A 71658-nucleotide genomic window follows, 5' to 3' on the forward strand; every position below is an offset into this window, starting at 1 on the left:
GAGGAGCAGGCGAATGTTCATTATGCATCGATATGAACTCGCACGTCGCTATTTATATTTCATCGGTATGCCACCGTTATACGCATCAACGTTAGACACTGGATTAAACGCGCCGGAACATTGCGTAAATCCGACTGAAATCACAGGAGCTCGCAAGCCGCCCGTGCGAACGAAACCAAATGGGTTGTCAGCGAATCGTTTGGTGAACACGCGGTCCGCTGCAACGAAAGGAGCGTGAGCCACGAGTGTCACAAGTCAAGAGTCATGAGTGTCGCGCTCGTGACACTTGCGAGTGTCACGAGCGCGACATCCACAAGTCGGCTTCTCCGCAGCGTATGCTGCACGTCCCCCGTACACGTAGACCATAGAGTTTCATACTAATCTATACTAGAGGGAAATCTGGCGCTACTGTCTACGGGGGCCGTGCTTCGGCGAGGGTTCCGTCATGTACCGGGCAGGCACGTTCAACTTGTCCTTGACATGGCTCATGAACAGGCAGAAAATTGGCTCTGGCTGCAAGAAAGCAATAATATTACTACTGAAGGTTCATCAAATTTGTGCTGTTATTATAACATTGAACCCCCAAAAAGATTAATTTGTCAGTGATTATGCAGATGCTTCAGGAACGACGGACAGGAAAAAAAAATGTTACCCTCTTTTGTTGCTTTTGGCTTCGAGACAAAAAAGAAGCTGTATGGCTAGCTAAGCAAGTAGGCGAGGAACGTCGCTAGTCGCAATGGCGCCGCCCACGGCGTCCCGCGAATGCAGCGACAGATTTACCTCCAGTATACACCATTTTCCATAAGCAGCCGGGAAAGGAGGAAAATACTCTCAAACCAGTTCTCTCGGCGGCCGACCAGTGTTGCCTGTGCGCGCTGGGCTGCTAACATCGCTCGGCGCGGTATGCTCCGCTGCGTATACAGGGGGTATTTCGCACCGCGTGCTTAGTTTTTGCGGAACTTTCGACTGTTTTAGCCAATGCTGCGATGCCGTTCAAGGCGCAAACGTCACTTGGTCAGCACTGCGCGGTGGTGGGTTATTGAACAACCAGCGAGAAACAGTCGCTGACAGCACGCATGTGCACGACACTGCCTGGAGAAAATGCAGTGCGGTTGCGGCGTGTTTTTGCTGCAACGCTTCCCAACACACACCGAGTTTAGATATTGGTGGATGCCGCTGATAAATCGCAACGACTTTGTACCAACGACCAACTCCAGGGTTTGTTGGGTGCGCTTGGACGGCAAGCAGACGGAGCAAAATCCATTTATCACACGCAAAGCTGCGTCAGGGAACGGAACCCCCTGAAATGTTAGAAGCAACTTTATCCTTTATCATACAGAATTGATTGATTGGTTGATTGATTAATTGATTCATTATGGTGTTTAACGCCCCGACGCTTCATGGGTGATGAGGCGCGCCGTAGTGGAGGGCTCCGGGTTATTTTGACCACCTGGGGATCTTTCACGAGCGCCGATACAATACAACATTACAATAACTTCTGGTTCCTTGTAGTCAATTTAAAGTACCATATATTGTTTGGTCATTACAGCCGATTGGCATTAAAAAATACCCTTTTCATCTAATCTAACCTTTAAAATCACGACGTTTTGTTTACTTTTTTTCAGGCCAACGCATTACACTGCCAAACGATATGATAGGATAACTTTCTCCATCGCACACAGCTGGTCGATAGCAGGATAAGCAGGCAGCCCAATGTGGAAACGAAGCTCGAGATACGCGTGAACGCTGCATTTGGAGAATAGCTCAACCGGTTCACAACGCGGTCAAAGGAAAAGCTTCTAATTCTTTTTCGTTGTCACGGAATCTAAGTACAATTACAAAACAGTTACTGCTGGTCGCGTAAAGCATTTGTGGCGCAAGCAGCGGTTTCACAAAGGTGGGCTCTGAGCGACAGGCCACATGCGCTGCACAGAGTTAGGTCAATCATAATCACGATCACGATCAACCAGAATTAACTCGCCCGAACGTCGACCCTTCTCCTCAACCTTCGAATAGTGGTTGTGCGGTCGTGTTATTTTTCCGCCCAGGTAATTTCGTTTCTTCAGTAACCGTCATAAGTCTAGTTAAGAAAGATTATATTACATTGCAATGTCAACAGCGTAGCAATCGCCTCGTCGAAAGTCCATCGCAAGCACGGTTCACCGTGACCCACATATGCTGTGCGCGCTTCGCATTCGACGTCCGCGCTTCCGTAAACATGACTAATCGGTGAACATAACGAGCACGGTGGCATTGAAAACACGTATTTAATCCCCGATATTGATTTCTATGTCAGTCGGTGCCATACCGGTACGTTTGCATCGCGGAACTGCGGAGCACCACCGGCACCACCACCACACTGCTACTGCTGCTCGCAACAGCCGGGGTCAGAATTTCCCGCTCTGGCAGCAAATTAGGACCTAAAATCCGTCCGCAGATGATGAAAACAAAACAGAACACACACACACAAGCACTGCAACCGCTAACTTAACGCCAAACCACTACGGTTCACTTGGTAATGCACGGGTACCGAGCAGACGCACGGAAAGAACGGAGCACTTAACAGCCCAGCGCGGAAGTTTCGGCGGTCGCTTCATAGACGGCGCTAGCGTCAGGTCAGAAAAAGCAAATGGCGGCGCCCACCTCTAGCAAGGAAAATGGTGTATATATTTGCATGAAACTCCATGACGTAGACGCTGCATCGAGGCGCCAGCTGTCGGCGCGCAATGGCGTCATGATGCACTACTTAGCTTCGCCTCTCGTAGATGGCAGCACCATATGAAAGGAAAGATATAAGGCGTGTTCGTCGTCCTATTCACGCGTGTGTTCCTAGCACAGTCGGGAGCGCATTTCATACCTCCCGTTGTGGCGAAGAGAGTCCGTGACTCGAATTCCGGAGCAGCCACGTCCATTGTAGTTTTTCTGGCGATGTCATTTCCGTGACGGATATGACGTCGTGCGATCTTAGTGGACCCCGGCATAAAAGTATTTTCGTGTTAAAATAAGCAATGAAGCGACAGGCGGCGACCGTGTCTGTATATGCTCCTGTCTATGCGTATGATTGCGTTCTTGGACATTACGGGGTGTGGGGATCCTGACGCCCAAGCCATTGCGCGATCACTGGGTTTTTGGCGTTGCGCGGTGTTTTTCCCCTCTCTCCCCGAAATTCCGGCTCGTCTTGGCGCCACTGCGTAGAGCCGAGCCGTCTCTCAAACTCTTGCGTGAGGTGAAGCCTGCAGAGACCGTTGCGGCGATAAAACACTGTCACGCCGCGGGCGCTCCGCCCTGGTAGCGGAGCTAACCTCACCTCATTGGTCCGTTTGAACGAGGCCCGAACCCGACTCTCGCCGAGACGCGAACGCGCGCCCTGCGCGGGGGTCCGTTCGGGGAGACGCTTCCAGGACGCCGAAGGCGTTGGCCGAAGGTATGTGACGCTTTCTTTACCAGCCGGCGGCAACTCTGTTGCGCCGGCGAAAGCCCACCAGCCCTTCTGGCTGCGGCCCGTGCCCAAGGCTGCTCCTGTTGTCCCTACGCTTGCATATAGTAAGGCCGTACCTACCACTCGACGAACACGCCGTGCGGTACGCGCCTGTGAGCGAATGGGCCCCGTCTCCCTCGCTGCTGCGAGCCGATCCGGCCAGCACGGCGATGCGCGCGCGCACAACGTGCGTGCACCCCGGAATTTGCCCTGACAGAAGAGCCCACTGGCTCTGCGCCGACGAAACGTGCGCACTTGCGCGTGGCGCCCCATCGCCCCTTTCACTTAACGGGAAGTACGTACCTGTGCTGTAAATTGTGTAATTGGGACGGTAAAATATGTGGCTAGAATGTTAGTATAAAATAAACGTCTTCCCTCCGTACCCTGGGCATATTCCTTTGTCGCCCCCTTTTCCACCTGCCCAACGGAGGCGGTGTTAAGTTGGCGCGACGGCGTTTCAGTATCGTGAGCGTTCTCAAATAGCTCGAACCCGCGGTGGCTCCTCGCAATGTGCATGAATGCCTGCCTTGTTCAATGCTAGGGTTATGCATATTGCGAGGTAGAGAGAGACCACAAACTGGCGCCCAACGTGGGGCCATTGTCTCATTAGCCTTTGGCCGCTAATTAAGCTGAGTACGCAACCGGAATCAGTCTTGATGCTTATCCGCTAGCGGTAGCTGCTACGGGGACGAGGCGACTGCCCCTCCGTACGCGAGTGTGCGTGCACCCCTCGTTAACGCAGCCCCACGGGGCAGTGCGACGGTGCAACCGCGCCCCACTGGAGCGGCGGTATACGTATTCCGGGAGAAAGGCCACAGCCGCCACTCGGAGTAGTGCACGCGAGATATATGCTTGTTGCCGTCCCCTGAGAGTAGAGCACGAACATGGTAGTTGACGCGCTATCTCGTGCTTCGTAATCCATCGAGATTTATTGTCCAAGTGTGACGTTAGCCGGCGGCGCAAAAGCGTGTGCCCGTAAAGGAGGCGAAATTGACAGCCGTTGAGGGGAGGAAGAGGACCCAGAGTTGAGAAAGGACGCGCGGACCCCCCCCGCAGAGAGGGGCAGGCGCTTTTCGCGAACTCCATGCCGCGGGAAAGCGGACGGGCCTCGGCTGTAAAATCAGGAGGGGGAAGCGATGCCCGTTGCAAGGCGGTTGTATTGAGCCGAAAAGAGCTAGTAGCCGGCCAGCAGAATGACCCGTTTTTGTCGCCGGATGTGCGACGGTCTCTGGGAGGCATTTTTTTTTAGTTTGATTTTTTTTTTAGACGCCGAGGCGTAGCTTGTCCTGCTGCGGGCGTGCGCCGAGATGCTACTTGTCTTGTAGCAGGCGCGGGAGGGGGGGGGGGGGGGGGGGGGGGGGGCTGAAGTCAGCGTGTGTCGCCGACGCCCCGGGGGACTCATTTCTGCTGGACGGTGAAGGACTCGTGCTTAACTACGTAGCCACCGATGATGAGGCAATTGAACCATTCAATGTGGTAACCCCCTAAGTCTGAGTTGCGCACTGCTGTGCTAAGCTCATGACGAACCATTCGCCGGGCATTTAGGCGGCTCCAAAGTTTTGGTAAACTGAGTCGCTCCGTGACCTGGCCCGGGACGAGGCAAGACATTTTCGCTGTTGCCGGTCCTGCCATGTCTGTCAAACGGCGAGGGCGCACGGTGGGAAGCCGCCTGGAATTGTGAAGCCATTTGACAGTGTGCGTCCATGGCAGGTAGTTGCTTGCGACTTGAAGGGACCTTTGCCGAGAAGCAAGCAGAGCTTTACTTATATGGTGTCACGGGCTGACTATTTGGCGCTTGAGCACAGTGGCTCTGCGCGGTAATGACACGGCACCCACGTTAATCCAGGCTTCTCTCGGCCGGCTCATCAATATAGCGTCACGAAGAGGTCACCTCAGTGATCATAGCACACTAAACGGCAGGCGCTTTCGCCCCCGTGCTGACTTCGCTTCTCTCAGTCTCAGTCAGCGCGGCCGCCCCGGCCACCCCAGCCCAATCTGTGTGGTCAGTTGTCTCTCCCCTCCAGCAAAGCTGTAAGCGCATGTTTTCTCTTTTTACTCGGTTTGTAAGAGTGTGCATGTTACGTGGCACTGTCTGTATTGGTGTGTCCCCATTTGGGCGTTGATGACTGCACATAATGTATCTTGTCCTAATTCGTTTTGTTATTGTTTAGAGCACTGGTTTAATGCACAGGGTGAGGAAGTGTTCCACTTAGTATTTTGAGCGTTGTACCGCGTGATGTAGCATGAACCCATTTTGTTGGCTTAGTTTCTGGGTTCGGTACGGTTCGTGTGTTAGCCTCGTTGAAGGCGTTAGGGTTGTTTTCTTTTTTATGTGTGTATGTGTTGTCGGTGCACGATGTAGTGTTTTCTTTTTCCAGTGCTTTAACTTTATTTATTTGGTACAGGAACCCCCTTAGTCTGCGCATGGTGGACGAAGTGCTGTGTACGTTTCTTTTCTTTTTTTTATCCAGTTTAGCAGTGAGCAGGGCTAGTTAACTTCTCTTCTGTTTTTTTTACTCGGGCGCAGTCTTGAAGAAAGAGCGAATGCCTAAAAGCGGTGGCTAGGTCGGCCGCGGGAGTGCCCTTCGAAGACTGTCATTGGCTTTCGCGCGCAGCCAGGGTCGAGAGTTATGGGCTTGTTTTGAAGGTGTCGGATTTCGGCCGTCCACGGCCCCGGTGTTCGGGGCGAGCAGCGCGTACTGGAGGCCGTTGCGTGAACTGTGTGCGGTTGGGAGAGCAGGCCAGACTTTGGGGGACCATATACTGAATGCCAACGGGAGGTTGTGTTTTCCTGGAAAACGCGGGCCGGACGTACGCTACGAGTGGGGCGCACCGCGTTGTGGCGAAGGAACTTGGCCCCGGTGGCACGAACACTGTGACGGGCGTGTTGTGGACGCGTTCGTGAGTGCGTTTGGTGTGTGCCTCTGCCGGCTTCAGTCAACCCAAGGTGCCTTCCGCGAGTGGTTTTTGCTTCGCCCGGTGCGCCCGCCGTCACGTGGTGTCTCGTCGGTGTGGTGGAGGGTCCGCAGGTGCCCGCTTCTTGAACTCTGCGATTCGTGAACTTGACCGGGCCCTGGACAGCTGCGCTGATTCGGGGGACCAACAATATGCACCCCCCCTGTGCACCGCCTACGGCAGGCGAACGTAGCCGGGCTGCCCTGCGCCGACGAGAACGGGACTGGCGGCCAGTTGCGAGCTGCGGAAGAGGTGCCCTCTCCAGATGCGGACAATATGTCAGTGTCATCGGAACTGCACCATGCGTCATCGGCACCACGGCTGTCGTCCGGCCGCTGCCTCGCTCGCGCTGGGCGGCAGCCACCACCAGCGCCGCTCGTCGCTCCTTGGCGGGGCACCCATCGAGTGCCACGCGAGGTCTACACCTGAGCAGCGCCCTCGCGGTCATCATACCTGCCGGCTGGCTGCTCAAGCCACATTTCCTCCTGGCTGGTACCCCCCCTTCACGGAGCTGCTGTCTCGACGCTACGGTGAGGTCGTTCCGGCACTGGTGCCCACCATCTTCCTTTTCTTGATTGACCACAACGGACGTTCCCCCTAAAAAACTTTCGTGCTCCCAACCGCGGAACTTTGCACAAGCCCCGCAGATCCGCGCCTCCTGAATTTGTAAAAATATTATTTTCGTAGCTCAGCGTAGTTTCTAGCATGCTTGTGTCTTCTCTTTTGCCCTGATTCTTTATAGTCGTAGTGTGTGCTCTTTTTGTAACCCTATGTAGCATTGTAGCATAGTATCGCCCTGCCTGTATATATTATTACCATTATTGTTTTAATATATATAGTGTCGCGTTCATTCTAATTGTATATTTCAATAGCTTCATTTTGTGCATGCATGTGGAACCAATTACTATGTATTATGTATCTCAGTGTCGCGTGTAGTTTTCCGGTATGTATCATTTGTGCTGGAGGGGGGGTAGCGTTGGTAGTGTAGTTTGTAAATGCTTTGTATGGGCTGGGGACTGAGACTGCTTTGTGCATGCATACTTTTCTACTCTTCGCCGTCTTTTCCATGCCTGGGCGATGGCCGGTCAACTCTTCTCAGACCGGCGAGGGCATTTAAGGAGAGGGGAGTGTGGGGATCCTGACGCCCAAGCCATTGCGCGATCACTGGGTTTGTGGCGTTGCGCGGTGTTTTTCCCCTCTCTCCCCGAAATTCCGGCTCGTCTTGGCGCCACTGCGTAGAGCCGAGCCGTCTCTCAAACTCTTGCGTGAGGTGAAGCCTGCAGAGACCGTTGCGGCGATAAAACACTGTCACGCCGCGGGCGCTCCGCCCTGGTAGCGGAGCTAACCTCACCTCATTGGTCCGTTTGAACGAGGCCCGAACCCGACTCTCGCCGAGACGCGAACGCGCGCCCTGCGCGGGGGTCCGTTCGGGGAGACGCTTCCAGGACGCCGAAGGCGTTGGCCGAAGGTATGTGACGCTTTCTTTACCAGCCGGCGGCAACTCTGTTGCGCCGGCGAAAGCCCACCAGCCCTTCTGGCTGCGGCCCGTGCCCAAGGCTGCTCCTGTTGTCCCTACGCTTGCATATAGTAAGGCCGTACCTACCACTCGACGAACACGCCGTGCGGTACGCGCCTGTGAGCGAATGGGCCCCGTCTCCCTCGCTGCTGCGAGCCGATCCGGCCAGCACGGCGATGCGCGCGCGCACAACGTGCGTGCACCCCGGAATTTGCCCTGACAGAAGAGCCCACTGGCTCTGCGCCGACGAAACGTGCGCACTTGCGCGTGGCGCCCCATCGCCCCTTTCACTTAACGGGAAGTACGTACCTGTGCTGTAAATTGTGTAATTGGGACGGTAAAATATGTGGCTAGAATGTTAGTATAAAATAAACGTCTTCCCTCCGTACCCTGGGCATATTCCTTTGTCGCCCCCTTCTCCACCTGCCCAACGGAGGCGGTGTTAAGTTGGCGCGACGGCGTTTCAGTATCGTGAGCGTTCTCAAATAGCTCGAACCCGCGGTGGCTCCTCGCAATGTGCATGAATGCCTGCCTTGTTCAATGCTAGGGTTATGCATATTGCGAGGTAGAGAGAGACCACAGGGGTATATGACAACGTAAACAGATAACTGATGTGGAGGGTGCCGAAACTTGAGGGCTGAGATGACGAGTTAATACAGTTCCTTGAAGTAATATATCAAATAATACAGTGCACCTGACATGGGGAGGGCGGAAATTCACGCAGAAGGTCAACACCCATCGAGGACTGAAACAGGGCTAGAGCTGGTTGCTTGAGAACTATGAGCTTTGTGGGGAAGTGTACACATCCTGGATCAAAAGCAATTTTTGTTCAACTGCGAAGCTTCTGATAAAGCTGTACAGATTTTTTTGTAGCCTTACGGCTGCATTGAGGGGGATGTCAAATATCCCTTCTCAGAAACTTACTCAACCTTCGGGACTTCCCCTAAATCTGGTTGATTAACTCCTATCCATCACTTCGAGTTGCTGATCAGTTTGCTCTAGCGCTAGAAGACTCTCGCCTCCTTGTTAGCTTACTTGGTATAGCGACTGCTATAGATAGGTGGTGGCCCCGGGTTCGTATGCTGGACCAGATCAAATTTTCTTCAACAGCGAAGTTTCTTAGAAAGCTGTAAGGCTTTCCTTTGTGCCCGTACGACTGCATTGAGATGGCTGTCAAATTTTCTGTCTCGGACGTTTATACAAAATAATTGGGTATGCGTGGTCGGCGGGAAAGAAACCGAAACTATGTGGCGCATATTGCTGGAACGTTAGTGTACCCGTACGAAGCTATATGAAGGGAATATCCGGCTTCCCGAAGCCCCAGGATTTAAGGGTAGCACAGAGGGGGTAAACTTCAAGACTGTCGAGGCGACTAAACGAAGATTAGAATGTGATGGAAGAAAAGCAGAGATGGGAATTTTGCCAAGTCCAATTACCACTTGTAACAGACAAAAGTTATTTTGAGCCTACCCCAAAACCAAGGCTAAGATTACGCGAAGAGCATACAACACAGATATATTAGTTTCCTTGTTAATTTTACTTGCCATTACCATGTTTTAAAGGGGATACAGCATAAAACATAGTTATGTTAGTTTCCTTGGTAATTTTAACTATCATTACCATGTTATTAAGTGGATACCATTAGCAATCATCACAAATCATCATTACCAGTTTACTGTGTCGCGACTTAGCGCTGTTTCAACTTACCATAGACCAACTCACCCAGCTTCAGTGTCGTGAAGTTGTTTACAAACACTACGTGCGTTTTGGCAGCTAATTGCCCATACAGGTTCTGAAAACGGTTTAAACAGTGAATTCGGGTAGATTCTGGTGCACTTCAGCTTTTATATACCTCTAGGCATAGGCATATTTCTTAAAGCATCTCTACAGCGTTGGCTAGATCGCGCGTAGTACGTTTTGATGTGTTACTAATAAATTTATGTTTTTTTGCCTACATCCTGCCACGTTTTTATGATTTTTATTGCAGATTTTGTTGGACCACAGGAGGAACTCTGTTTGTTCTCTTAAATTGACGCAATTATTATACATCGTTGCAGACTAGGGTTTAGGGGAAACTTTATACCCCCATGAATATTTGCAATCAAAGGGATGACAGGGGACGACCATTCGGAGTTACTTTTGAGAATAGTTGCCCTGATTCCGGTGCCCCACTCCCTTGATTACGGTAAATATTCACCGCTGTCACCGGTACAGAAACGTCTTGCGTGCGTGGCCGCAACAGGCCTAACCTCCGCTGCATGTGCATCCAGTTTGCATTTTAATCAATTTCTACGCACCATAATCAGTGAAACAAAAAGTTTCAGAAATCCTGCGGACGCTGAAATTCGCCGCATCGAGGTACAGCCAACCGTTAAATTCCCCGTGAACTCAGGAGAATTTTTTGAGGCAGGCTGTCAAAACATATTGATCTAGCATTGATTCCCCATATAGTGCAGTCAATAAGAAAAACCGCCCCGTGTAAAATTTCTCATTTCCTGGTTTAACAACTGCTTCAGAATTTTTCAGTTTTACTGGAGCACCAAAAAATTATTTTTCCGAAGACAGAAAAAAGGTCCGGCGGTAAAACAACAGGTCACTGGAGAACTGGTTCTCGAATACAGTTTTCATCGTTTACGGTTCAACGGTATCAATAATTACATGAAGTTCCCCAAGCTTTTTTTTTCAACCATTAAAGCACACGATAAAAATACTGCATCTCACAAGGTGTTAGCGCAGTGGAATCGCCAGCCCAAGTTTGCAAAGGGCAGCGATCATGCTGTTCATTTTCGGATGTACAAAATAATTGACAATTACAAAGTTACAATAATTCTTTTTTTTCTTGCCTAGGGAAAAAAAGGAAACTTACTCTTTTTATTCTTCGTTACACTTGTAGAATATTTACCAATTCACAATAAGGCAGACCTTAGAGACATTGCTTGACCTTAGACACATTTATTTTCGTGTTGGTTGCCAAATTCCCGGGGAAAGCGTGCTTGAGTGGCTGAATTTGCGTTCTGAAAGCTGTCTTCATGGTTCCTCGTCGTCGCCTATAGGTTCGAGTGCAAGGCTGAAAAAAACGCACGGCATTGAGTAGAGTCCCTGCGTAATAGTTACCATAGTTTACGTTATTCTTAAACCCAAATGAAATAAAATTGACGCAATAAATATATAATTTGCATAAAATCCATGTACCTAAGAAACATTTTCGACTGTCATAGAATGACATGGCTTATATTACATGGTAGATGACCCTCCCATATACCTGTATGATGGCAAATAAAAATGATTTGATTTGATTTGATTACGGGTGGTTATTGGACTCAAAGACGCGCTTGAATTTCGAAAGTCTTGTACCTGTTTGAACCAAGGTTTTAATATTTCTGTTTAAAAAATTACCATTTTGAAGCCGTTGTTTTCATCTGTTGTTGGGTTTAGAATGTAAACGGTGAACTAGAATGTTCGGCCAAAAGAACACAGAACGGTCGACATTTAGCTGACATTATTCTGCCAGTAGAACCAACGGAGCGGATCAGGCATACACATTCACTTCAGGTACATTAACCAAGCAGCCACAGTTGCGTGCTCAAGCATTTCTACTGCTTAAAAAAAAATACCCCCAAATTACCCCTGAAGACGAAAATATACCAATCACTAACGAAGTTTATTTTGGGGGGAAATTTACGACAAATTCTTGCGAGACCTGTTATATCATGGAATCTGTGCCCTGCACTATTGCGAATGAAAAACAAGGAAGTTACACTTGCCCATTCTTGAACTGGGAGACATCGATTCATCGTCATCATCATTGTCAACCAATGTACGCCCACTGCAGGGCAAAGGGTTCTCCCATTATTCTCCAATTACCTCGGTCCTGTGCCAACTGCGACCAATTTATCCCCGTAAACTTCTTAATCTCACCTGCCCATCTAACTTTCTGCCGCCCCATGCAGCGCATGCCTTCTCTAGGGATCCACTCTGTTACCCTTTATGACCAGCGGTTATCTTGCCTTCGCATTACATGCCCTGCCCACGTCCATTTCTTAGTCTTAATCTCTACTAATATGTCCTTAACACGTGTTTTTTCCCTGACCCACTCCGCTCTCTTCTTGTCCCTTAATGTTACACCTATCACTTTACGGTCCATTGCCCGCTGAGTCGTTCTCAATTTAAGTTGAACCCTCTTAGTGAGCCTCCAAGTTTCTGCCCCGTAGGTGAGTACCGGTAAGATGCAGCTGTAATACACTTCCATCTTCAGCGACATTGGTAGGCTGCTATTCATTATCTGAGAATTCCTGCCATATGCACCCCACCCCATTCTGATCCTTCTAATTATCTCTGCCTCATGGTTGGGATCTGGGGTCACAACTTGGCCTAAGTAGATATATTCGCTTACCACTTCCACTGCCTCGCCCCCTATCTCAAACCGCTGTACTGTCCCGAGGTTATTGATCATTACTTTAGTTTTCTGAATATTAATTTTCAGGCCCACGGTTCTACTCTGTTCATACAGTGCGGTAAGCATGCTTTGCAATTCGTCCCCCGAGTTACTTAGCAAGGCAACGCCATCAGCAAATCTGAGGTTACTAAGGTATTCTCCATTAACCCTTACTCCCACCTGTTCCCAATCCAACGTTCTCAATACTTCTTGTAAACATGCTGTGAATAACATTTGAGATATTGTGTCTCCTTGTCTGACACCCTTCCTTATAGGTATTTTACTGCTCTCCTTATGGAGAATGATGGTAGCTGTGGACCTATTGTAGATATTCTCTAGTATTCTTACATAATGCTCATCTACCCCCTGGTTCCGCAATGCCTGAATGACTGCTAGGGTTTCCACCGAGCTAAATGCTTTCTCATAATCTATGAAGGCTATATATGGGGGTTCAGTATACTCAGCGCACCTCTCTATCACTTGATTGATCGTGTGAATATGGTCCATTGTTGAATAACCTTTACGGAACCCTGCTTGTTCTTTAGGTTGACTGAAATCTAAGGTTGCAGAAATTCTGTTAGCGATTATCTTGGTAATCGCTAACAGAATCGCCTACGAGGACGTCGATTACAACTTTTCAAATCAGGGTTTTATACGGCTGTGGTCGGGCGGAGAGTAGATATAGCGCTGACTACTGTCAAGTCAAGAATTACGCATCTGCAGCGCTATTTTCGGCAAGAGTCGCTTGTACAGCGATTGTGTACTTATTTCGTCACGTACGCGTGCCCATACGGACAGACGTTTCCGACACCAACACATATAATCCCATCTCAAACAATTTCTAAAGCCAACCCTGGTCGAACTGTGTGAAACCCTCACACTTGTCCTTCCCCTGGGTTACTACGAAGAAGTGAGGCGCCCGTGAAGGTGTTCTTCGCATTTTGGTAAACGCCCTGTATATTCGTAAGACTTGTTTTTATAATTTGTACAGATTCACAGAAGAGCAACGGGAGTCTGTAGATTACCGTCACTGCGAAGCCATGCGAGTGATATCTGGGCTGCCTCACTTAATACACAATGGTTTAAAAGCTTGACCTTCCCTTAGAAAGGAAAACTATAGAAGACTAAGCAGAAAACTTAGAGGCCTCGCAGCTACCACGTCGCACTCAAGCCGGCAGGGCAATTGTTCGTCAACTTGGTCACTCGCTGGACACGAAGCCGGCTCTAGCAACCGCCTAAACCATGGAAGCAAAGAGTTGTAGTTGACCACCGGCCCATGCCCAAAAGCACAAGCTCAGCATCGGACACGCGGCTAACAAGCAGCAAGTACATACCTTACAGGACTGCAGCGTACCGACGATGACTCAGGAGTGCGCGCGAGATAAACTGGCGCAACGTTTCAGAACGATAGGCTCGGTACAGCATGGTGCTGCGACAAGAAGACCATAGCAAAAGAAACCAAGGCAGTACGCGGTACCCCATATGAAGGAAGCCGAAGTGAGAGCCTTACAATTCGCGACCGAAAAAGATCACAGAACAGCCGCCAGAAACACCTCTGAGTCATAAATCAACTGTTATGCTCTCTACAGACTCTAAGGCAGCCGTGAGAGAATGTGGCAAAAAAAACAGGCGCAGCCCGACGGTAGCAAGACTCCATGCAGTTGCAAGACATCTTCGAATAATCGGCCGCACAAGTGCAGACCTTTGGGTCCCAAGCCATAGTGGGATACTGGGAAAGAAGGAGGCACACAGGACGTACGGTGAATTTTTTCCAATCCCGATAATTGCCCACAGTCTCTGTTTCTACTGACGAAGGTTTTCCCCGCTATCCAAGCGTCGACACCTCCATCTTTCGCGCTTCAGGGCAAAGAGTTGGAAGAGGAAAGAAATGGCTTTGGATATTACTATGAAGAAACTATGCCAAAAAACTTGCTGAGTGACCTGCAGCGCTGCGACTGCGACTGCCCAAAGAGGATGACCCTAAACCATCCGGTTTTGTTCAGTGGGCAGCGGTCCCACCCCGACGTATTGGGACGACCACTGCCATAACGCCGAACTTCATAGCCTGTTTTCAGCTACACCCCAGCGATGCCATATGCAAACTGTCAATCACCTGACAGCCGACAAGTCGCTGACCCCAACTACTTGTTATGAAACTGCCCTGTTTTCCAGGACCTGCGAACCCTGACCCCTTCTCAATGAATCTATTAAGTGCAGAGTACTTTAGGCGCTCGCCTTGTCATAGCTCGCTCGCTGGACCCCACTAGAGCAACAGGGCGTTCCTTTGTAGCCCTGTCGTCATGGCGTACCCCAGAGGCTTCCAAAGTCAAACTCGTGAACCGCTGGCGTTTGTCCTACGTCTATCTCCCCGTTGTTTAGCGCAAAGAAAACTATAGGTACATTAGAGGCAAAATATACGTAATTAACCGGCAGCGCCTGCAGTGATTTAGTTAGGAACGCTCGTTGGGCTGGTTTTTACGATAGTACGCAAAAAAAGCGGCCGCGCAAACCAAAAAAATGGCGTGTTCGAAATGACGCAGAAGGGCTCCACGCGCAAACAGAAAATGGCGGGTTCGAAATGCCGCAAAAACGCTCCAGCTACGCAAGAAAAAAATTACGCGTTCGTAATGACGTCAAATAGCTCCACAAGCATGCATAAAAAGAACAGAACTACCGCAGTTTCAGGCAGGGGGCGCGCGAGCACTGCAAAGTCGGGAAATTTGAATTCTATGGGGTAGTAGCAGTGAGCGGATAACGGCGGTACAGCCCATTATGGCGAATCACTGCTCTCCACTCCCAACCGCTTTTACATTGAGTGGAACGGCTGCAGTTTTTTCCAGTACGGGTCCTCCTAGCGGCCGTCACAGCGAACTTAAAATGTCGGCAAGGCAAGCCCGCAAAAAGGTGTGGCTTTCGGAGAACTCGTGCACAAAATATTCCGGTCCTGCAGTCCCTCCAGCACCCATCCGTCACCCGTACCTTACACATGAATGTCACCGTAGCAGGCGCACGTTCCCGTGAATAATCTGCAGTGGCCGAAAGGCCCCTGTTTGTTTACTTATTTCATCTTTGTTACTCCCTCACTGGCAGCCATGTGTTCACAGCGTGGTCAACCTCAAACGTCTTTGCCCCTTTCCTCAGAAAGCGACTTTTGTATGCACGTACGAACCGACCACGAGCTCTCGACAGAGATAAAATGAAAACCTGCAGGGCTAGACAGCATAGGCGCTCCCCAAGGAGAAAACTGAGGAGAGTCCTTTTTTTTTATTTTGCCGGAGGCGCCTCGCAAGAATGGTGGACCGGCAGCCAGAGAATGCGCAGATCGCTATTGGAAAAAGATCCATTGCCACATCAAGTCAGGCAACAACCGTCGCGGGAAGGGACCCATACAGAATGGTCTACAAGGAACAGGAAGATGGCCGTCGACTCCCTTCTTTACTTCATTCCAGAAGCCGGCATACAGGACCAACTCCCCCCTCTCATCTAGCCCTCCGGCGATGACCAAGGCCAAAGCAGAGATTTAAATTAGCTTTATAAGTACATATTAGAACAATACCGCGCATGACCACACTCAGGCAAGTATTGTAATTTGACTAAGTACGTATCATACTAATTTCAAGAAAAGTTTTATGAGCATAAGTAGTATAAGCTTAAATAGGAACTCTGCGAAAATAGATTTGAGATTACTGAATTTTTCGTGCACCATTCGTTATCAAAGTTACTACTGATTAACATTACGCTGAAAGCTTCCATCAACCTGCAACTTGGAAGAGTTACCGGTTAAACATAACACTGGACATAAGCCACATATCTTCTTAACATCTGTATTATATTTCGATTCGCACTGAAAAACACCACAATTTACACATATGAAAAACGCGCGATCCTAAAGCTTGTACACAGCGGAAAATATTTACGAGTTGCAGAGAACTGGAGCCCAAAATTGGGTACATTATTGTAGGGCTGGCGAAAACGTGGCTTTGCAACAAATATTGCAGCTCAGTGTTCGGGCATTTTTTCAACAAGCGACTGCGAACTTGTTTTCTATTTTTTGCGGATTGGGAAACCGTCATAATAAGCTTAGAAGGTTTTGGTTTCTGCAAGACATTTCTAAATATAGCTAGCGCGTGTTACTCTATTCTTTGGCATTTTCGGGATTTTGTCAGATGCTTATATTAAATACAATGGTCAGCCACGCTAGCGTGACTTCTCTTATTAATAAAATTGGCTTGGCGAATCTTTGCAAACCAGTGAACAGTATTTGAGCTCAAGGGCTCATTTATTGTCTGGCATGTCTCACCTGAGGAGCACTCTGCCGTCCTCGATAAAGCCCCCGCTCTCCAGCTCTTCTGCCGTGAAAGCCACGATGGAACCTCCAATACGACTGTTATACCGCCGCACCGGTCTTGAAAAATGGTTCTGAAAGCCTGGAAAATTGCTCGGTGTAGTGGAATACTCCAATGCTTCGGATCCGCGTGGGTGAAGCATGCTGAAGACCATTTTGAGGTTGAACGGCCATTCAAGAAACCCATCAATTTTCCCCTTGTATAGTTGAAACAAGAAGTATAACCTTCCACTGTCGTATAAACGGATCCCGGCCGACACGAAGTAGCCCCTCAGGTATACCGGCCCTACCATCGCCTCCGCGGAGCACTCTTTTTCTGCTGTTTGCCGTAGCGACTCAAATTCTTCGAACACCCAGGTGTGCTTTGTGCCAACCGAAATCGACGAGAGTAAGAGAGCGGGAGTATAACGCAACAATTCACGCGTTTGATTGCACTGGGAATCAATCTTGAGGGAAAATTGATGAAGCTGGGCCTTTGTTTCACGATGTCTGTCTCCCATTGCTTCCCTGAATGCGGCGAACTGCGGAGCTAGTTCACTCTGCCCCATTTCTAAGCGGCCAGCCTTGGTTAAAATTTGCTTTACGACCTCATTTTGCTTCACAAAGCTGTCATACAATATCTGTTGGTTAGCGGTGGCGTCTTCCATGAACTCATCAAGTTGGCGTTGTTGTTTGGCCATTTCAATCCTTATTTCGCTGAGACTTTCTCGCAGTTTCCTTGTTTCCAAACTTCCCCCGTTTGTTTCTCCGTCGCCGGAAGTTGTGGGGGCGCCACCCATTTTTAAGGAGTGGCTAATATCTATCAGCTCCGCCTGAATCGAGGACATGGACATTGAGTTGGCATCAGATGTTTGCTGAACGGAGCTTGTCACACTTTCGGAAGCTGTTGTACTGATACACTCTTGTCCTTGCGGAACATCTTGTTTCTTGGAAACTCCAGATCGACGGAGTGCCCCTCGAGAGCCGCAGTGAGACTCCAGATGTTTGCACACTTCCGTGGCAAGAATTTTTGCGGCGCATTTAGGACATTTCGCCAGGTGGTGACCACACTCATGGTGAAAGTGTTTGGAAATGTCTGCAGCAACCGTGACGACATTACAGCCATTGGCTTGGTTCCAGCAGAAAACCTGCGCGAGCAACAAGGTGTTTGGTGAGCTGATATAATGCTCTACATGAGATGATAATCACTGTTGCAATAAAACATGCACGAAGAAGAAACACGCACAAAAAATAGACTGCCGCACTTAGAACTAGATTTTATTGAAAAAAGACGCTGCTTGTATAGACAAAAAAACTAGAAAACTAAGAACATTGAAACGTCAAAGTGCATACCATTCCCAAAAAGCCTACTCAAGCTTTGGGCTTGCCCTTCTCAAAACCTTTGTGCGATCTAACAGGGGGCTGCACTTGCATCTTTTGAACTACTCACAAAGGCGGCCACTCGTATTATTTGTAACTGTCCAGTTGTGCTTCTTCACCTCTCATGAAACACCTTCCAGTTTGCCTTATGAACACTTTTCAATGATAGGACGAGGATCCCAAATGGACAGTTGCAATTAATGCGGGTGGCCACCTTTTTGAGCACTGTAAACGATTGAAGTGTAGCCTCCTATTAGATCGCCCAAAGGTTTTGAGAATGGCAAGCGGAAAGCTTGAGCGCCAAAATCTTGAAGGTAATTTTGCCAGGCGGGCAGGGGATAACTGCGTTAGTTCTCCGCCTATATCGCTGTCAGATAAAGGAATAACTTGTTTAGAATTGGGATCCCCTTCGACGCCACAGTGTTGTTAGTTTTTTAGTTCTTTGTGTATATAAACAGCGTCTTTTCTCAATAAAATATAATTGAAAGTTTGGAACTGAGTTGTTTATACGTGTTTATTCTTCGTACCTGTTTTATCGCATTGTAGTAGTTTTTAAGCATAATGTACTAAGTCTCCCAAAGCAAGCTTTTGTTCTACATTGCAGTAAAAGCAGTTTTCTAAAAAATTTGTTGCCTGATAGACAAACAAACATTTGAAACACCTTGTGGTGACAACATAAATCACATTAGTAAATCTTGTTATGAAATAAGAAATACGATGAACAGTCGACGTGGACTCCCGCTATGGAATTATGTGCGTACGTGCAGGCTATGTACTGCACACACACACACACACACACACACACACACACACACACACACACACACACACACACACACACACACACACACACACACACACACACAACACACACACACACAAACACACACACACAAACATACACACACGCACACACACACACACACACACTCGTTAACCAACGCCCCGGTCACCCATTTTTGTTTCACCCGCCAACGGAACAACACACGATGGTCCTCCTCGATTTACTAGTTCTAGATAATCCGATGGCTGTGATGGGACTTCCATCGGAAGGGAGGTTTCGTTGGAATACATGGGAAAATCTAGGGCCGGATTGCGTCCGAGGCAGTCGACGCCCGATCGGCGACTGTTATCAAGGAGGCCCAACGTCGCCTTACTTGGAGCGCATAGCTAACCAGCCTGGACACGACGCGATGCATGTCGGTGGATTCGACTGTTGAAATGAAGTCGGTCTGTTCCTTGCTTATGTGCTCTGAAGTCTTAATCATCTTCATCGTAGTTCCAACACTTAGGAACACTGACTTTATATTACTTTGAAACATTTAACCAACCCTTTTTGCTAAATTATAGGGGCGTAACTGAGCGATCTAAATAAGCATCCTCTATCAAAAGTCACACAACCAGTTCATGTCTGTGCAGCATGCAGATCGGCAGTTACTAATAATGCATTTGTTGCCAAGTCTGATAAGGAAGGGGTTCTTGGATCTGCACACTTACCTTTTTTTTCAGTACACCTTTAGCCGGAAGGTCTTCCCAAAACACTTGCTCTTCCCGGCAGTATTCCCCGTCGAGCGGACAATATATCTTCTTACTCCGCTTGCATTGACGGTAGCATGGTTGGCAGAATACATGCCCACATACAAGGACCGCCGACACCCTCGGTACGAGTCCGCAAGCGCTGCAAATTCTCGTCGCTGAGAGAGGCGCCACGAACAGCAGTGGCCTCCGGTCTATTTCTTCGGAGAACCCCACCAAAGTATACTGATGGGTGGCTGAAGACATCTTTAACATGGAAAGGATCGGAGGCCCTGGAACGAACACCGCGAGATTCGTTGGCTACCTGCGGTCTGAAGGGCAACCCGGACGCTTATCTGGCATGGGTACCGTTGCTAAGGCCACAGCGGCCACGCCCTAGCTGCTGTTTATCTTTCGCTCAAGTGGCTCTCCCGACCTCACGGGAAAAAACGGTCGGTTATGTAAGAGACCTCCGCTATCCCAAACACGAAGGTCTCACTACGCTCACCGCTGCATCGCATCGCGGCTCCTTTCATCAAGATAAGGTTAAGGGGGGACGTGGCCAGTAAAACTATTTTTGTTATTTATGGATCAAATTTATTCAAATTAGGAGATTTTATGAAGTTATTAACCCAATAACAAAACTTAATTTAGGTTAAAGATATCTTGTATACTTGTTGAGTTACCACACTAGTTACCTTCACCAAGCCACTCCAAGATTAATTAAATAATTAGGCAAGAACTCAACAATATTTCTATCTCAGCATGACCAGGAAGGTCTATTGTGTGCACGGAAGCTATTTGAATATTGCTTTATTTCGTTTTGGTGTAAAAAAGAAAGAGAGGTTTCAATTTCTTTTTGACATGAAACTATTTCTGATTTCGAAAAGAAGGTGAAATTTTCTTGTTCTTTCTGTAGGCCTAAAGGATATAATGCAATAATCTAATAGCTTCCTTGCACAAAATAAACAGTTCTGATCTCACTGATGTAAAAATCTTGCTCACTTCTCGCCTAAATAGTTAATTATGCTGATTGCAGGTTTCAAATAATCAGTCTTCTAACTCAAAAAGTGTAGATGGCACCTTTAAAACGATTTCAGTTTTGTTGTTAGAATGGTTAGCTACATAAATGATCCTAATTTGATTCAATTTGGTCCATAAATAAAAAAGTCGTTTTACTTGCCACTTCCCCCCTTAACAAACCAAGCACGAAAACAAATGGGTACGTGATATCAACTTCCGTTATACTTCTTTTTAAGCGCAACGGGTACTTTGGGTGGAAGAAACAGAAGCGTTCAAAAATTTCTAATGATAGTTTCAGATATGCCCAGTGTTTATTAGCGACATCTCATAAATCGTAGACTCTCTAATGGATCAAAAGGCTAATTTGCTTCAAACCAAAGTAGCTTTTGTTGTGTCATCCAGCAGTACTGCTTAAGGGTGGGTGCACAGAACGTGGGTGTTGAGGGGCAAAAAAGGCGGTTTTCAAAAATGCCACGTAGGGTTTTCCTAACGCACACAACAAATGAAAACAAGCCGGATGGAGAATTCATTAGGTGAATGTTCCGGTAAATCCTTCAGAAGTACAGCGTTTAACGCCTAAACACTCCGCCGAACAAGTCACGGTATAAATACGATGTGGTAACATTAATTTCCTCTGAGCAAAGGGTGGTGTAAAAAAATATAAAACGCCACCTGGGGAATTTTACGCGAACAGTTTCCTCCCAATATGAGCGGAGTAAAACAACGAGCCTTCTGCGAGATCTCGGTGCATATGAGAGGGCAGTTGGCCGCTCCTACCGGTGAACGTGCAGGGAGACAGCGAGCTGCGATTTGAAAAACGTGGCCTTCAGCGCGAGTTCTCCAATAACCGAAAACCTTGCCATTTAAAACGCATACAAGGTATAAATGTACGAGCAGGATCAACCATCCATGGGTAGAGCTGGAGCAGCCTGCACGGCAATGGGGCTTGGCACCAATCCTGTGTGCTGCCTGCCCTTCCCCACCTCCTCTACCCATGCAGAGCTGCAGCCGGGCTGCACCTTACTGCAGATTTGCTCCTGGAGAAGGGCAACCAGATTCAGGGGGCCACCATCTTCACCAACTTCCGGCCCGCACTCTTGCGACTGCGACCGGCGGACGAGCCATCGAGCTCCAGCAGCCACGTGGAGCGGGCGCTGGCGGCGAACCTTCACCTGGTGGCGTCCCGCGGTTGTGACCTGCGGCTCCACTGGCTGCCATCTCCTGTAGGCATAACCGTCAATGAGGTGGCTGACGCCCTGGCCAGAGATGCTGCTCGACAGGATGGGGTCCCTGCCTCCCGCGACCTGCAGCCCTTCGACGCCGCACAACCCCCCCAGGCGTAGGATCTGGAGACGATGAACCCGGACCCCAGAGTCATCAGTGGCCAAGCTCTACAGGTCCTTCCTGGCCGCATCCGCAGGGACGCTCGCTACATACTCCTCCGCATGCGGCTCGATTTCTTCGATGTGACAGCCCGCTTGCACCGACACGGCCGCTGGTCGTCGCCCACATGTGCTAACTGCCAGGAGCCCGAGACCCTAGAGCACCTGCTCTTCTCCTGCCGTCAGCACGATGCCCCCCGAGCAGAGCTTCTGGCCACACTCCAGCGTCTCGGGCTGCCCAGCCACACCCTGATGGACCTGCTTTTCCCGATGGGCCCCAACTCCATCCAGCGGGAAGCATTCCAACTTGTCCTGGCCTTCCTCGAGGAGACCGACCTCATAAAACGGCTGCAGCCCAATGCTTGCCGCTCAGCCTTAGGTACTCCTTCTCTCTTTCCTTCTCTCCCTGTTTCACTGTACCCATTGGTTCCCACCTATGCCCTTTCATTCCTCCTCTCCCCTTCCCCCGAACTGGGTTGTATGCTGGTGAACTCCCAAATAAGTTCAAAATATCCCCAGTCCACTTCTTTTCCACTTTCTATATCAATAGAGCACTCACTCACACGATCAACCAGGATGGTTCCCGACGCAGTGTGCGATCGATGTGCTAACTGCAGTGTGGTGGATTGTGGTGTTGTGTACGTGCAGGTGCCCCAAGAGGGTACTTCAATTGCCGATCGCATCAACAAGTGCATTTAAATGTGCCGATGTGAAAGCAACCAATGTTCCTACACAGCGAGGGTGATGTCGAAGTCGGCAGGCAGGCTTCCTGGCCTATACTTCGCACTTTGGCAGGCGCATACTTCATGCTATCAGCTAAAGCAGTGAGGTATGGCAGAACGTGGAATTCCAATTATGATTTAAAGATGGAATTTCCTTGGACGGCGAGGCAGGTATCATGGCGTGAAAGTGAACGTGTTTGTGTCTGGCCGCAGTTTTCCTGCAACTGTCGAGTTACTTATCAAACGCCACGTGATTTTCACGCGTTCATCGGGCGGGCTTCGCTCATTTCTAAAGCTCCTTGCTCCGAAAAACACTTGTGGTCCTTTTGTACGCCTTGAGACTTCAGTAGTGGACTTTTTTGCGCTTGTTACTCATAACCAAGCTATTCGTACGCCCAAACTCGGGAACATCTTGAGGTGTACCATCCATGTTTTTGTACCATCCGGCCAGTGTATGTGCCTGTTAATCTGTACCTGGATACCCCTTCCGGACAATTCGCTGAAATCACTTAAAAATTTTAGTGCATTTCGGTTAACTCTCTCGGAACATCCAATGGTTCGAGAGTCTTCGAGATTGAATAAGTTGATGCCACATTGCCGCGAATCATGGCCTTCGGCGAGTCGTTGCGTCGTTGGAGGGTTTTCAGTTTTCCGCCGTTGTGCAACGTCAACTCCAGAAGTTGCTGCTTTTAGTTTCCCCCGGTTGGGCTGGGGGACCTTCCACGTGCGAACTCAGCATTGCTACGGCGCGGCGGCTGGTGTGGGTAGAGCGACAGCGAACGGTTGAAACGAGCTGGCCCACGGTTGGTGCTGGACAGGTATTCTTCGATCTCAGATGGGTGCTGGCCGGGTCGGGGGCGTGGTGCGTCGACGGAGAACTCTCGCAAACCGAGCCTCTTGTAGGGGCAGCGACGGTAGATGTGGTCGGCCTCTCCGCAGTGGTAGCACAGCGAACGATTGTCGGTCGTTCGCCACATGTCGATCTTCCTTGGGGCGGGGGGTTGCACCGCACGTGGTCGGGCCGGCGACAGGGGACGACTGTACGGAGCCTCGTGACGATAGCGCGCAGGTGGGCGAGGGCGACGGACAGCAGCCGCGTAGGCCATCGCTTGCGGCTCGCGGGGTGCTTCTGGCGTCGTTGGAGTTCGCAGCGCTTGCTGCACTTCTTGTCTAATGACGTCGGTAGGAGAAGTGACTTGTGGTTGCGGCGGCGTTGGGAGAAGTTTCCGCAGCTCCTCCCTCACTGTTGCACGGTTAGTCTCGCGTAGACGATCTGCCAGAATCCCCATGCTGTCGACGTAGTTCGCATTGGCCGTGCCGACGAAGTTGCGGTCGTGCTGCTTAGCACGCATTTCTAGGGACTTTTCAATTGTGCTGGCTTCGGTCACGAATTCGGTGATGGTTATGGGTGGATTGTGGACACGTCCAGCAAACAGTTTTTCCTTCACACCACGCATTAAGAAGCGCAACTTCTTTTCTTCCGCCACGCAAGGGTCAGCACGCCTGAAAAGCCGCTTCATCTCTTCGGCAAACACAACAACGCTTTCATTATGGTGTTTTGATCGCGTTTGCAGCAAGACCTCGGCCCGCTCTTTTCGCACAACCGTGGTGAACGTCGTTAAAAATTGCGTTCTGAATTCGTTCCAAGATTTTAGGGAACTGTCATTGTTCTCGAACCAGATCCGTGCTGAATCTTCAAGGTAGAAGAACAGTTGCCTCAGTGTCTCCGCGTCGTCCCATCGGTTAAACAGCCTGACCCGTTCGACTTGCTCCAACCAGTCTTCGGGATGACCCATGGAGTGATGGGGGCTCCCTGGGTTGCTGAAGAACGAGGGCAGGATTGGTAGCGCTGGTCATAGTGCCTGCGTTGATCCTGGCGGTGGTCACGATATCTTCTTTCTTCACTTTATCCGGAAGAAGTCCAATCTCCGGCTGGATCTTGCTGTAGGCAGCTGACACGAACGGGGCTTGCATGTCGGCTTGGCGAGGGCTAAGGGTGCATTTACCGAACACCTCTACCAGATGGCACGAAGTAGAAGGCGACGCAGTTGTCTTCAAGAAAAACAAGTTTATTGGAGCGAACCTGTGCTCCCCTCACACCTCAAAGAATACACAAGCAGCGAAGCAGCAGTCAACAAAGTGGCGTGGCAGGCGAGCTCCGGCGATACGCAGGCCGCGGCTTCTGCTCTGCAGGCTTTTATCTTTCGGCGCGAGTGTTTCTGGAGACATCGATTTACATTCAGAACATTGTAGATCAAGGAAGATTATTATGGGCTAGTGACGTTAGGGCAAAACAGTCTGCTTATCTGAATGAGATAGCCCGTGCGCCATAAAAATAAAGAATAGAAGACGCGCTTCGCTTGGGACACAGATAACAGAGCCGAGCGTAGCCGAGCAGTAAACAAACAATAAATATACAAACCCTTACGTCATTCGCGGCATTTTAGCTGGAAAAACGACGGACGCCAGTGATATAGACTTGGGTGCCTTCCTCGTCCAAAAACAAAGCGTTTGAGAAAAAGTAATCGCCTTTGCCAGCCGGGGCCTGTCGAAAGGGGAGCAAAACTACTCAGCGTCTGAAAAAGAGTGCCTCGATATTATATGGGTGATTTCAAAATTTCCCCCATACGTGTATGGTAAACCATTCAAGGTTGTGACAAACCATCATGCACTGTGTTGGCTCGCCGATTTGAAGGACCCCTCAGGTCATCTTGGGCGTTGGAGCTTGCTCCTGCAAGAGTTCGACGTTACAGTCATCTATAAATCCGTCAGGACACAGTCCGACGCCGACTGCCTGTCGCGCGCTCCCGTCGACCTCCCACCACAAGATTCTCATGATGACAGCGCGTTCTTCGGAGGGGTGACGAAGAGCGATCTAGCCACCCAGCAGCGTACCGACCGCGACTTAGACGTCATAATCGGCTACCTCGAAGGAAGCAACGTCGCCGTGCCTAGGACCTTCAAACGCAACCTACCAGCATTCACCCTGAAAAACTCGGTTCTGGTGAAGAAAACTTCAGCCCCGGAACGAGAACGAATTATATTCTTGTCATCCCCGCAGACCTTCGTGGCGAAATTTTGAGAGCGTGCCACGACGACCTATCTTCCAGACATTTCGGCACAGCCCACCCAATTGGAAAAATCAAGGTGGAGTACTACTGGCCCCGCCTTACATACGACGTCACGCACTACGTCCGGAGCTGCCGTGACTGCCAGCGACAAAAAACGCCACCGACGAGACCCGCCGGACTTCTGTAGCCGATCGCCGTCCCATGGAGGCCCTTCAAAAAGATTGGAATGGATCCTCTGGGACCGTTCCCTACGTCCCGATCCGAGAACAAGTGTGTTGTCGTAGCGACAGACTACATGACGCGCTACGCCGAGACCACCGCTTTCCGAGGGGGACTGCACAAGAAGCCGCAACGTTTTAGTAAGTCAAGTTGTGCTGCGACATGTAGCCCCGGAAGTCCTAATCACGGACCGTGGAACGGCCTTTACTTCGGAGATGATGCAAGGAATATTACGCTGCAGCAACACGGATCACCGGAGAACGACGGTGGCGTACCACCCCCAAACGAACGGACTAACGGAACGTCTGAAGAAAACGATAGCGGATATGCTGTCAATGTACGTCGACGTTGAACATAAGACTTGGGACGAAGTGCTTCCTTATGTCACGTTTGCGTACAACACGCCAATCCAGGAAACTACGCAGATGACGCCGTTCGAGCTTGTCTACGGAAGACGGCCGACTACGATGCTTGGCGCCATGCTTCCGCATGTAGAAGACGACGACCTCAACCCTGACGTCCAAGGATACCTTCAGCGTGCGGAGCAGGCCCGCAAGCTCGCTCAAGTTCGTTCAACGGACCAGCAGCTGGTGGGTGCCGGGAGCTACAACCTCCCACACCGAGACGCCCAGTACCGCCCACGGCATCGTGTTTGGGTTTGGACTCCCATCCGACGATGCGGACTCAGTGAGAAGCTTTTGTGACGGTATTTCGAACCCTACCAGATGGCACGACGTGTCGGTCAACTTACCTACGAGGTGATCCCCGATGGTGATTCCGTAACATCACGACGAGGCACGCGGCCCGAAGTCGCCCATGTGGTTTGCTTATGCAAGATGGTTTGCTTATGCAAGACCTTACTATGCAAGATGACGGACTTGTTCTTTGCTCGGACTGTCTTTCATTTTAGCATCGGGTCGATGCACTCTTAGAGGAGGGGGGGGGGGTAATGCTGCGAATCATGCATGGGTTTGTTTATTTATTGTTTGTTTACTGCCCGGCCACGCTCAGATCTGTTATATGTGCCCCAAGCGAAGCGCGTCTTCCATTCTTTATTTTTATGCCGCACGGGCTATCTCATTCAGATAAGCAAACTGTTTCGCCCTAACCATCGCCTTTTGTATTTTTACAATGCCAAACACATCAGCCCTGACCGGCCAACCAAGCCCTGTCCTTCTACTCGGCCACTCTCCCACAATTACTAGCCTTCTGCGCGCTTTAGTCATGTGACCGGTGTTATGACTCACTGGCGCCATGTTTGCGCGGGTCAGTCGCCCGCCGGTCGACCACCCCACCGCTTGTCGACGGAAACGAAGGGAGGCCGACCAGACGCGGCGGCGGCCACTGATTGACAGCGGCTTTTGAGCGGCGTTGAGTGTTGTTGCCCCCAAAAGGGATTAAGGAGCCGCCGGTATTCCCCCGGCCTGAGCAACTGAACGCGTGTGCGCGTGAAAGCCCAGACGGCGACGACCGGACAATGGGACCCCGTGGCGGCGGCAGCACAGCGAAGAAGGCAGTGGCAATGGTCAAGCCATTAACCCGTCCCGGAGTGATTCCACGAACCTTGTTAGCTCCCTGGGAAGTATGTGTGAGAACCCCACCGTGGGAACGCAGCGCGCGGCGGACACCAAAAAGATACGAGGCGCTCGCGCGTCTTCCGTTCTTCCCCTCTACTACAGCAACACCGACTATAGTTCATCTCAGAAGCTAGCTGCAGCACTGTGGAGGCTACATTGTTGTCCCCCTCAGGGCGCCTAACTCACCGCGAAGGAAGCGACAAAAGGCGCCGGGGCCGTGCGGTGCCACTTGCCGAGAGGGGAGAAGGGAGTGTCCTTTCAGGACCCCCTTCACGGCGGATTAGGCGCCCTCAGTGGGCGCACTATTGATAACAATGTAGCCTCCACAGTGCTGCAGGTAGCTTGTGAGATGAACTATAGATGCTCCTGACGAGTGGCAAGGGTGTGTGTGTGTGTGTGTGTGCCGTGCATCTGTCGACATACCTGAAAGGCGTGTCCCTACCCGAGGGCGGTGCTTCACAGCGAGGAACTTACACATCACCATTGGTCCGCATTGTTTTGTATGGGGATCCCCAACCTAGGGAACTAGGGATCGTGGGTCAACAAAAAGGGCGTGCTGCGGCCCGCCAAGATCTGTCTTCTGTCTTCATCTCGACAACTCACTGTAAAAATGTAAATAAACCCGTTGAGTTTGCTCTAAGCTCTCCCCTAGTCCTGGCTCGACGAAGCGACGGCGACCGGCCCCGCTACCAGCAGACTGCGGTCGCTACAACTCGCTACAAGACGCAACAACTGGATGGCAAGCGGTTGGATCTGAGCCTGGAGGACGGAGAATGATCAACACGCCGAGATCACGGAGACTGACAGCTGTGAACTGGTGAGTGCTGGCTTTGGTTTTTTGGTTGCCAGGCTGATAAGATAGAAGTGCAATCTTTTCGCTGGTAGAGGCTACCACAGAAGCAGTTGTTTCCGGAACTTCTGGGTAGATAGTGAGCCGCACCACACTAGTTCTCTGTCATGGATTGGAAGCGTTTGTTGAAGAATCAGCTGCTGATTCTGGGGGAGGAGCTGGGAGCAGAAGTAGATTCGGGGATGAAGAAGGACGAAATTGTTCGCGCTATCGAGGGCTTGAATCTCACCAGTGAAGATATTACAGAAACGTGGAATGAGATTCAAAAGCAACAGGAACAGGAGCGCGAACAAAAGCGGGAGCAACAGGAGTGCCAGCTAAAGCAACAGGAGTGCCAGCTAAAGCAAAAGGAACTGGAAGTAGAACGGCTGCGCCTGGAAGTGGAAGTGAGGAAGATGGCTGAGGTTCAAGGAGTGGAGGTAGCAGGAAGACAAAATCTTTGTGATTTATCTAAGCTAATGAAACCCTTCAAAGTAGGGCAAGATGTGGGCCTTTTTCTTGTGAACTTCGAGAGAACCTGTGAAAAAGCGAAGCTTGGCCGTAGCACATGGGCTCGAAATTTGTTAAGTTTGCTGCCATGTGAAGCAGCGGATGTGATCGCGCGGCTTCCGGTGGAGGATGCGGACAATTACGACAAAGTGAAGGATAGCCTTCTAAAGAGGTTCCGACTTTCGTCAGATGCGTTCCGGCAGCGGTTTCGCAATCTGACAAAGAAGCAGGGCAGCACGTATTCTGAGTTTGCCTATGAGTTGAAGGTAAACTTGGTAGAATGGATGAAGGGAGCCAGCGCTTTTGGGAACTTCGAAAAGGCTCTTGAAGTAGTGGCTCTCGAACAGTTTTTTTCTAAGCTTTCAGAGCCAATGAAGCTCTGGATCCAAGATAGGGCCGGAGTAGTAACAGTGCAGGCAGCTGCCGACTTGGCTGATGAGTACGCGTCACGCCGGGGAGAAAGGGACGAGGTTCCTCCAGCAAAAGCGGGAGATAAAGGAAAACCTTGGACGGCGAAGCAGGGGGCTGGCGCAGGTATGACGGCACAGAAAAAGGCGGACTTCGCTGCAAGTAGTCAGGGATCACAAAACAAACAGGAGGGAAAGGCTTCGGATAGTTCTCCCAAAAAGAGTCCTTTTGACGCGAGGCAACCACCTACCTGCTACAAATGCAAGGAGGTCGGTCACATTGCCATAGGATGTCGTAGGCCCAGGCCAGCCCTTTCGTATACTTGTGACTTTGCTACTAGCGAGGAGCTACTTAGTCCGTACCTTTTTAATCTAACCGTGAACGGAAAGCCATGCCGCGTCTTACGAGACAGTGGGGCAACCATTGATCTGGTGCACCCGGACTACGTGACGCAAGCAGACTACAATGGCAAGTGCGCATGGATTAAACCGGTTTTGCAAGAGGGAAGCATTTGTCTCCCGGTAGCTCGAGTAGTCATCACTGGGCCGTTCGGAGAAGTAGAGACGGAAGCGGCGGTGTCAGGCAAGCTGCCCTCGCAGTACTCCTACTTGTTCTCGAATCAGACTGACCGTCTGCTTAGAGAACAAGGGAAAAGTTTTCAGGAGGGAACAGTCCAAGCCTTGACTAGAGCTAAAGCACGCACGCCAGCAGCCGAACTAGAGCGGAAAGAACCCAGTTTCACCGGAAGTACAGCAACACCAGCTGGAGTCAGCACAGCGGAGTCTACTATCCCGTCGCCTACTGAAAAAAAGAGAGAGGGGTCAGAGGAGGAGACTCGCGCTGATATAGCTGAAGGGGAATCGGAAAAGGGGCTGCTCGTGTTGCCTGTATCCAAATCACTAGGCAATGTACAGGGGAAAGTGACAGGAGACGAGCTCATCGAGCAGCAGAAATGCGATCCCAGCCTTAAGAAGATTTGGAACACCGTCAGGGAAGGGGTGGCGAGGAAGAATGTCAGTTTTCCCGTCAAAAACGGCATCTTGTACCGCCACTACCAGGATGCAAAAGGTCGCACGTTTGACCAGATTGTAGTTCCGACTAAGTATCGGCATTACATTGTTGATCTCTGTCACGGAGTTGGTCGGTTGGGGCATTTAGGAGCTCGGAAGAGCAAAGTTAGGCTCCTAACGGAGTTTTATTGGCCAGGATGCTTCACCGAGGTTGAGAACCACGTAAGAGCGTGTGAAACCTGTCAGAGAGTGGGAAAACCGCACGAGAAGGGAAAGGCGCCACTTGAGCTTCTTCCGCTCATTTCAGGGCCCTTTCCCCGGCTGGTAATAGACGTTGTGGGACCACTCCCAGCGACAAAATCAGGCTACCGGTATTTGCTTACCGCTGATTTTCTAGCAACCAAATTTCCAGAGGCAATCCCAATAAAGGAGCAAAGCTCAGTAGAAGTAGTTAACGCACTACTGTCTGTTTTTTCGAGAGTGGCCTTTCCTCAGGAGATACTGTGCGACCCGGGCTCAGTGTTCACCAGCGTACTGACCGCGGGCTTCCTGGATAAGTGCGGGATAAGGATAATGACCCGAGTTCTGCAGGGGGCTGAAGAATATGCTGTTCTCTACTTAGTCGACCTTGCTATGTACTACAATACATGGGAAGACCACCTGTACCATCTTAGCGATGTCAGACGTTTGACACACGCTGGACTGACAGCGAAGCCGGCTAACGGCCAGCTAGCTCGCGCCGAAGTACGGTACCTAGGGCACGTGGTAAGGCAGGGCAGGAGGCGACCTGACGAGTTGAAAGTAGAGGCGGTTAGCGAATTCCCGCAACCAGAAATGGAGGGTGCTTCCCAAGGCCTCAAAACGGCTCTTGTTAGCTCGCCCGTACGGCATGCACCGAACTATGATCGTCCCTTTACTGTGCAATGCGATGCCCGCAACAGAGGCTTAGGAGTAGTACTCTGCCAGGAGGATGACAACGGGAACGAGAACCCGGTGCTGTACGCCAGCAGGAAACTCTCGGTTCGCGAGGAGGCCTACAGTGCGTCAGAAAAAGAATGTGCCTGCATTGTGTGGGCCACCCAAAAATTGGCCTGCTACCTTTACGGAACTTCTTTTGTCTTCGTCACTGACCACTGCCCGCTGACATGGCTATCGCAAATGTCGGGAAAGAATCCGCGACTACTACGCTGGAGCCTTGCGCTTCAGGAGCTTAACTTCACTGTGAAGTATAAGAAGGGTTCCGCCAACGCCAATGTTGACACATTAAGCAGAGCCTTTTAGCTTTTTCGCTTTTGCTTTCTTTTGTTTTCAGTTGAGGAACGTTTGTCTGTAGTGATTTTGAGTAGTGCTTTAAGTAATTCAGTCTAAGTTTTTAGCTGTGAGCAAGAGTATTAGTGTGGTTGCCATATGTAAAAAAAAAAGGGCGTAGGTGCACTGTAGCACCTTTGAAAGAGCAGCCAGGTTGCCGAAAACTCATTGCCGGCGCTTGCTGGTTCGGGGAGGTTGGTCTTTGTGGTTTCAATGGTGCTGGAAGAATGCTGCTACTGTGATCTCTCCCGTCGAGCAGCTGATACTACACGACGTCCGAGATCTTCCCGTCGGCGGAGGAGCTGTTATGACTCACTGGCGCCATGTTTGCGCGGGTCAGTCGCCCGCCGGTCGACCACCCCACCGCTTGTCGACGGAAACGAAGGGAGGCCGACCAGACGCGGCGGCGGCCACTGATTGACAGCGGCTTTTGAGCGGCGTTGAGTGTTGTTGCCCCCAAAAGGGATTAAGGAGCCGCCGGTATTCCCCCGGCCTGAGCAACTGAACGCGTGTGCGCGTGAAAGCCCAGACGGCGACGACCGGACAATGGGACCCCGTGGCGGCGGCAGCACAGCGAAGAAGGCAGTGGCAATGGTCAAGCCATTAACCCGTCCCGGAGTGATTCCACGAACCTTGTTAGCTCCCTGGGAAGTATGTGTGAGAACCCCACCGTGGGAACGCAGCGCGCGGCGGACACCAAAAAGATACGAGGCGCTCGCGCGTCTTCCGTTCTTCCCCTCTACTACAGCAACACCGACTAGATGCTCCTGACGAGTGGCAAGGGTGTGTGTGTGTGTGTGTGTGTGCCGTGCATCTGTCGACATACCTGAAAGGCGTGTCCCTACCCGAGGGCGGTGCTTCACAGCGAGGAACTTACACATCACCATTGGTCCGCATTGTTTTGTATGGGGATCCCCAACCTAGGGAACTAGGGATCGGGGGTCAACAAAAAGGGCGTTCTGCGGCCCGCCAAGATCTGTCTTCTGTCTTCATCTCGACAACTCACTGTAAAAATGTAAATAAACCCGTTGAGTTTGCTCTAAGCTCTCCCCTAGTCCTGGCTCGACGAAGCGACGGCGACCGGCCCCGCTACCAGCAGACTGCGGTCGCTACAACTCGCTACAAGACGCAACACCGGTTCATCTTGGGCAACGTGTGGTGGAAAGCGGCAACGTTGGCAAAACGTGCTCCGCGGCGGGTATGAGTTTTCTAACGCTCGAGAGAGACGTCGTTACTTTGACAACCTCAAACATCAGTTGCCTTGGCAACCAGGCACACGCCGCTCTCGAATTTAGTTACGGGCGGGTGATCCCGGTTCATCTCGGGGCCCCACCTTGCGACATGTGGACACTGCAGGCGTACAGTGCGCAACACCCTTGTCTATGACACTGAGTTTGACTTCAATTGGTTATCTCTCAAAACTGCGCACTCATACATATCACAAATAACATTGAGGTCAAAATATATGGTCAACACTTTAGAATGACACAATAGTTTTCTTCAAATGTCTTTCGGCCGAGGCAAGATAAGGCTATAAGTGCGAAACCTGTGTTATAGACAAGGGTGTTGCCCTCTGTACCACTCCCATAGGGAACCGGGCGATGCGTTTGGCATTGTAAAATACAGGAGGCGATGCCCTAACATCACTAGACCAGAATAATCTTCTTTGATCTACAATGTTCTGGGTGTAAATCGACGGTTGCAGAAACACTCGCGCCGAAAGATAAAAGCCTGCAGAGCAGACGCCGCGGCATTCGAATCGCCGAAGCTCACCTGCACACGTCACTTTGTTGACTGCTACTTCGCCGCCTGTGTACTCTTTGAGTTGTTAGGGGAGCATAGGTTCGCTCCAATAAACTTGTTTTCCTTGAAGACAACTGCGTCGTCTTTGACTTCGTGACAATATTTAGCGTAATTGTTCGTCAATTCAGTTGTCGTTTCGCGTTATAGAACTATCGCCGTGGCCATAAGACAATCCGCCAATATTAGAACTAATGCGGTGATACGAGATTCAGAGAAAAGTTCGAATAATTGCTGAAATGGAGGTTAAGAACCACCACAAATGTACTCAGAAAAATAATCTGATTGCCTTTATTCCTAGCTTCATTTGATGACCAACCTTCATCGTATTTGAAAGACGGAGTTCTATGCAACGTGAACACTAAGCCTGCGTTCATCTAGGCTTTTAATCCGTAGAGTCCTGTGCCTAGTTAAGCAATTTATCTCCGCCTATAGAAAACCACCACCTTCCAATGTTTTTCAGTGTGAAGGAAACCTCTCCGTTGGAACCATGCGGCGCACCACTCGCTAAGATTTTTTTCGTAAACTCTGGATTAAGGTTGTTTCCATCATGTAGTGTAAGGCGTTCTTGATGTGTTTCCCGGGGGCGTATTTCCAAACCATATCCCGTAGGGGCCCAGGCCGACCACAACGCCCCCTCTCCCCCCCAAAACGCAGCGACGCAGCAACGTGACGTCACTTCCTCTACGTGCGCGACTTCATGCGACGTGTTTCCCCCTTCCCTCGTTTCGGCTGCTTTGCGGGCGGCCGATGGTTTCGTTCCGTGCGCGGGGCTGGACTACGGCGCTGGGGAAGCTGACGCACATGTGGTAGAATTTAACCTTTGTACCTGAGACCCCCAGCATTCCGCGCTCTTGTGCGCCTGCAAGTTGGCGTTGACCTCCAATCGTGTTCCTAGATAAGCGCCCGGCTCGGTGGCCTAAGTGCGCGCACTCGGATGCACGCTTTCACGTACATGGGGCTATTATATACGTTCCGGAGAGCAAACACTCTCATTAAAGGGACACTGAAGTGATATGTAAACATTGCGGGATTACTAGCGCAAATTGTAGTCCGGAGTCCCCAGGCCATGTTTCGACCACTCTAGGCGCGTTTACGCGATTTTATTTAGTAGAAAAACTAATTCGAAAATGCTGTCCTCCTCTCTTTACGCTCGCCCATTTTCTGTGGCGTTTTCGTGTGACGTCAGGAGGGGATGAGCTGGCAATTGGCTGCGCCACGGCTGCGCTACTGCACGGCTCCCCGGCCGACAGAGTCAGTCCGGCCAGCGTTTCGTCCGCCGGCCGCCGGCGGGTCGTCGCAATCAAGGAGGTTAAAAAAAATTGCTTGGTCGCAATTCGTTCGCTTAGTTGAAACGAAGCCAGGACACGTTTGTGAATGGAAGAATGTGCCTTTCTTTACTTGGTTTGTTTGTACACTGTATCTAGCTCCAAGTCAAGGTCGCTTCACACAAGCGCTGCACAAGCGCACATGCGACGCTTCGCTGACTGGTACGCCAGTAGGAAAATATAAGGCCTCTTGAAGGAGGGAGAAGAGTCAGCGAAGTCAATATAGGTACTAAGGAAATAAAATCAACTGATATTTTTACCGTACAGCGTAAAACTAGGGCGCGGGAAGAACTTTTTTGCGCTGGGCGAACAAGCACAGCGGTCAGCAGCACGACTACGCATCTGCGAACGCTTTTCCGTCTACGAAATGCAATTGCTAGACGTGAGCTACTGTGGAAACTCGGGCGACGCTTACTGCACGATCGCAGTACAACAAATAGTCACCTAAGCTGCTTGAAATGCCAAAACTAAATAAAAGTGTAAACCGGTTCTACAATATATACCCTATATTAGCAAGGCCACCGCGTCCCGCTCCGTGGCTCAGTGGTCTGAGGCGTAGGTATGTCGCCGCGAATGTTTTGCAAGTTACGAGGTCGAATCCCCGCAGGTACGTGCTTTTTTTTTGTAAGTTAACTTTAATGTTTTCCGCCGATGTTTTTTATATTGAGTTCACCTTTTTTTGGGCCGCAACGTGCATGGCTACACGAACTAGTTCACAAAACGCGCGCAGGCTGGCACTGGCGCGCTAGCGAGTTCTCGTTGGCGTGCTGCTGCCATAAGCACCGACTGCTTGCAGGCAGTGGGCACAGGCCAGAATGAACAGACCCTTGGCCTGGTGCGAACACGCTTTTTACGATACAGGCATGAGGGAGGCAAGCTCCAAATATGGGGGAAAAGCGCATGACATTTGGGCGTCTGCGGGTACGCGGAGGGCGTTCATGCACTGCGTAGGTCTCGGCTAGTGAATGCTACGACTACAAGCCGTCCTGGGAGGCTTATCTTGTGCATTTTACAGCCGACAACATGGCAGAAGCGCGGTACGATGATTACTGAGATATTGAGAATGCCCATCCAACAACGCCATTGGTTATGTTTTACAGAACCGAAACCGAAACCGAAACTTGTGTGATTGCTAACCTTGGGCATCGTCCAATCACGGCGCCCCTCCTCTCAACGTCACAGCCTTAGTTGGTGCGGCCGCCGCAAACCGCGCATGGTAGTTTTTCTTCTTTCGCGCTTTGTAAAATAATTACCGATTTGTCAACCGGATAAACGATGAAAAGTGTGCTAATTTGAGCCAGTCTACGCAGTGCAAGCAAAAACGGGAGCTTGACAAATTCACTTCAGTGTCCCTTTAAAGTGAAGACAAACATTTGTTTTGGCCTTTTGTGGTCGCGCTGCATCGCGGCGGCCGATGGTTTCGCTCCGAACGGAAGCCTAGCACACGCGCTGTGAAGCTGAAGCTCGCTCTCCGCGCTCTCTTGCGCGCCTGCAGTCGCTCGTCTCCAATGCTATTCCTAGTGAAGCTAGCGCTCGGCACGTTGCTCAAAGTGCGCGCGCGGTTGGATCCTTTTGCATGTAAATGAAATTATTATAGAGTTTTAGCAGTCCGTCGGTTCCGTCACGTACGTTGCTAGCGCGCTGACCGGGACCCGTCACGGTAGCGGGATTAGTTCCGCCGGCCTGCCTTCGCCATGTCCGCGCCTCTTCACCCTTTCCTCCGCGCCCTTCCGCGCGCGCAGGCGCAGACCGGCACCGGCCAACCCGGTAACAACGTAACGAACGGAACGGACGGACAGTTAAAACTCGCTATTGTTTACGTTCCGGAAAGCAAGCACTCCCATTAAAGAGACAAAAATGTTTTTTGGTCTTGGGTGGTCCTTCAGACTCCGTACCGAAGCGCAGAACGTTTGCTCTCATTCGGTCGAAAGCACACGCGTACGTCGGTCGCTCGTTTGCTGCGAACATCAGCGAGCGTGTTATTCGCCATACTCGTCTGTGCCTCGCACTCGTGCCGAACTGCCGATCACAAGGTCCGTTCTCCTAATTGTGTGCAGCGCTCACACGGCCTCTGCGGTGCAACGTCCCAATACCGGCGTACAGCTGCAGAGTGGATCGTGATTGTGCAGCAGTTATCGAACACGATTTATTTTTCTGCACCACCAGGTTACTACTCATTTTCGCTATTAAGTGGTCACTGGATTACAGACTGTTCACAGGAATGAGGGATAGTCGGGGATTGAAATTTCACGCAGCGAAAAGCGAAAAAAAAAGCGTGTGGACACAAAAAAGAACACTTACACAAGACTGACGTTAAACATCAGCGGCGCTAAAGTTGATGATTAGTTCCCGGCCTGCGTAAGTGCTCTTTCTTGTGTCCACGTTTGCTTTGATTCGCGCTTTTCGCCATGTATGATTGGCTAGCTGCGAAGGGTTTTTTTTTAATATGTATATTTAAAACGGCTTGTGGAGCGTAGATTTTATCACCAAGTGTTTCTAAAGAGATAAATTGATAAAAAAATTCCCGCGCCTTCCCGCGAGGGGAACACGAGTAAATGCAGAGCATTGGGGCCTCAGTACTGATTGAAGGCAGTGTTGCTTCCATCGCTTCTTCCGTGATGCTGGAGTAGCAGACACGAGTAAACGTGGGCACGAGCGTCAACCAAGGAAGGAAGGAGCAACGCAGTGACTGAAACGCGAGCGACCGCTAGCCGCTATATTTGCAGCACGCGCAGTAGAGGGAGAGCAGTACGGGGGGGGGGGGGGGGGGAGAGCGCGCATGCGCAAGCAGCGCGCGCCCTTCCACAACCCACCGCGCTGCTATCACGCACCTGTTAGGCCGAGACCGCGACGGAGCGAACGGGCTGACTACGACGCATGCGCGCGCCAGCTGCTGTTGAGAGAGAGGAGGGAAGGAGAGGCGCACCTGCTGCGGACGCGAAACTGTTGACACCGTCCGACGCAGGAACAGGCGAAGCTAAGAAATGCTCTGCATTTAAAACAACTGTTAGAACGAGATACGGGAGGACGCAATGGACTAGCGCTGTATTTTCATAGTCGCAGACAAAAAGGATGCTGCAACAGCGCTTGCACGAACAAAGGATAACTAATCAGGATCAGACGGAAGTCCGCGACAATTTCGTGCGCATAACATTCGCGTACGTGGCTAGTGCGCATTCAGATATTTTACAGCAAAGCTGTACAACTCTGCCCCCGACGGTTGCATCGCCATTGGCAAGACCGACCTCCATGAAAAGATGCCGAGCACATGCGTCAGGCTCATCAGACATACTGGATAGAGCTCAGAATTCGCATAAAGGGACATTAAAGTCGGAATGAAATTTTGTTTTAACTGAAAGATCATACGTTCGTGCCTTTCTCGGCTTTTGTTCGCCAAGCAGCGATGCCTTAAATTCTGAGAAATAAGCAAAAAAGCTGTCATTTCTCTCAAACGCTTCCCTTTCATTTTCTCTTGACGCCATGGCTATAGCCATGGCGTCCCAAATTAGGAGTGAAGCGCAGGCAGCACCGGTGCGGTCTAGAGGGTAAACGCTGGCAACAGTAGTTTTTACGTCTCAGAAGCATGGCGGACTACGGCACGTTTCTCTTGCCGAGGAGGCTGGCTTGGACGTTTATGGTTTTGTAGCGTAAGCTACACTGGCCGAGGTTGAGCAGTTTCGCGTGGGTCGTGAAGGGCCGTTCTGAGCAAGCGCGAGGAGCATTGGAATGGTTTGGATCGGATCGGTCGGATTGGATTGGATTGGATCGGATTGGATTGGATTGGATTAGATTGGTTTGGATTGGATTTGAGTAAATTGGATTGCGTTGGATTGAAATCCAATCCAATTGGAGTACGGGTGTGTAGAGAATTGGGTCTGCACATTCGGTGGTCTGTGAATTCCAGAGGAGTGACGTCATAGCCGCGGCAGGCGCACTGGCGCGGGCGCGTGCCTAGCTGGGCGCCTCTGTTACGCAGTAGCTAAGTCTGACGCTACGCAGGAACCGCTTGATAGCCGCTTCGCTTGGTTCCTGGAGAGCCGTGCTTCGCGAGGAGCAGTGACTGGACTGGACCGGACTGGACTGGATTGGATTGGACTGGGCTAAATTAAATAGGATTGGATTGGATTGGAAATCGTTTTAGCAGCAATAAGCATAATCAACTAATCCTAGACAACCAGGACACATAAGAATAACCAGCTGAACCTTAGCTCACGCTACGAATACCCTGGCATAGCCGAGCTAAGCCACTGCTAATTTTTTCACCGAAGGACTGAGAAACGCTTTTCAAGGCTAGAGCGGCCGGTGTGTCCGCCTACTCAAGATTACCAGAACCCTTCCAGCCGGCTAGCAGCGAAGCTTCTTTTCAAAGCAACAAGCGTCATTCCGAATATCAAGTGCGGCGTTCAGGGTTCCGGTATGGCGCGCTCAGAAAGGCGCCTCGAAGTCTTCGGGCAAACACGCGCAGAAAACACGTTGACCAAGAAACAAAACTAAAAAAAAAAATAGAGTGCGACTTGGACAACGACAGTAAAGAAGGACGACGGGACGACGGGGGCGCTTGTCCCGTCGTCCTTCTTTACTGTCGTTGTCCAAGTCGCGCTCTATTTTTTTTTAATAATAATGTACCAACTTGCACAACAGGTTTGCTTAAACAAAACTAAGTTTTGTGTCTTGGTCAACGTCTTTTCCACGCCTGTTTTCGCGATAAATCAACACCAACTCCCCCCATTTCACCCTCCACGGCCCGCGTGTCGGGGTCGTTAAGCCCGCGTTCGCCCTTGCTTAAACAAAACAGGACAGATCGACGCACGCTTTACGGATTATCAACGGCAGCTCGAGGCGAACGGGCGGATCGGTTCGCTAACCACGCGCAGTAAGTTCATTTCACGGGAGGCTATGTTCGAACCGGGAGCGTTTTACCGATAGCAATATTTTAAATAAAATGTTACTCAGCTCCCCCTACTCTTCCGCCTCCACGCACGGAGGACGGGGGATTTGAAGCTCGGCCGGCTCGCTTAACCACCTCCAGTGCCTCTTGTTTCCGTTGCCGATTTTAAAAAAGGCACTTTAGTTGCTTCCTGCCAGGTACATTGCTGGCAGAAGCTCTGGCGCTCAGCGTCGCAGGTTACTGAATTGGTTTATTGAGCACCAATGCTCTTCAAAAACGAAACTGAGAGCATGATTGCTGACAATAGTAAGGGAAGCAGCTTCTGACGCAGTGTATTAAAAAGCTGTAGTCTGTTTTTTAGATACAATTAGGGCACGGAATTGTTTGAATTACAATTATATTGTTTATTTCACCTGCTCGACCACTTAGGAGCGGTTTATTTGAAGAAAAGGGCCTATAGATGCTTCTCCAATTAGCCGTCGCCGCTGACTACTTTTGTGACGTCACAAACCGTATTTCCCAAATGCGTACGAAGCGTCGTCTCATGTTTTCACGTTTCCAGATTTTTCTGCCTTATTAAGCATCGGTTAGTTGCAAAAATGGTGTATTTAGATTCTCGGCAACGTTATCCATCGATACAGGCAACTTGTTTCCACCCTTTAGTGTCCCATTAAGGAAACCACAAATCAGGCGTCGGAACCGCATTATGGACGATAAGGTGCCTGTGAACAATGGGACGCCCGCCCCCTCCCAACATGTATTCCTGGTAAAGATTATGTTTGCAGCTTATCTTTGTAGGCCAGGCAGCACTAGTGTCATTAAATAGATCATCTCTTTCTCGAGACGACGCGCGCATGTGTCAGACTGGGCAGGACCGGGAATTGGGGGCCAGAGAAGCTGGAGCGTTGTGTCACGAGATAAGGTATCAGAGTACCGCCACGTAGACGCGCAAGTCAGCAACGTTGGTCATTTCGGCGCGTATCAGTGTTGCGAAATTGCGCATCTACGGCCTCGCCGTACACTTCGGCCGGCTCGTTTGTTAATGACACTACCGAAGATGCAGCGAAACGGCATCTTTGGGCACACTTCTGCTGCTGAAATGTTGTTACAGGCGCTATCTTTGACGCGCGTTCGGAACGACGTCAGTCGTGCGCAGCAGCAGAGCAAAATGCACAACTTGTTCACCGGCTATAACGCATGAACCACAAAATGGCGGCGCACTCGAACCGTCGCAGGGTACACAAATGGGACGCAATGCGAACTGATGAATGATCATTGGGGAGGCACGCAACAATTGGAGAAAAGGGTGCCGATACTCTGTACCCTTATCAAGCGACACCAGCCGAGAGCAACCGACAAGCCGCCCGAGAAACAAACATTTCATACCATCCTCCATCACCACTTTCAGTGGCTTACAACAGCTTCGCTGGACATCCACTTTCGCAGGGCGAGATAGCGACCAATTATGGGGGCTAAGGTGATAGATGCCGCATTGCGTTGAAGATACGCCACACTCAAAGGGTTCCACGGTTCACCTGGTCCGTAAAACCGAGCAATGCACTTGTGTTGCATTGCGCAGGCAGCTGCAGTTGTCGCGCACAGAAAGCCCACAGAACAACACTACATTAACGGCCCTGGCTCACACGCGTGTTTACGTTTCAACGGGTGCGGTCCCTGGGATTCTCGCTGCGCGGCGGACTCTTGAAACCGACGAGACAGAGACGCAATCTGACTATAGCACCATTATGCAACAAATCAGTTTCAAATATGTGACAGCGGGAGAGCAGGCGCCATCCAAGCCCAAACGAAGAATCACCATCTGTATAACTGTGCGTTCCTTTCATTAAAGGATTTGTGTAGATTATCAAAGGTGCATATGTTTGTTTTTCCGTAACGGCATCGTCACGGAGAGCGGTAATGGTCAGCTCTATGGCGCTATCAGTGTCGATGAGAGCTATCAACATCTGAGTGACCCTAGGTGTTTGCCATAGCGACTACTTTGAGTGCACGGATCGTGCGGCCGGTAATACTAGCCAAATGCCCCGCTCGGGCCGCGATATGAATTCATGGTGGGAGGTTGACGATCAAGCAGCACTCTTCAAGACAACTGCCTTCACCCACATGGCAGGGCCCGACGAAGGCGTAGACTCTAGAAATGTATTCATACCCCAGCAGGCCGGAAAACTTAAGACAGCTGCTTGCGATTGTCGAGACTATTTCTTGCAGGCGCTAGCCCAGTTCGAACCACTACTTCGAATGAAGACCTGTTGACGCAACTTAGACTAGCATTGAGGGTGGCATTCAGCAGCGCAATCTAGGCGAAATTCCTCGGGATGGGAAGGAAGGCCGAGGCGGGAGTAAAAGCGAAGGAATCGTCCTTTATTGAACTTTAAAACCAGTGAAGAGTCGACGCTGCATGATGTAATGAAGCACAGTTAAAATAAATGGTGCCGCGGACTCCGGTCTTCCTTCTTGAGAGCCGCGACGGCTGATCCGCTTGGAACAGGCGCGGCTGGATCGGCGCGGACGCCTAGGGAGGCTGCACGAAGAACACAAGACTAAGGTGAGCATAAAAACAGCGAAACGCACAAAGGAAGGTCGGAAAGCATGAACTAGCTAAAGTAAGGGTATTTCGAAAACTTCAAATCGTTGGGATCGTTTGTCCGAAAGAGTTGCACGCCTGTAGCGAAGTCTCAGCGACGAAACCACAGCGGGGAACTGAAGAACAAACAAGAATGTCGCTCAGGCAAGCCGCCCCGTGCGAACGAATGGCGGCATGTGAAACAACGAAGCCGGTTAGTGACGGCTTAGAGACTGCAGGCACAATACTCTACGCAACACAGGTAAAAGAAAAGAAATCGTCAACCACACCGGTGGAGACCGCACTGGGTACGCAGCCCTCGAGGAAGAGAAGGAACAGTAAAAGGAAGCTCACTAGCCCTGCTGGTAACAGACATTTATGGCTTCCTTTATTAGAGTTGCTGACACGTTGATGGCGAAAATCACTGTGAAATCCCGGATGAAGACGCCAGGTGTCACCACAATTAAAGCCTCAGACGAGAACCGCATTCAGCTCTGCTTCGAGCAGTAATGCTTCCACAAAATCTGCGACGCAAACTAATAGAATAAAACTTACCAAAGACGGTACACAAGGAAGGAAACAGAACAAGCGCTTGTGTCTCCTGTCTTGTGTACCGTCTGTGGTTTTCGCGCTAAACATGTTCAAGGCACAAACTAAGCTGACGCACAACGTCTGCACGCCACGTATCAAACCGGGGGCTATACGCAGGAAGCAACAAGAGGCAAGCCTTCCAGAAAAAAAAACAAGATGACAAGCAAGGGGACTCACCGATGTGGGGGTGCTCCCGAGGCCCGAGGGCTTCCGCTCGATTTGGACGTGGACAGTCCGAGGAACGCTCCCTGACCCTGGAGTAAAGGAATCCTCGTCGTCGCTTTCTACGGATTGAGCCGCGGCCACGGGGGGTGCTGCCCCAATGATCACAACTTCTTCCATCACGGTGTCGGGAGAGGAGTCTGACATTGCACCTTCCACCTTCTCCTTGGCTTTGGCCTGTCGTTTGGCCTGCCGCATCTTTGCTTGGAACCTCACCATGAGGTTGGGACGCAGTTTATCTTCCGCCTTTTCGGGCTTTTTACGGCCGCGACAAGGGCAGCTCAACAGCTGACCCATAGCGACGCTTCTTGCACTTGCAGCGACTGTCCGGCTAATCCGGGAACCTAGAATACTGACGGCTTGCTGGCGGAACCCCCGAACGTGAGAATGCTGGATGGCCTAATCGACGCCTATTTATAGGGCCTCCTTCAATGACGTCACCACGCCACGCCTCAATATTATCGAGGCTATAAGGCATGACACGACATGTCTGACAGCGGAACTCCCTTTTTTTTCGCCCGTGAATGGGCTGCGCAGTGCTTGCGTTTCATGATATGTTAGCGCTCGTTTTTTTTTTTCACACGGTGATAGTGTTTGATTGCACTCCTTGCTAGTTTGCATACGTAATCACGTCAGTAATTTTTTTTGATAGATGGGAAAGTTCACGCTTTGCAAGCCTTCGATAGAAACGCATCTGCGCATAGGTCTTTTAATTCGAGATTGCTTTTGGCGGAAAGTTTAGGCGAATCTAGGAGGCAAAATATTTGAAAGAAGTTGATGTTGAGAGTAATGCGCTGCTTTCACGAAAAGGAAGAAAATTCGGATAAAACGGGTGAATGAATTCTACAAAGCGGCAGAAGGGAAGTGTGGCAAATGCTAAAACAGATTTATCTATGTAGTGACTACTTGTAAGCCTTCAAGGGAAACAATAAAACGGAACTCAAAGCACCACTGGAATCACGAAGTCAAATTTCTTGGCTGTGGCTTTAATTGAGCGGCGGCCGCCGACCGCACAAACAAGCTACTGTGATGTAATAACAACTGCGTAACAAAATAAATTGTGAGTGTCTACTTCTTGTGTTTCTCTTTTGTTATTATCTAGCTTAACCGTGTGCACGACCGGCTTTATAGATGGTGACATGCCCATAGCAGCCGGCGACAAAGGGATCCAGCGTGCCTAAAACTTGTGTAGGGACGGCGCGCTCCGTAAGGTGGTGCTACTCTTTGCATAGAATATAGCGTTCGCACCACTCTACATCAATTATACGGTTGGGCACCTGTAATACCCGCCAACACCATGAATTTACGGTTCAGACTAGACCCGTTTCTTACCCGTAGAACCTTCAGCGTACACTAGTAAGCCAGACTGGTACCATACCTTACTGCTCGACTAGCATTATGTTCGAGCATTTGCGCCGATTTAAACATCCCGAAACTTTATCGACTTTTTATTTACGTCGAAAAGCCTTTTTTTACGTAAATATCGTCTATCACGGGCAAAAGTTCACAGGAGGCTTGAATTCCTTTAAAGCAGCTCCAACAGGGCCATTCCGTGCTTTGAAGCGCCAACATTCTTTCGAAAAAACAATGTTTCTTTTATCGGAGAGAGCACCAAATGATGGCAACCTCTTGAAAGGCTGCGGCGTTTCCTCAATAACTGCAGCTGCTGCTGCAGGGGCTTCCTCGAAGTGGCTTATAAATCCCAACAATTGGCAAAGCTGGCATGACCATCTTCCCCGGACAATGCTCGCGGCGAGAAGCGTAGTTATCTTCAGGATATCTTTTTCAGTCACTTCCACCGAACGGATGCGGTGGGTGCCTGCATGGTGAAAAGAAATTGCCTTTACCGTGCGCCTGCCGGTCATTCTCAGCTGTACGCAACAAGTGCCATTGCGCACGGTGTTTTCCCTGGAAGTATAATGTAATAAGGCTGCGCAGGATTATTAAGTATATTTTTAAGCGATAGCGTTATTATGCTCATTTTTCGATTCCACCGTGGCTCTTAGCCATCCGCTATCAGCCGTGCTTATCAGGCGTCCAGGGAAGTACGCCATTGCGGCCACCCGGAAGCTGCGACTGAGGCAGAAAGATTCTAGTGCTCCGCTCAACCTGTAACGGGGCGCTACGGCAACAGAATTTTGAAAAGGAGGAGAATTATGCAACGTCGGATACGAAAGAAAGGACACGCGTTTGCACCAGATGCCGCGCCTGCTCGGTGAAGTTTGCTCTATGCCCAGTCGGTGGTAGCATGCTCGGCAGACACGATCTTCAGCCATGCCCGCATCTTACGCCATCATACCAAAGCGTGTTTGCACCATAAAATCAAAAAATAAATTTCCCGTAATTCATGCGCCTAAGCTACTCGTGGGCTACGAGGCATGTCGTATAGTGGAAGTCTCCGGAAGAATTCTGACCACATTAGCATCTTCAACGCGCGCCGAAATCTCGACACACTGGCATTTAGGTGCGAAGCACCTTAGGACCGCACAATGTCCGTCCGCGTCCGTGCGCATAGCATTTACAATCGCAAAACTCACACAGGCACCGGCACGATTCGAGCCTGTGTCTGATAGACCAGATAGAGTTAGTGTCACTCGTCTTGCCCATTGGGCTACGACCGTAAGTTAGGTAGTAGCCGAGAGTCAAACTGCTTACTCCCTCGCCTGTAACGGCGCGGAGTACCTTAGGACCTCCCAATGTCCATCCGCATCCATCCGTGCGCACACCACAATCAAGCGAAAATCAAGCGAAATTCGATTTGAGCCAAGAGTTGCAGTTTCATGTGGGAACCAATCAAGGTGAAACTCACGGCTCAAATCGCATGTCACTCGGGGCGCAACTTGGATGTCATTTCGAGTTCCCGTACACCGCACCCTCACCCTCATCCACGGAGTGGAGACGCTGCCAATTTTTAAATGCAGAGCATTTCAGTAACTCACGATGTCACCCGCGTTGGCGTCCGTAGTCCGCGTCCGCATCGCTACCCCTACACTATATAAAAAAATAATACTTGCCGGCGCCAGGTTTCGATCCTACGACTCTGCGGGCGGAACGCAAGGTGCACGGTACTCCACCAACTGAGCCACAAAGCCGACACAGAACGGAAGGCTACGAACGTGCCTTATATCCTTGACTCATTCAACCGTCCGCCAGAGGTGCGCCCTCTCCCCCGCGTCCTCCTCGCCTTCTCTCCGCTCGCAACGCCCTCTCTCGCAGCGTTCGGTTCGGGCGCACAACAGCTGGGGACGTGCGCAACACCCTCTCTCGCCGCGTTAGGTTCGCGCGCAAGAACAGGTGGGGCGCTCGCATCGCGCTCTCTCGCCGCGGTCGGTTCGCGCTTAAACCACATATGGTTCGCGCGCGCTGCGGTCGCTAACATCTGTGGCGTGATCGTGACGTCAGCATCACGCGTTCGCGTGGTGGCGATTTCGGCGCTATAACACTCTCTCGCGAGGGGCATTGGATTGGATTCGATTGGATTGGCTTGGATTTGGATTGGATTAAAGTGGATTGTGTTGGATTGTGTTGCGTCATAGCCGCGCCACGTTGCGTCATAGCCGTTCCACGTTGCGTCATAGCCGCGGCAGGGGGTTCACGGCACGTTTCACCATCGACTTCATCGACAATGTCTACGCTGGAAGACAACAATTACAACAACAACAACCAATACGTAATCCATACGACTTGCAGGCGCGCCTCCCGCAGAAATGCTCTGCATTTGATCGTGCCCCTCGCGAGGGGGATGTTTTCTTTTTTTTGCTGCCTGCTTCCATCAGAAAAACGGCCGCCGGTTTCGGAAATTTAAACCAGCGTCTTTGGGCTCATCAGCCCACTGAGCCACCGCGCAGTGTTTTTCACCGGGACTTATACCGGCACCAACAGTGGGTGACCTAACCAAAACAGGGGACAAATTATTAACGCCGGTCTCTCAGAAATCAAGAAAGGCATAGATTGTAAGCCGAAAACGGCTAAAAGAACGCCTACTATATAGCGCCTAATCACATAGGTTTTCATAATAGTTCTCGGTAATCCCACGATTATGTACCCGCTGCAGGCTCGGCCTGGTAAACGACAGATGGCGCCACGCGGCCCCGTGAACAATCTCCCTAAAAATAGGTACGAATACCCTCCCATAGAACAGCCGGATAAGAATGTTCAGCGGGGTTCTAGACAAGAGGGTAGTTACAACTCACAATCGCCAAAAACAAATACTCTTAAATCAATAATTACCCAAGAGCAAAACGTTCAACCAAGAGAAGAGCAAGAAAAAGAGAAATTAAACGATAAGGCCTATGCAACCACTGATAATAACCAGCATATTGCAGAGCCTGCCATACCACAAATTTACCTTCACCAAAGAAAGTGAAAGAAAGAGACACCATCATTAGGGCAGCATATAAGGAAGTTCTCAACCTCACAATTTTGACCGTGAGATGAACTAACAAAGGGTGACCCACCAGGGTAAAACGATGAACACGCACAGACGGGTCTAGAAGAAGGGGACGTCCATTTACTCGATCTAGGGATGAAATAACAACATTCGGAGCAAAGAATGAACTGGGGAAGCACAGGACAACAGCGGGTGAAGGTCAAGGGGAGAGACCTTCACGCTGCAGTCGTCCTAAATAGGATGTTGGTGAAAATGACGATGAATAGGTCCTCAACTTGAGTCTTCCTTGCGCATTTCAAGAAATCGAAGAAACCCCTCTCCTATCACCAAAAAAGCGGATGTAAAAACAAAATCGGCAGGGCCCATCATACTGCCTTCGGAAAGATACAGGAACCACCAACCGTGCACCCCCAAACAGAAAAAATTACATCATCTTCGCGTAGGGGAACCCTGAGTAGTAAGCGAAGCAGCCATGGGGTCGACTGAAGTTCCCATTGGTTTTTAGTTAGTCGTTTCCGTTGACGTTCAGCTTCGCGTGCCTTCGTTGTATCAGTAGCTTCTTGACGTAGTTTGAATGAGTGAAGGACATTAGGCGCGCTCGTAGCACATGCTCCCGTCTCGGTTTGTAGCGCAGTGGGAAGAGTGCCACGTACCTGCCGTTGCGGCCAGGTGGCCGTGGGATCGAAACCGGGCGCGACACAGCCCCGAGCAAGACAGGCACCCCCCCCCCCCCCCCCCCCCCGTCTTTGAAAGGAAGCCACTGCACGCCATGATAGACACGACACCAATCCAGCGACCCCGATATTAAACGCGAGGTAGGCCAATGGGAAATGACATCTCGCCGAGTAAACTCTCCTCGGCCGAACGTATGAATAGTCTCCTACACAAGAAGGGGCGCTATGGCGGGCTGAAGTTAATTCGGTGAAAGTTTAAGTATCATGAGACCAGAGTATACACCGACTCCGGGATGTACGAAAGCACGAGGCCCCAATTGAGTACTCTGGCAATTTCTGTAACTGCATAACCCTTAAACATACACGAACAGGAACACAGCAGTGGAAGTGGGAGCCATCCTGTTGGAAATCCGAATATCGGAATTACAAATAGAAGCGTAACACAATTAGAGACTCACAAAGGAGATTAAACAGTTTTTTGGAGGCAGAATGCCAAGCGCTTTGGTAAGACATTTACATCCATAATGCAGGAAGTTAACAACGTCACCTGGACAGCCGCATACAGTGGTCTGGCAGCGAACGACACACTATGCAAGAGGCACACGAACTCACATGATTGATTGATTGATTGTGGGGTTTAACGCGCCGACGCAACGCAGGCGATGAGGCGCGCCGTAGTGGAGGGCTCCGGATTAATTTTGACCACCTGGGGATCTTTAACGTGCGCCGAAATCTCGTACACACGGGCGTTTTTGCTTTTCGCCTCCATCAGAAAAGCGGCCGCCGCGGCCGGGAATCGAACCCGCGACCTCGTGCTCAGCAGCGCAACGCCTTAGCCACTGAGGCACCTCGGCGGGTACACGAACTCACATACCGGGCTCCTTGGGAAGACGACAACCATACTGTCCTCTTCGAAAAAAGTTAAGAACGAGTACTCATTCTATGCCTACTGCCTAGGAAAACAATCTTTACCCTTGCTACAACGAGTTCTCAACGCCAAATAATCCCAAACTCTGTGGATGAAAAACATCGGCTTCTTTCTTAAAATCCATGTGCGTTAAGGGGCTCGGTGGGAACATAACACATTAACTTGGAACCCTGCTAAAATAGGGGAAACATCCACCTTCTTGCGCGCATCATAGCCATGTCCAAGGGTACGTCAAGGGGGAACAAGTCAAACATAATATATTCCACTTCTTCGAGGCATGGGAGTCAGATTTTATGAGCTCGTTACCTCAAGATCAGCGCGAGCTGATTGAGGTTGTAAGGGAAGAAGCTTCTGCTTCTGGTGCCGTAGACTCAGGATCCACCTTCGAGCTCCCTGCCATCTCTTTACCGTGTTTTCTGTAAACCACAACTATTTCTTTCTGAACAAAGATCGTTTCTCTCTCTCTCTTTTTCTCTCTGTTTGAAAAAAGCAAAGTGTTCCAGCCCGGGCTAGACATCACAGAATAAACATTTTGGTGCACTGACATTGACTGTCCTCGCTCGAACTGACCAACACTTCGCATTTGCAACCTTTCACGATCACATTTTAAGCGGCAGTAGCGCGGAGAGCCTTTGTCTCTCGTGGGACACGGCGATCAAAAAACCTGGTTGCTAGTCTTTCTCTTTTCGTTATCTTTTCGCGCTCTGAAGCATAGATCGGAAATGCAGCAGCTGCGTACGAACACACTCCGTAGGAGTCGAAGTATCGCTATCGCGCCTTACATCTTAGGATACAAAGTTATTTGTCTCTTAACTTTTTTTTTTTTACAGAAAACATTTCATTCGGATAGGTTTGCCACCGAGCCTTCTGCCGATGTCGACTATCACCGAGCCTACGACCTCGACATCCCTATCCATTCTATCCGGTATTGCACATTCTATCCTCAATCCACTATTCACTATACATTCTACTGCGGCACTGCCTCCACACAAGCTGAGGCCATCCAGGCCTTCCGCTCATTTCTTTGCCGCTTTTATATGTTCTCTGCTATTAAACGCAAGGTAGCCCAATGGTAACTAACACCTCGCCGAGTGTTTCTTCTTGTTTTCTTTCGTTTTTCTGATTAACTGTGTGAAAGAGTGCGCGCGAGAGGCTTCTTCGCGTTAATTTTTTTTTAAATCTTCGCTCGGAAACAAAACGCACTAAATCTTTTTTGTGTTTTATTCTCACGTACGCGCACTAGGAAATGCGTGGAACACCATGGAACACTTTAACAAAGGGTTAGCTGCTGTGAACGCTTCTTGCGGACGTTAGCCGGGTGGGTGCGCGTTCTGTGGACGCCAGCCGCCTGCGTTATCCCGCAAACCTAGCCAAGTAACCATTTCGCAGTTGGAAAACTCTTATTTAAGCACGCCGTCGAGCCTACAGAATGTGTGCACCTGCCTCAGCCGAAATAAAAGACGAAATACCAACGACGACAGGCCGAGGAAGCGCATACAACAGAGGGATGAGGCGAACACGCAGCGCAAGCCGGTGCGAAGTTGTTGCAAAGGACTATAGAAGCCAGACAAGTAATAACCGATGCGGCACGCGGATCGCTGAGCATAGGCACGCCGCTATTTATAAAAGTCGTCACGAACGTGCGTACTTTGCGTTCAAATCAATCGGGCTCACTGTATGGGACAAAACCGTCTGTTGAACCAAGCTTGTATCTTGATTTTATGGCCACTTCGAAGCTGTCCTCCCCAATGTGCACGTCTGACTAAATGCGGGTTAACTGAAAACTTGAACAGCGTTTCGCAAAGACGACATAGACGCTTGCATAGGCAGACTGACGTAAGTCTGTGAAGTTAAGGAAATGGCTGCAGGTTGGTGTTGCACGGCTTTAACAGACAGCGGTTTGTCTCGTGTATAATCGACATCTTATTTCTTGCAGTACTCGAGGCTCGGATTGATTGCATGCGGATTTTGCGTATTCGTGCATGCAACAAAGCCTTAGTAAATAAAGAGCAACGCACATGCATAAAAAATAGATAAATCAGCACATAGGATCAAGAATAGCAACACGCTGATTGGAAAAGTGATATTTATGTATGGCACATAAGCAGAGGCAAAAGAAAAAAAAAACAAATATAAAGCAGCGTGCGGCTACGAAAACGCGTCTATATTCCAAGCCGCGTAGTTGGGCGAGCATTTCTACTTGGGGCTATTTTCGAGTGTTGTGCGCCTGAATAAAATAACATTAAATAATATGAAGTGCCCAGGAATCCGGCTGTGTGCAGTCAATTTTCCAGTCCTCTCGATTTATCTGAAAAAGGCCGCACAAAAACAGCAATCACGGCGCAAGGCTGTTATGAAAAGCGGCGGAAACTTGAAAACTTCGAGCATGTTGCGGGGCTCTATACGTATAGGTAATGTCACTAGGTAAGGTATCGGAGAACCGCCACTCAGGCACGCAAGTAAGAAGTGGCGGCCATTTTGGTGTTTATCAGTGTTTTAAAATTGCAGCTTCTACTTCCTCGCCGCTATCTTCGACCGGATCATTTCTTAACAATGCTGCCTAATATGCTCGAAAACGGCATCTTCAGTCACACATTTTCTGCTTAAATGCTGCTATACGCGTTATCTTTGAGCCTCTTTCAGAATGAAGGCAGTCACGCGCAGCAGCAGAGCAGGGAGGTAAAGCTGAGTCCTCCCCAATTGACCGACTGAAAACGCATGAACCACAAAATGGACCGTCGCAGTGTGAACAAATGTTACGTGACGCGAAGTGACAATTGATCATGGCGGCGGCACAGAATAATTGGAGAAAAGAGGGCCGATACTCTGTAAACTAGTGACTCTAGGAATAGGTATGCGGTTGTGATAATCCAACCCTCTGCTGCAAATATAAACATTTTGTGCGACACAAGATATTAGCATGGGGTCGCCTGCACAGGAAGGGTGCATATGCCTAACGCCTTCGATGAAAAGGTAGTACAACTGGCGACAAGAAACAAAATGGAAGAAAAAAAGGCTTAGTAAATGTAACACCAATAAACGGGCGAATAAGTTGTCAATGGCGTCACGTATAAGCGATAAACACATGGAACAATTTTCTCAAACGATGCGACGAGCGACGCAACAGTGGCGTGCAGTTGCTGCGCCCCCCCCCCCCTTCCGTCGATCGCCGAGGTAACCCCAGGGGAGCGACGGCACGACCGGTCATGTGAGGAACAGAGAAACGTGATGTTATATACATAGCCATAGTCATAGTTACGGATGCCTTTATTGTCAGGAAGAATGTGCCATCCTCGTAGTTCGCATGGCTGCGCAGAAAGCTGATTATTTCAGCTTTTCATCTATTTCAAGCATCTCCTTCACAGGATGCTCGAGTGGAGGAAGGATTCAAAGTAGCGATGGCTGATATCGTATTTTTAAGGCCGATAGCGTTTGTTCGACCGCCTGCAGGCGAAATTGTGGTCTGTGTCTACGTCAATCAATCCAACGCGCATGGCAAGCTATTATTTATTTCTGTTCTTTTTCGTCAACCCCACGACGGCACTGATCTCTGCTCGCGCTTTTTGTAGCGATAGCTACACTACACTACCTCAGGCAGTCTTCGCGGGGTTACCAGTTTTGACCTTGAGAGCTAGAGGTGAAACCACACCCCCTTCCGTAAGTGCCCGGCACGGAGCAGCGGACCGACGGCCGGGAGAGATAGGCGGCAGAGGAGAGATAGGTTTATTCTTGGAAGAAACCTGCGCGAACTTAAACAAAGACAAAGGAAGTGGAACACAAGGACAGCCGCTGGTCTTACAATAATGTTTAATATCAAGAAGGGTGAATATAAACGCTTAACACAAAACAACAAAACACACGGCAGATGGGTGAAACAAGTTTACAAAAGCCACGGTGATAAGGCAGCTACATAGACACCGGCGGCAGTCAAGGCCCACGCAGATATGCAATCTCTTTGGGATAAAGACGCACGCTTGCTTGGCTGACGCGCTTGCCTCCTTTTTCTGCTATGTGGAACGTTCCATAATTTCACGGGGCCTAGATAAAATGTCTGTTGCAGGAAAATTAGGTTTACATGCTCTGCACTTTGTACGATACGAATAAAGATGGGATGATTGAGCACTTTATTTACAGTTGATGCTCTCTCAAACGCACGTTCCTTCGTCTTTGCTTAAGTTCGCGCTGGTTTCACCGAAGAATATGCATTTACAACCATCCCAGCTTGTTCGTAGTTAAAAACTGGTAGTCACCGACGCAGGGTTTATTAAAAGCGTAAAAAGGCGTTTCGGCTTTTTACGAAGATTTTAAGTGGGCCGAAGTAATCGCCCTTGGCATCTTGCATACGTCGGAGGGAGATTGACTGCATGCTTGTTCACGATTTTTTCTCTCGTTTGAATAATGAGGGACTCGAGATATCAGTGGGACAGCCACTTCTATTTGGCAATAACTGATGCGGCTTCCCAGTCTATTTTGTGTGTCGTGGCTTTCACGTGTTCCGCTAGCGCGTTCGAAGCTATCTTGTTTCTGACATGGTTCTTGTGCTCGCGCAAACGTCTTTTGAAATTGTCACTCCCACCAATGTAGCAGAAATCGCAGTCTGCGCATGGAACTGTGTATACTACCCCAGGGAACTTCTCTTTGTTGATCCTGTCTGTGACGGCCACCAGCTCGTGCCTCAACCCAAACCCGAGCAAAGTCTAATCATTGACAACAGCACCGCGAATGACGAGTTGCTGACCTGAAGGAGGCCAGGGTCGAGGGTCGCGTTCACCACAGCAATCTAGGTAACATGCTGAGATTAGAAGCAAAGGAAGAGCCTGGAGTAAAAGCGAAGGAATCGTCTTTTATTCATGTTTAAAACCATAGGAGACTCCATACAGCAGAGTGTATAAAAACACTGATAAAAGACGTGGTGCCGCGGACGCTGGTCTTCCTTCTTGAGCGGCACGGCGGGTGCTCCGCAAGGCACTTAGGTAGGCTGCGTAAAGAACACAGGACAACGTTAAGATACACAACAAATCGCACAAAAGAAAGTAGTCAAGCGGGGACTAGCTAAAGGGAAGGTAGCTCGACAATAATCTAAATCGGAGGGAACGTTTGCTCAAGAGGGTTGCACGCCTGCAGGGAAGGGTCAGCGGTGGAACCGCGGCTGGGAACCGAAGAAAACGAAGGGAAGTTCGCACGGGGAAGCCGCACTGTGTGGACGAGGCAGTTACGTAGTGGGGCACAGATGCTACGAGCGGAAGGCTACTCGACACGGGTAAAAGAGAGAAAAAATTATACGAGCAGATTGTATTAGCCCTCAGTCCCCCCGAGGAAGAAAAGGACCGATTGAAGGAAGCTCGTTCACCCTACAGCTGAGAACAGACATTTATAGCACCCTTCATTACCTCCCCTGGCGCTTTGATGAAGACCGTCAGTAGCCACACAATAAAAGCCTCAGACGAAAATTGCATTTAGGTCCGCTTAAAGCAATAATGATTCGAATGGAAAAATACTTCCACGACGAGTCTGCGGCACAAACGAATCTCGTTCAGGAAGTCTGCACCCCCCGCATAGAACCGGGGGGGTTATATGCTCGAACCAACCAGCGGCGAGCCTTCCAGAAGAAAGAGGGCAAGCAAGGGCGACTCACCTTGGTTGGAGTACTCAACACGCTCGAGGGCACCCGCTCGATTTGGACACGGAAAGTCCGAGGAGCGGTTCCGGGCCCACAGCTGGAATCCTCGTCCCCGCTGTCCTCGGGTGCAGAACCTGGCGCCTTCGGGGCTGCCGCACCACCAACCGCATCGGAGAAGGTGTCGGGGGACGAAGTGGAGGGGTCCGACACAGTGCCACCTTCGATCTTCGCTATGGCCCTTGCCCTTCGTCTGGCCTGTCGCAGCTGAGCTTCCAGCCTGATTATGAAGTTTGGACGCAAATCGGCGCCCTCGTCACGCTCGTTAGTACCGCAGCAATGGCAGCCCAGTCGTTGACCCATAGCGAAGATTCTTCCTAGGCTAGCAGCGACAGTCCGGCAGGTCCAGGAGCGTTAAGCACTGCGGCTTACTGGCCGTACGTCGAAATGTGCGAATGCGGGATAGTCTACTTGACGTCAATTTAAATCGCCTTCTTGAATAACGTCATTAAGCCACGCCTCAACGTTATCAAGGCTACAAGGCAGGACAGAACACATCTGATAGCGCAAATCCCTGTTCTTTGTATAGCGCGTGTATTGTATGTGCAATACTTACGTTCTAATGATGTTTCACTGCTCGATATATTTGTGAAGGTGAATTGGGCGATTCCTTTACTTGCCTGTTTTCGTACGTAATCAGGCATCGTATTTCTTTTTTTTTTTTGAATGAATATGAAACTTCACGCTTGTCAAGGCTTCGGTATAGACGCATCTGCGCACGCCTGTTTTCATTTTTGAAGTCTTTCGGCTAAAAGTTTCATGGAACGGTGAAGACAAACTTCAACTTGTTTTATTTGAAAGATCTTGCCTTTGGTGGTAATACTTTGATTTTGCTACAAAAGAATAAAGCATTGAAAAACCACTAACGGAACACTACAAAACGGCGGCAGTGACGTGTTATGGCAAATACTAGCAACCGATTAATCAATGGGTTTACTGTATGTTATCCTTGTAATTGTACTGCACCAAAACAGAACTCGGAGCAACAGTCCAATACCAAAGTTGGATTCGTAGGCCATGGTTGTGGTTAGCTCCCACCCACAGCACAAACAAGCTGCTATTACGGCGTAAAAAATGGCAACAAAATGAATAGACAGTGTCCATTCCTGTGCTTTCCTTTTGTCATTATTTCTATTAACTGTTTGTGGTTTGCGTTCAAATCGGCCTCAGTGTTGTGGAACAAAATCGTCTACTGCAACGAAGAGACTCAGTTTGGTTCTTCCAGTAATACTGAAAAGTGCAATACACAATAGACTAGACAACATAAAACCTACATTATCTTAGAGTCCCATTTAAAAGAGCCATGAAGACAAAGTACAAGTTGGGTTTATTAAAAAGACTGCTTAGTCCCGACAACGATACCAATATTATGGCAATCTTCGAACAAATAACGGACATAATAAAGAAAACGTGTGAAGCAGTCGCGACCCCCTAGCCAATTTCCCGCAACTTTTCTATGACGTCACGGAACCTTGTTTGCGCGATTGGCGGCCCCCTAACTGACCGGTCGCGACGACACATGACTGGACGTCTGTAATGGGGCCTCTAGTTCCATTTGACCGCATTACTTGAATGCTAACGTGCAGTTACCGCACTGAAAATTATGTTTTATTGTTGGCCCGTATGACGTCATTCTTGCTCATAACACGTCACTGTGGCGCAAAATTTGAAAGTTTTTAAATATTTCTTGCTTTTTTTATTAAAAAAAAATTTTGTGGCTCTAATAGAACTGAGTGAGATACTGAATCCTAGTTCTTTCATATTAAACGAAGTTGTATGTTCTCTTCATGGCTCCTTTAAGTTGTCCATAATGGTGCGCGACCGGTGATCTGAAATTCGAGTTGAAGTTTGCGATGACGACATAAACGCCTGTGTTGGCTGGTACGCCCATCGCTCGAAATTAAAGAAAAGCGCACTGTTGTCTTTCAGCTACTATATGTGTTGAACACAAAACGATTTGATCCATCTATAGTTTATTATTCCACTATTTAATGCTCGAAGTGATGAAAGAACTATTTTTTGCGTGTGTTCGGGCATGCGGCGATGAAACTGATTATCTTTGTCGTGACTCCTTTTTACAAAACGGAGCACCAAAGTAATCTTGGTGTCTCACATTTTTAAAAACCAGTGAAAAACACGAAGGCGGAAGTCAAAGAAACGACAACACGGTCGCTGGACTAACAACTGAACATATAATTGAAGAATGATACATCCTACGACCAACCTATCACTACGCATGCGCAAAGTCTTAAACACAAAAAGACTCACCATATTCATTGCAACCACCCTAATCAGCTTTGTAGGAATGCAATCTCTCTATCGCTCAAGACAATGGGTGGTACAGTCGGGATCAATTTGAAGGTTATCGCGAGAGCACCGACAGACCGCGACGACAGCGCCTTTGCGTGACACTTCTTAGCATTAGCCACAACGAGATTATGCTAGGTTAGCTTCTGCTGTGGCTGTTCAATGCAGTGCGCGCACTACCGTCAGAAACGATAAATGCCACGTACGCTCGGTTCGGTTTTTTTTTCTTTATTCTTTTCTGCCGTCACCGATATAACACACACTGATACGCAGCTTTCTCAGGGTAACTATGTCGGCATGCCGCGACATTCTAGTATAAAAAAAAACTTGTAATTTGCTTCCGCAATTCCGCAATGTCGAGGTATCTTCGTTGTTATAAAATAGCCGAGGAACGAAACGCGGATACGTCAGCCAAAAAGGAATGAAGAAAAAAAACTTCGCCAGTCGGCCTTTGCAAAAGGGGGTGAGCGAATTCTATGCAACAGCCAAAAGGTGAGAGGGGGCAGCATAATCTCACCTGCGCGAATGAAAAAAAAGGGCCACGGAACGGCGCTGTCGTCTTGCTTGGTCGGTGCTCCCTCGATAACCTTCAAATTGATCCTGACTGTACATTCCAGGTGTACCCTTCATTGCACTGGGTGATGGAGAGATTGCGTTCCTACAAGGCTGATTAGGGTAGTTGCAATGAATATGGCGTGTGTCTTTTAAAGCGATAGCGTTATTAAGGCAATTTTTCGATTTTTCCGTGCCTGACCGGCTAGCCGTCTGCTATCTGCCGTGCCCATCATGCATGCACGGAAATACGTCATCGCTAGAACCCAGAAGCAGCGACTGAGGCAGCGAGATGCGAGCATAAATCTGGAATGAGACGCAACAGCGACTGAAGTGGGGAAAGGAGGACAATAATACTACTGCGGAGATACAAGAAAGGACACCAATTTCCATCAGATGCCGCGCCTGCACAGTTACGTTCGTTCTACGTCCTGTCGGTGGTCCAATGCTCGGCAGATACAATCGCCAGTCGTGTCTGAAACTGGCGCCACCACAATAAAAGCACCTCTCCACAGGTTGATAAAAATTAAAATTTTCGGTAACTTACGCGCCCAAGCCACACCCGGTCTATGAGGCGCGCAGTAGTCAAGTGCTCCAGATTAATTTTTCCAACCTGGAGATCTTTAACCTGCACTGAAACCTCGGAATACTGGCGTTTTTATTTTCTGCTGCCATTAGAAGAACTTCTCCCGCGGCCGCTATCTGAATCCGCGTACTTGGGCTCAGTAGCGCAATGCCTTACCCATTGAGCCACCATAACCGATGCTGGCCCCAGCATTGGATCACCAAACTAAAACTGCAGGCAAAGGATTAACGCCCGTCACACAGAAATGAAGAAAAACGTGCAATCTGAGCAGGAACCAACTGAAATGAAATCAAATGTTTAGCGTCTGATACATGAATTTTCAAACTGTTTTCGATATTCCCGCGGTTCTGTTTCCGGCGCAAGCTGTGTTTGAAAAAAGACGCAATGCACCACGGGGCAAAGTGAAAAGTCCCCCTGAAAAAAACGTACGGATATTCTCACAGACAGCAGTCATGTAAGAATGCTCGGCGTGCCCTATAGAGTCAAGCGGCAGAGCCGGCTTCACAATCACCAAAAAACAAAGAGAAAATCTTTAACGACTTGCCCACATTACGGAATGCTATCCACGAGAAGAGCAAGAATGAGGAGATGAAACGATAACACTCATGAGGCCCTTGATCACAAGGCAGATATTACTGAGCCCACCGTAGCATTGTAACTTACAGCAGCCAAGAAGATCAAGTGAACACAATCATCACGACAGCATATAAGGCAGCCCTTCACCTCGCTATTTTTAGCGTGAGACAAATTGACAGCCGGTGCACCAGCAGTGTAACGGAAAGGACAAGCAGAGACGGGTCTAAAAGAAGAAGGCCTTTAGCTCTATGAAGGGTGGAAGTAAGAAAATTCGGGGGCAAAGAATAAATTTGGACAGCGCTGCACAGGAGCGGGTGAAGACCATCGTCCTGCCGTAGACCTGAATGGTCTGGTGGTGATGTTGGCGTTGAAGAGGTCCCCAAATCGTGTTTTTAAACATATTTGCAGAAACCAGACAAACTGCTTGCCTGACACCAAAGGCGTGGTTCGGGAAACGAAGTCGGGCCGGGTCATCATAAGCAAGACAGGACCCTCCCCTCCACCCACGGGGAATTGTCGAGTGACTCCACCACGGTCATGTCACCGATCCAGCGGCTCAGCTAAAAAAACTCAACCAAAATATGGATTCATACCTATGCAAGAAAAGACAATGTGGCATGATCAAGCTATTTCGAAAAAAGTGAAATATCAAGAGAACAAAGCATACACTGAATGTGGGATTTGTGATAGTAGAAGGCAGAAATTGTCGTAGGTGGCTATTCTGACAATATTTGCGGCTGCATGACCCTCCTACTTACAGGAACCAAGAAGCGGACGTTGGAGCTATCCTATTGACAATCCCAATAGCTGAAGTAGCGAACAAAAGTGTAACATCAATACAGACTCTCAGAGGGTATTAGAATGTTCGCTGGAGGCAGAATAGCTAAGAAGGTTTGTGAATATACTCCAGTCCATAATGAATAAAGTTAAGGACGTCATTGGGAACCTCAAGCACAAAGGTTTGAAGCGATCGAGGCACCGACCAAATGTTCCGCGAACGCGCACACCGCGCTGGTTTCAACCACAACTACAGCACTCCCCTCCCCGAAAAAGGTTAACGTCTCGTAATCCTACGCCTACAAACACTCTCTCCATGCTGAAGGGGGGTCTCTGTGTCAGAGAATTGCGAGCTCTGTGGTGGATAACCCAAATCAAGTATCTACCAATACATGTGGGCGAAGATGTTCGGTGGGAACATCATAGATTAACTTAAAACTCCTCTAAACTCGGAGAAACATTTACCCTCTTCTGCGTGACCTAGGCATGTACAGGGGTACGCTCATGGACGAACAACTCAATCAGACATTCTACTTCCATCAAAACATTGAAGGCAGTTTGAAGCAGCTCGTTACTCAAAATCAGAGAGAGCTGATCGGAAGGGCAAGGGAAGGACCTGCTGCATACATGGCCTAGTTCTACATTTGAGCTCTCTCAAATCTGTTCACCCCTTTTTCAAAACCACGCCAGTATTTCTTCCGCAACAAAGATCTCCACTTTGTCTCTCTCTCTCTCTCTCTCTCTTCGCAAAAAGGCAAAAACGTGTATTTTGGCACACAAATTAAAAAATGAACACTTTTAAACACTTACACTGCTACCTTGTCCCTCACGCTAACCAAAACCTTGCAGCCGCATGCTTTCACGCTCACATCTTAAGTCACACAAGAATGAAGGGTCTTATGGAACAAAGCGATTAAACACCCTCCTGCTAGTGCTTTGGTTTGTTAGTTCGCTTAGTTACTTAGTGTTTGCTTAGTTGCTTAGTTAGTTATTGCTTAGTTAGTGCTTTGAAGCGTAAACGCGTGAGCGCGTTCTACTACCCGCTGGCGTGTCTCTCGCCGCACCAAAGCAGTCACGAACGCGACATTCACCCGTCAGAGTCGTTGCCTTTCAGCGGCGATTAATGCAAGTTTTCTTAAAAGGGCCCATCACACCCAAAGGAGTAACCAGTGGAGGGTGTCTCAATTCGTGTGTGTCCCCCGTACACGAAAGAGCGGGCATCGAGGCGCCACCTGGCGGCGCTCATTAGCGTCATAATGCGCAACTTTTCTCCGCCTGCCCAAGGCAGCAGCACCATCTGAATGAATCATATAGAAAGTTATAAGCGCGTTCGTAGAGCTGTTTACGTCTGAGTTCATTGCCAGTTAGCAGAGCACCTTGTAGCTCCCGTTGCGACGAGAGCCTTCATTTCATATCATTTCATTTCATTTCACTTTATTTTCAATTCCAACATGATAGTTAAAAAAACTGTTTGGACCCACAGCCAAAGGCTAGTATGGGGTCCAATGTTGCAATAAAAGGTATTGTAACAGGATACAAAATACAAGTTGCGAAACATTGCAAATACAGAAACGTACTCAAACTTGGGTAAGATAACAGAGACGTGCAATTTTTATACACAAACAAAAGAAAGGCAATGAGTAATAACAACTACGCAGTTAACGTTCGCTGCACGTAGTGATACTTGTAGACAAGTGTTGAATGTTAATATTAGGGGATTGACGGAGACTCATTAAGGATTGCAAGGAAATGTTTCGTTATTTTAAGGGAAAGTTAACAGCTGATTTTATATCCTGAGGCAATCTATTCCAGATTTTGGTACCGATGAACTGTAGTCGTCGTTCTCCATATACATTATTGGTAGGAGGAAGGTTGAAATTACCAGCAGCAAAATTCCTGGTAGGGCGGGATGAGGAGCAAAAAATGGACGAATGAACAGGGAGCTTATACATATCAAATGGCAATGGCTGTTTTTTTGTTTACGCAAACTGTCCATTGGTAAAATTTGTAGTTTACTAAACAGAGGTGCGCTGGGATGATCATGGCTTAGGTGCGTTATTATTCTTAATGAGCGCTTCTGTAATTTTTGTAAAGGTTCAAGGTATGTAGTGTAAGTCCAGCCCCATGAATCTATGCAGTAGGATAAGTGACAGTGGGTGAGAGGAAAGTACGAAATCCGCAATATTGCAACGTCAAAATAATTTCTCGCTTGCAGCAATGCATTACAGCCCGAAGATAACCTTGAGCACACTGAGTTTATATTGGCTCGCCAGTGGAAATGGTTGCGATAACTACACCTAAGTATTTAAATGAATTGGCGCTTTCGAGTGCTCAATTATGTATTTTTATTTGAATGCTGTTGAGATTTATGGGCTTATGTCGGGAATGAATATCATGTACTTTGTTTTTTTCGCGTTGACGGTAAGTTTATTTGCCTTGAACCAATTTGACATATTTGATAGTTCGGTATTTATTTTTGTTTCAATTTCTTGCATATTTTCCCCCGTAACAATTAAAGCTGCATCATCCGCGTACAATAGTAGCTCTGAAGAATTAATAACCAGTGGTAGGTCATTTAAATATAATATAAAGAACAGAGGGCCCAGGACAGATCCCTGCGGGACCCCTGTGCGTATCGGTTTTTGCGAAGAAGTGATGCCACATAAAGTAAAAACCTGACTACGATGAGTTAATTGGCTGGAGAAGAATTCAAAGCTCTCATTTCTAAAGCCATAGTTATTTAATTTGTTCTGAAGGATGCTGCGGTCGATAGTGTCGAATGCTTTCTGAAGGTTAAGAAATACAATAGAAACTAGTTTATGGCTATTGAAAGCAGAGTTTACATTTTGTGTCAATGTTTGAACTGCAGTGGAAGTAGAATATCCCGGACGGAAACCATGCTGTTGCGGACAAGTATGTGATATTTTTCCAGAAATTTGTTGATTCGAGAAGAAAGTAGCTTTTCAGAGATGTTGTTGATTATACTGAGAACTGATATCGGGCGGTAACACGAAGGGTCAGAGCGATCACCGTATTTGAATACGGGTAACACTTTGGTGATTTTTAGAGGATCAGGTTAGGACGAGTTGGCTAGGGAATGATTGAAAATGTGGCACAACATTGGGCCTAATACATCTATGTTATCCTTGATCAGGCGGACCGTGGTTCCATCCAGCCCTGGGGATGTGTTATTGCACATTTTTTCACGGTAGATAACAGCTCGCCTATCTCTATGTCATGGGCTTGAGTTCGTGGGCTCGAGCCCGCGTGCCGCAACGTCTTTTTCTGGCGACGTAATTTCGGTGACGGATATGGCATCAATGAGATCTGGGTGCACCCCGGCATAGGACACTTTAGTGTTAAAATTAGTTCTGCGCGGTGCACCTCTTCTAGTCCCGTGTCACCACGTTAAGGCGTGACCCGGCACACCCCATTCTTCAAATTTGCTTTTCTAACTCATAGTTTTGGAATTTCGTTAAGCGGACACATAGCCGCTGAAAGCTCTTGATTCCTGGCCAATCCCCAAAGTGTGTACGAGCTACGGCGAAAAAAACAACAACGATTGCAACGGTTGTTCTACGCTGTCAGCGTGCGCGCCTAGCACAGTTGTTAAAACGCTGGGCTGTTACTGTGCAGAGCCGTATCCAAATCCCATTTGATTTAAGGTGTTTCTCTTATTTAGTCTTTATAGGGGTGGATATTTTTCTGAACAAACAAAAACCACAACAGAATTTTATCGCAGCTTACTAGAACAAAATAGTGGCAATTGCCAAAGATGTTTTAGCACTACGCATATACTAAAAGGGTAGTACGTTGGGTTAAGTATGTTTAGATGTAGCCTTGCACCAAGAAAACCCAACCATCATCATCAAGTTTAGATTTACGGCAGCGCTGTGTTCGTTCGTATTGTCTTTCTTATGCTTCTTTGTGCAGCTGATTTTTAGTTTCGTTATATCGTTGTAGTGCAGTTTTTATAGCTTTATTTTAATGTCATACTTTCCTGTGAATGCAAAATGCATAACATTTTTCAGTTTTCGTTGTGCCATACAGCGGACACTCATTTGTGCACCTGAATTCTGCAGGAGTGGCTACATTTGTTGGGAACTTTTCTAAGGTCTTACTTGTTTAATTAATACACTTACTGTGTCACAATACAAGCATGATTTGTTTCACTCCGGAAAAGTAACAACCCACTCACGACTAACCTGAATGATGTAAACTCTTTGTTCAGCACAAGCCTAATTATAAATCAGTTTCTACTAGGGAGACTGGCAGTTATACAATAATACCCCGTCAAGCATAATGTGCCTTTTTTGAAATGCATCAAAATGTCTACTGGTATACAAGAAAATTTTGCTTTCTAAGCACCGCAACGGCAAGCTGATCTGAATGGCATTATTAAGTACTTTAATTGAATACCCTTAAGAAACAAACATATTACTGGTCATCCACGAAAAGACGACAGGCCACGAATGCCGCTGCCAAGGTTTTTGGCCGTGTTTTGGGCCGCTGAAGCCGAAGCAATGCATGCGCGGTTGGCAAAGCCTCATGCTCACGTGGACGCAGGATCAGTTGTAGACGCATTTAGAAATATCACTCAATGCGCCCTTCCCTGATTTAACCGTTTCAAATTAACAAATTTATTTGCGTTTAATTGAATTTGAAGCTTAGTTTAAATTGTTCTATTATTTCAGATTTCGCAATGTGTTGACGACGCCACGAAGTGCAAAACATATTTTCAAGAAATACCAGTTACACAACCCTTCGATTTATCGTCCATGCGGGGGATTCAAAAGTGTATATTATTTTGACACATAATTGCTGCTTTTATAAGACCAAAGGTCTTATAAAAGCAGCAAAGTTTTTTTAGTATTCGAGGTTTCAAGATTTCCGGTTTACGGATGATATTATTTCGCGCAATCGATAACAACTTCGCAATAATTATGATTACATGCGGTATGCATGCATACAAAGTAATGATAACGCCACGACAAACTAGGGCAAAGTATTTTTTGTTTTTTTTTGCCTAGAAGCATTTCCGAAAGAGGCATTTTCAGTCCACGACAAAATCTAGCAAATTAATTTTATTTTTTACCTACAAGTATTTTCAAAAGAAGTATTTTCAATTAGAGAAGTATTTCAAAGTATTATCAGAAATGTTTGCAGCAATTAAGCGTGCCGAGGCGTAAATTCATTCAATATGCCATGCGTTGATTCTTTTTTATGACCTCCAACCCTTTATGTCTTGATGTTATTTGGTATTTAGTTCTTTCCATCAATAAACAGTACAACCCGATGACAATGAATTGCGACTTTCATTCGACACCGCCACAAGACCCCACAAAAAGATCAACTAGAATTGTGAAAACTACCCCTTACAAGTAAGGGCTTTGTTTCCGGGAGTTAGATATTTTACGATACTAGAACCAAAAATGTCATCATAATCTGTACGATACAGCTGCGAAGAACCACTGTTCATTATTGCTTTGCAAACCAGCAGCAAAACATTTCTTTCAGAAAATAGACCAAAAAGCAATACCTCCATCTCTTCCAGACACGTAAAGGAAATACCACCATTGCAAGGACAATAATTGATTCGGTGAAAATGTTCTCGCCGTGAAATAATTACAGAGTGCAGACTGCCCTTTTCGCCTCAAATTAATACGACTCGCTGTACACACTTGTTTGTTTCTGGGGTGTTGGCCGCAGCTCATTCGTTGAGAGTCTAAATGCTATTAGCCTACACATGTTCTCGGTGCTCTTTGTGGAAAGTTTTAAAATAAAAGCGGAACTTTTCGCAATTTGCAACACCTTTCTGCTGCGTGGAAATAAATGTGCCAAACCTTTGCCTCACCAAAGGGTCTAAAAGATTTTTATATCAATGAATGAGCCAAACAATAAGTAATACTACGTCATACAATTCAAAAGAACTATTTATAATTCTCACGTAGCTCATGCTGAAATTTTATGCCTAGTTTTTATACAATTGTCCGTGCTGTATTGCAGTAATATTTAGTATACAATCCTGGTTGTCACACAATCGAATGAAAAACCACACGAATGGGCAGACGCAGCTCGGTATTTCACCGATGTGGCAGAATTCATTTGTAAGTACGTTGGGAAAAAACCTAAACCCAATTTTCAGAAAATATTTTCTTACCTTCATGACCTTTCTTCCTTCTAATACCATCAACTTATTGTTCTCCTTCATTGCTAAATTGGCAAGCACCATTCAAACTTTGAATAAATGCTGGAACAATCCCATTAAGATTAAGTGAGGTTTCACTGCGACAGAACAATTTCAGAAACTACAAACCACGCTAATGTGACCATCCGGCACGCAGTTTGTGGTAACATAAAAAAGAGCAATGATGAATCAAATGTCTTTTACTTTAGCTGTCGTTGTTTCTTGCTCGAACTACAATGTCGGCGGCATTTTATTTTCAGTGTCAATGGAAGTAGTGGGTGTCACATTCTCGTATTAGCTGATAGTGGGGGATTCTTGTGTTTCTGTTACAACTTGCGCATTAAGGATTACCGAAAAAACACCTGCAGGACACGCCTTAGAGTTCCTAGGTTAGCGCTTTTGGCTTCTGAAATGCCCCCTGCGACAACAAATTCATATGCCACGTGTGAAGAACCTTCTCTTGTGTAGAACGGCGGACGACTTTCGGGAAAAGCAGCATGATGGGTGACGCTGCAAACAAGGGGTGTCGTCAGTAAAGGTTCTCTCCGTCGTAGAACACTAACAGTTTGTTGATGCTAACGCTCCCTTGTGATATGGCTCTTCGTATTTAACAGAGTAATGGTCTAAAATTACTGAAAACAATCGTTCCCTTGACTTCAAAACGGCCTTGTTACAAAAGCCGCTTTATTGTTTAGTAGCTATATTTCAGAACTCTAAAGTACTTACTGTTTGGCGGGGCGCGTTTCTCTCTGACGTCTTTACCCCACCATACAGCACGTCTTTGTCAGCTGTAGGCATAGATATTTACATGCACTCTTTGTTCTTAGCTGTTCGAGCTCTTTGAAAGTTGAGTAGATTTCACCACTTTCAGTTGTTGCTTTCTTCACAAAAATGAACAACCGTAACTGAGAAAAAGTCACCTGCATGCGACAATAATGGCCTCATTCAAGAGAAGAGATATAACTTTTACCAGACGGAAAGGTTGTCTTTTGCAACAACTCTTTGCCCTTCATATTCGCTCCAAATTATGGCATTGAGCCCAAGAGGGACTGAAGCTTGCTCTACTCACTACATAAATTGGGGATGCTGTAGATGGGCACAACAACGTTATTACCATGACATCAGTAGTGATTTTGTATTTGCTCTTTCCTCTTTGTATCCCGTTTGCAAATAGCCAGTCCCTCAACCGCAGCCAACCGGCGCATTTCTCCACTGTTGACTTGCGGCAGGTAAGCGTAAATAACTTTGTCACTGTGCATGAGCTCCCGCCCACAGGACAGAAAACCGATTACTGTCGAACATATTTTTTATATCCCGAATGAAAAGGAATCACCTAAAGCACCTTAACGCGAAAGAGTGTTGGCGATACCACCCTAGAAATTTTGAAATCTGAATTTGTAGATCTATGAGCCATATGTGTCCACCCAAAAGGAACGACGGAAATCATGACAGTGTGCCGTTCGGCAATGCTTGCATGATACAAAGAAGTATTTATAAACTTGTTCCTGGCTGAAACAACAATATTGTGCAACATTTCTTCTTCGTTTATGCGGTTTTTGAATACCCCAATTGAAACCGACGGAGTTGCTTCGACAAGTATGGTTGTGTCACTTTTAGACACCATATGGCGTACTCTAGGAGACTTCATAAAATTTAGTGCAGAATTAAAATACTCCTGCCAATTATTTAAAAATTCTAAAAGGGTACTGCACTGTATAAAACGCTGGATTTCACATGAGCTAGAGGACATGCACTCAACGAAAATCTTTGCCGATCCATTTAAGACATTTTTACGTGTTTTCTATGACTTGCCGGTATTTTGCCATTGCCGCGCCGTTTTAGTTGGGAAAATAGCCCACGAGTAACTAAAACTTCTGACGTAATTTGATGAAAGGCATTTCATCAAATACTTCTGACGTAATATTTTGAACCAAGTGTCGAAGTAACCGAACCATGGAAAATTTTATACCATCCTTTCTAATTCGTAACTTTAAAGGGGCCCTGAAAGGCATTTTCAGCACACTAAATGAACTAGCGCAACCGTTAGATTGGGTCGTCAACGTCCTCTGTGCCAAGTATTACTCTTTTACGCGCAGCGGAAAGCTCACACTTTTGTTGCAAAGTTTGTCGTTTTTTTCTCACCCTTCCCTTCGTGTTTTTGGACGCCGCCATCTTCACATGGCTACGTCATCGATTCCCAGATGTTCGTCATGAGCTAGACATCCTGCTATTGGGCGGCTTTTTCACGCACTTCCGGCAAAGAGATGAGTCGTCTGCTCAGCGTCGGCTCGCCGGCTGATCTGCCAGCGGAGTGCCGGAGTGCTTGGACATTTTACGACAAACGAAACAAGTGTAACACAAACGCTTAAACTTTTGTATTGAATGCAACACGGCCATAACACGACATGGATATTCTCTTACCTGAGTACGTTCCATAAAGAAAGCGTTGAAGCCCCGTGGCACTTATTTCGTGCAATCGCAGAGAACGCCTTGAGCCGAATGCCCGGGTTTGACGCATACATTTTATTCAACTTCAAAACAATCCAGAGATGCGTTTCTAACGAACACAACGTCACAACATGCGTTGAAAGTCTGAACCACGATTGACAGAGGATGGGTTCCCTCCTGCCCGTCGTAAATTCGGTACTCACCGCGCGCGCGGTTTGCGGGGACGAACAGCAAGTCACTTAACTCTGGCGCACAAGCCGATGGCTTTTAGCCACGCACACTGCACATACCCCATGCGAGGTTGAGTCGTACGTCGCTCGAGAAAGATAATCCAGACCATGGGAAGCACTATCCACCCGCAGAAGCACAACGTCGCATTTTATCGCGAAACAAAGGCGTCCACAACACATGCACAACACACACACCATCGCCTCCTGTAATGCCAAACGCATCTCGCACTTCCCAATGAGAGTGAGTGGTACGCCTGCAGTGCCCACATGTCGCGAAGTGGAGCCCCAAGCTGAACCGGGATCACGCAACCGTAACTGACTTCTGGAGTGGTTTGTGCCTTGCTGCCAAGGCAACCGATGTCTGAGATTGTCAAAGAAATGGCGCTCGCTCCAGCGCTAGAAAGCTCAGAGCCGCGGCGCAGCATGTTTTACCAACGGTGCCGCTCTCCACCACGCGTCGCCCCAAGCTGAACTGGTCTAAGGTCCCTTAGGGACCTTAAACTGGTCACATGATCGACGCGTTTTGTGCACGGGTTCTGTATCGGTTTAATATGACTTTTTTCACATGCCGCCGGCAGGAATTACCACCGCCGCAAAATAAGACCCGGCACCAGCGGGGCCACATCTGATACGGCGCTTTTTGGATAAACAGTGCGCGGTGCATCAAGGGAACGAGCGCACGACCCTCCCCGTGTGGCTGCGAGTTCGCCGCCGATAAAAAGTCATGTGCCGCCAGCAACGTACTCCGCGAAAGGGCAAGGCCAGGCCGCCGCATACATGCGGCCAGATTTTTCGTTCGCTTTTCCAGCCTTGAGCGGCGTGCGGGATTCATGGTATCAACAAAGCTTGCCCGTAGCAGACGACAGTCTGAGCAGCGCAATAGCGGAAGCACGTCACCGCTGCGGAGCGCAGCATCATGGGAGGCAAGGCTCGCGCGCCGTCAACAGCGGAGAGTAAGTCGAAAGGAGGAGGAAACGCGGAACGACGATAATGCGCGGTTTTTGATTTACGATTTCTCAGCTAATACTCATCGCTTTAACAAAATTCTTGCGGGAGGAGATTGCAAATACATTGCTTTATTTTGGTACATGTACATCCATGCATCAGCGGAAGGTATTTCAGGACCCCTTTAAGCAGATCAATAAACAGTCGCAATATACCACCACCTTTATTATTAAAGCGAGAGACACAAAGCACGCTGTATAAAAAGAACAATATTCAAACCGCAGCTTCTGGATGCGTAGGTCAATTTGCAAGGTCAGCGTTGTTTAGTTTTTTAACTAATCTACGTCACGTTTTAGTGGTTTAATTGTTATTTAGCGGGAAAACGTGCTTTTGGAAGAGGTCAATGCAGGAGTTTTGAATAGTAAAAACGGAATTAATTTCGTTCATGCAAACCCAGCCATCCTACAATACCACTCTTCTAGCTGTCCGGACTCATTTTATCCTCGGTCTTTTTTTTTCAGCTTTCATTTCACCACATTCTTTGCTTTCTGCACATTTTCTTTCATATCCAGCATGCTGTAAACACAAGCGACAAAAGCATTTTGCGGCGCATGACAATTCATTGGCCAACACGGCTTTAAACACTTTAGAAAGTGCGACGACGACCTAGTATACACACTAAACTTTTTAAAACCATTTTTATCCGAAAATGGTGCAAAGATCTCGTCCCATGGCCGACACCTTTGAAACTTGGTTTGTCTGAAAAAGGGTGTAAGAATAAAAAAGGGTGTTCTTGTGAACACCCCAGAGAAGGGTTTTGGTAGCGTAACGCCCTATAACAAGGGCGTTGGCAGTGCAGCTACGTGCGGCAATGTCGATCGGCGAGCCCGCAGTATGACATATACACCCGTTCAGCACGCACAAGTGACACTTACCACAAATGAATTGAGCAACAACATAAAAGGGATGCGAGCTCAGGGACAAGTCGTCGAATAAAGTCCGCGTGCTTGTCGCAAAAATGAGATATTCTTGCGCTAATTTTGGATTTTCGCATTTTAATGTGAGCATATACAAGCCAGCTTGGGGATTTACAGGGAAGTTTTAATTGTGAGGTAGTTATTATGTTCAGTTAGTCGTAGAATTTTATTAATACCAAACACCTATTCAATACTTCAACACCGACAAGAAGGATGTTCAATATTTAAAGGCCCTTTTTCCCACATTGCTGTAACGCTACAAATTAGGATGTTGGAAACTAAGGAATAGCGTGTGAAATACCGTGAATTAAGAAAACGGGCGCAAAAGACCCCCGAATTTGGAGGCTTTATACCCGTTTACGTGGATCGACTGAATATTTTCTACAATCGGATGGATGTTTTGTACCTCACGATGTTTAAAACTATATATTTTGGCATAATGTATTGCCAGCGGAGCTGTTTAAGCTTGAGCTGGGTTCGGTGGCGTTAGCAAAGAAAATACCAAGAAAAAGAAATGCGCCGCATGTAAAGCGTGCACCGCCGCGGTTGAGTACTATTAAAGTCAAGCCGGCTTTAGAACCTGTAAGAGTGTGAGCCCCAGAGGTGAATGCGTATGCGCACCTCTTACTATACCATTTTAAATGTAATAGTGTTTTCGGTACACTAAAACGAATAGAAATTGGCGCAGCTAGCGCTTGTGGTGCGAAGGGTGGAGAAAAAGCGGAATCGGGGTCGCCCTAGCTTGTTTCTCACTTCGATCCGCTGTCACTGGGGGGCGGGGGCGCAGGAACAACTTCGTTACATCCAGGTAAAACTTGGCCTCACCCCTCAGCACCTAGCCTAGGTAAGCAAGAAGATCGCAAAAGCTAATAAAACTTAGCAAAGCCTCGCAAAACCTACCATAACTTAGCAATAACGAAAGAAGGTAGGTGGACCCCCAGCGCCCTTTTTTTTCCTTTCAACTACTGTGCACCTATTTCATACCCTTTCAACACCCTAGAGAATATCAAGGGTGTTGCAGTCGGTCAACACCCTTTTCGCCACACAAATATGCCTTTTTTAATTTTAAAGTGTCAAATCTATGCTTCACGTGGCGAACCTAAACTTGTGCCATGAGGCCCGCCGTATATGGAAACGAGCGATCATTGCAGTTTTTTTTTTGCTTTTCAACATTTCTTACAAGGTGGGGAGGAGAGTTTGAGGGGATTATGCATGCGTGCATGACCTTAATTATTCAATAGCTGAACACCTTTTCCACACCCTTTCAACACCCTTCCAAAAACCCAAGGGTGTTGATGTTGGCTAACATACACTTTTACGCACAAACATAGT

General features: G+C 48.6%; 3 protein-coding genes across 3 annotated transcripts; all 3 read right to left on the reverse strand.

Annotated features, from left to right (window-relative positions):
- Positions 1-10887: 10887 nt before the first annotated feature.
- Positions 10888-19947, reverse strand: LOC144142877 (uncharacterized). Its single transcript, XM_077674700.1, has 3 exons — positions 19586-19947; positions 16685-17856; positions 10888-11016 (listed from the first exon to the last, which is right to left on the reverse strand). Exons 1-3 carry the CDS (start codon positions 19877-19879, stop codon positions 10977-10979), a joined length of 1506 nt encoding a protein of 501 aa, XP_077530826.1. The 5' UTR covers positions 19880-19947; the 3' UTR covers positions 10888-10976.
- A 22089-nt stretch (positions 19948-42036) lies between these two features.
- On the reverse strand, positions 42037-43444 carry LOC144141624 (uncharacterized). The gene is made up of 2 exons (XM_077673166.1): positions 43028-43444; positions 42037-42217 (listed from the first exon to the last, which is right to left on the reverse strand). The coding sequence occupies exons 1-2, from the start codon at positions 43367-43369 to the stop codon at positions 42209-42211; spliced, it is 351 nt and encodes a 116-aa protein (XP_077529292.1). The 5' UTR covers positions 43370-43444; the 3' UTR covers positions 42037-42208.
- A 10443-nt stretch (positions 43445-53887) lies between these two features.
- LOC144141625 (uncharacterized) lies at positions 53888-55145 on the reverse strand. Its single transcript, XM_077673167.1, has 2 exons — positions 54700-55145; positions 53888-54042 (listed from the first exon to the last, which is right to left on the reverse strand). Exons 1-2 carry the CDS (start codon positions 55042-55044, stop codon positions 54034-54036), a joined length of 354 nt encoding a protein of 117 aa, XP_077529293.1. The 5' UTR covers positions 55045-55145; the 3' UTR covers positions 53888-54033.
- Between the last annotated feature and the right edge of the window lie 16513 nt (positions 55146-71658).

Source organism: Haemaphysalis longicornis, unplaced genomic scaffold (genome assembly GCF_048455015.1).
Source record: "Haemaphysalis longicornis isolate Haplotype H1 unplaced genomic scaffold, Haemaphysalis longicornis Haplotype H1 scaffold_6, whole genome shotgun sequence".
In the NCBI taxonomy this organism is placed as follows: Eukaryota; Metazoa; Arthropoda; class Arachnida; order Ixodida; family Ixodidae; genus Haemaphysalis; species Haemaphysalis longicornis.

Coding starts and splice junctions, on each gene's coding strand:
- LOC144141625 (XM_077673167.1), bottom strand. CDS start 55,044: ATGGGTCAACGACTGGGCTGCCATTGCTGCGGTACTAACGAGCGTGAC.
- LOC144141624 (XM_077673166.1), bottom strand. CDS start 43,369: ATGGGTCAGCTGTTGAGCTGCCCTTGTCGCGGCCGTAAAAAGCCCGAA.
- LOC144142877 (XM_077674700.1), bottom strand. CDS start 19,879: ATGTTAAAGATGTCTTCAGCCACCCATCAGTATACTTTGGTGGGGTTC. Junction 17,857..19,585: donor AAGGTGTACTGAAAAAAAAG/GTAAGTGTGCAG, acceptor TTGCTCGCGCAG/GTTTTCTGCTGGAACCAAGC. Junction 11,017..16,684: donor GACGGCAGAGTGCTCCTCAG/GTGAGACATGCC, acceptor CGTTTTTTTCAG/CCTTGCACTCGAACCTATAG.